The 71,835-nt window shown below is 46.4% G+C and overlaps 4 non-coding genes and 5 pseudogenes across 4 annotated transcripts; all 9 read left to right on the top strand.

Moving 5' to 3' along the window:
• The first annotated feature begins 3,539 nt into the window (after positions 1 to 3,539).
• Positions 3,540 to 3,716, top strand: LOC136574077 (U2 spliceosomal RNA; annotated as a pseudogene).
• Positions 3,717 to 11,687: 7,971 nt separating this feature from the next.
• LOC136573843 (U2 spliceosomal RNA) lies at positions 11,688 to 11,877 on the top strand. Its single transcript, XR_010786061.1, has one exon. It is a non-coding gene; the product is annotated as a U2 spliceosomal RNA (small nuclear RNA).
• An 8,226-nt stretch (positions 11,878 to 20,103) lies between these two features.
• Positions 20,104 to 20,322, top strand: LOC136573927 (U2 spliceosomal RNA; annotated as a pseudogene).
• Positions 20,323 to 28,117: 7,795 nt separating this feature from the next.
• LOC136574065 (U2 spliceosomal RNA) lies at positions 28,118 to 28,306 on the top strand. Its single transcript, XR_010786215.1, has one exon. It is a non-coding gene; the product is annotated as a U2 spliceosomal RNA (small nuclear RNA).
• A 2,671-nt stretch (positions 28,307 to 30,977) lies between these two features.
• On the top strand, positions 30,978 to 31,168 carry LOC136573875 (U2 spliceosomal RNA). Its single transcript, XR_010786091.1, has one exon. It is a non-coding gene; the product is annotated as a U2 spliceosomal RNA (small nuclear RNA).
• An 8,256-nt stretch (positions 31,169 to 39,424) lies between these two features.
• Positions 39,425 to 39,593, top strand: LOC136574093 (U2 spliceosomal RNA; annotated as a pseudogene).
• Positions 39,594 to 47,836: 8,243 nt separating this feature from the next.
• LOC136574117 (U2 spliceosomal RNA) lies at positions 47,837 to 48,013 on the top strand (annotated as a pseudogene).
• An 8,251-nt stretch (positions 48,014 to 56,264) lies between these two features.
• On the top strand, positions 56,265 to 56,455 carry LOC136574045 (U2 spliceosomal RNA). The gene has a single exon (XR_010786209.1). It is a non-coding gene; the product is annotated as a U2 spliceosomal RNA (small nuclear RNA).
• An 8,104-nt stretch (positions 56,456 to 64,559) lies between these two features.
• LOC136573923 (U2 spliceosomal RNA) lies at positions 64,560 to 64,772 on the top strand (annotated as a pseudogene).
• The last annotated feature ends 7,063 nt before the right edge of the window (positions 64,773 to 71,835 follow it).

Raw genomic sequence — 71,835 nt, 5'->3', positions numbered from 1 at the left:
TGTCAGAAGTATCGAGAGCCACGTGAGGAGGGTCGCACTCTTCAACTACCTGACTATCTTTGCTGCCTCCGTATTTTTCCTGCAGGAGTGCGGCATCCCGCATAGAGCAAACTACAAAAAATACCAAGATGACTGGGTACATGGGCCGTCGGTCTGGTCCGGCTCTAACGAGACCAGATCGGCGGGGGTCGCCATTCTTTTTAAAGGGAACGTTTTAATTGACGTTATTAATGAAATTTTACCAGGCAGAGTTTTATTGGTCAAGGCTTTTATCAACGGTATAAAGTGGCAGTTTTTAAACTTTTATGGATCAGCTGATAAGAAAGAGCGAGCAGAGATGCTAGAGATTTTACCCCTTTTTATTAACGATTCTGACCCCCTGATTTTAGCAGGGGATTTTAATTGTATTTTAAAGGGGGAACGCCGGCTTTCAAGCTCAGTGAGCAGAAATTATGACAAAACCTCAGCCTTGCTAAAAAACATCATTTCAGACGCCAAGCTCACTGATGCTTACAAAAAATGCAATCCCAACGCATCAGAGGAAGCCGGCGTTACCTGGAGCAACAGACTGTGCAGCTCCAGGATCGATTTTATGTTCTGCTCTTACCAAGTACTGCCTTTTAGATGTGACCTTTTTACCAATGTTTTCTCGGATCATAAGCTTTTATATTTTAAAGTTGATTCAGTTTTAAAGAGAAAATCCGGTAAGAATGCCTGGAAGTTTAACGTGTCCCTTTTAGAAGATCCGCAGGTTTTATCCGATTTTATCACTTTTTATAAAGACTGCAGGCGAGTGAAAGATCCCAACACTCCCACCAGCCAGTGGTGGGAGATGATGAAGCTAAAAATTAAAAACTTTTTTATCAAGGTTGGGATCGCCAAGGCTAAAGAAAAACGTACATTTTATTCCAACCTGAACACTCGCCTGCAAACCCTGTATAAGTTCCGTGAACATGACATAGAGGTGGACCACGAGATCATCGAGGTGAAGAAAGAGATCGCCCGGTGCCTGGAGCAGAGGGGAAAAGAAATTATATTCCGTTCAAAAGTGCAACACCTGGAGGAGAACGAGACCTGCTCCAGGTACTTCTTCAAGAAGATAAGAGACAAGCGGACAGTCCTCGATGATCTCGATGGCACCAAGGACATACAGGGTATTTTAAAGAAAGTGTATGGTTTTTATGCGGATCTTTTTAATGCTAAACCTGTTGACAGTGATTTTATGAATGACTCGTTGAAGGAGATTACCGACGTTTTAGATCCTGGTTCTCGTGAGATTTTACTAAGGGACATCACAGAACAGGAGATTTTAGACACTATTAAAAGTTTTAAACCAGGTAAGGTGCCTGGGCCCGATGGTATACCCATAGAGTTTTATGTCACCTTTTTTGGTATTTTTAAGGATGACCTTTTCTCCCTTTTTACTGAGGTTTTTATGTCTAAAGCCCTCCCGGGGTCCTGGAAGAAGGGTGACGTGTCTCTTTTATACAAGAAAGGAGACAAAACTGACATCAAGAACTGGAGACCGATCACCCTTCTGAACAGTGACTACAAGATAATGGCCAAAATATGTGCAAACCGCCTCAAGACCGTAATAAGCAAAATTGTACACCCCAACCAGGTCTGTGGGGTGCCCGGGAGGGCAATATGGGAGAATCTTAACCTGATCAAAGATTGTATTAGTGACACAAAATCAAGAAGCGGAAAAATGGCAATTTTAACTATCGACTTTGAAAAAGCCTTTGACCGCGTGTCACATTTTTATCTTTTTAAGGTTTTAGAGAGAATGGGTATACCGGAAGGTTTTTTATTGTCTTTAAAAGCGTTTTACAACAACTGCACGAGTAGAATTTTAGTCAACGGTTTTAGGACACAGGAAGTGCTTTTAAACTCCGGGGTGAAGCAGGGGTGTCCCTTGTCCCCACTACTTTTTATATGCGCACTAGAGCCTCTTTTATGCACCATACGGCGGGACAAGCAGATCCGTGGGATCCCCCTGCCCGGCGGCGGGGGGATCGAGGCTAAAGTAGTGGGGTACATGGACGATGTGGCAATCCTCGGAAGGGACACCCTGTCGATCCAGAAGGCTATTAGACAAATTGAGTTTTATTGCTGCGCCTCGGGTTTTAAAGTCAATTTTAACAAAAGTAGTGTTTTAAACATCGGGGACCTGCCCTTGTCAGATGTCCCCATTCCTGTGTCCGACTCGGTGCAGATTTTAGGAGTCTCCTTCAACGAGGATAACAGAGGTCTTAACAGCTGGGACTTGGTGGCACAAAAAATCAATAAGAAAATCTGTATGTGGAGCATGCGGCAGCTGACCATGGAGGGGAAGGTTTTAATTACCAAATCTGTGATTTTACCGATTTTATTGTACCTCAGTTTAGTGTTTCCCCCTCCTGGCAGAGTTTTTAATAAAATTGTAAAAGCATGCTTCACATTTTTATGGAGCTCCAAGATGGAGAAACTAAGCAGGGAAATCGTGATGAAGCCGAAGGAGATGGGAGGAAAAGATTTCCCTGATTTTAAAGCCTTTTTATATACAAAGTATTTTAGTTTGTGTATTGGTGCTCTTTTTAAAAACCACTATTGGTCCTATTTTATCCGGTATAACACAGGCTATTTTATGAGGAGGAACAATTGGTTCAAGACGGTTTTAAATTCCCCTTACTCTTTTAATCTACCCGGAGAATACAAGATTTTAGAGAAAATAGCGATTTTATATGATTTTACTGGCAAAAGCCCACAAGTTTTAATGAATAGTAAAGTCATTTTAAAGGATATTAAGAAAAGTGGTTTTTATGTTCAAGTAAGTAATTTTAACGAAAGACAAAGCAAGGAAACTTGGACAATGGTTAATTATTATATTTTTAATTCACAGAAAGATCTGGCCTGGAGCTGCGTCCATGACTGTCTTCCATGCCGGGCATTCCAGCATCGTAGAGGTTTGACCAACACTGCCGCGTGCCCAAGACCAGGATGTGCAGGAGAAGAGACGACGACCCACCTGATGTGGACCTGCTACATAACAAAGAGAATATGGACTAAGATATTGCCGCTACTGATTAAAATAACAGGACTTAAGAGACTAACATTGGATGCCGTCCTGTATGGATGCTTGGAATGCCCCACACGGACTCAGAAAATTATGGCATGGAAGATGGTCAATTCGGTCAAAGCAGCTCTGTGGAAATCCAGAAACATTTTAGTTTTTAAACATGAAATTTTAACTGTGAAGGACATTTTAGCCATTACTCTTAATGAGATGCACCAGTACTTTTTAGTGGATAAGAAAAATTTCCCAGTTTTAGCGAGAAAATGGCTTTTATCAGAATGGAGCTCCATAATATGATGCCACCAAGGGCCCTTTTATGTGATATTAACTTGTTCTGTATTTTTAACATGTATTTTATGTAGACGAATGTTTTAAATGGTATGTTTTAATGTGTTGTTTAATATGTTTTAATGTACTGTTTTTAACAATTGCAAAAACGTCTATGTAAATATGTGTTGGACAAATAAAAACGCCCCCCATATGGAGGGCTTGTCAACTTAAAAAAAAATCTGTTCTTATCAGTTTAATATCTGATACGTCCCCTATCTGGGGACCATATATTAAATGGATTTTTAGAACAGGGAGCTGGAAAAAGAGCTTGCTCTGTCCACTCCACGCATTGACCTGGTATTGCAGTACCTCCAGGACCGGTGCACCCCCTTTCCTACAACAGTTTCCAAAAGCAGAAAAACAAAACCGACGAGCAAGAGGTGCAGCGCAGCTGTGGCGGCTGCTGCTACCACCGCCCAAGCACTTTGATTGACACTCAGTCCGTCTGCTCGCAACATTGTATCCACTGAGCAGCTGCGTCTGCCAGAGTGTGCACAGCACAGGTACAACTGGAAGCAAAACAACACACACACACACACACACACCAGTTCATATGGCAGCCGCACTCTATAGTTCGTACCTACCGCTGCGCTAATAGCCAAGTTGGAAACATCGGGCAGGCACAGCGTATCCTGGCAGCCTGCGTCTGTATGCTCCACGTATTCGGGTCATGGGTGTATGTGCAGGGGGCCCGGAGCCCCAGGGGGCCCATAAAGTCTCTCTTCCCCACATTGTAAACCAATGCTATCAATGAAGCTTTATAGTTTGGGGGCCCAGTTCCAGACTTTGTACTGGGGCCCCGCAGCTTCAAGTTACACCTCCGGATCAGGATAATGCTAGGCCATTCCAACCAGCCTGTGTGTGTGACCTGCAGTCGCTGGTAGTCGAAAAGCGGCCGGCCCCGGATGCGCGCTTCAGAGTGGACAGACAGCAGCGGACCCCCAATCACACAGGCCCAAGGCTTGCTATGTAGCACGGAATACCTCATTTGACTGCAGCACTCCACGCGGGCTGAGATATACGCTCCACGTGGGATGGGCAGTATTCGTCCATGAAGATCCAGGCCAACGTTTAGAGATGGAGCAACACTCGGGGAGCAAAGAACTCCAACGAACGGACGTCTACTTTACAAGGATGTATTGCTTTATTCAATGCATTGTCACAGAAACAGTTCAACCGCTCGATTACAGACCGCAGTCAATACAGTAAAGAAAGAAATGTGTCTGTTTAATGTAAACTTGCATGGAGCTCGTTTGTCAGCCACTGACTGAATGCTGCTGCTGCATGTCTAAAACGTGGTCTGACGTTACATGCACCACCAGGGATAAGGCCTTGCCTATAAGCATTCCCCAGCTGGCAAAAACGGAACCTCCCTGCCTATTCCTCACCATGGAAGAACGGAACCTACCTTTTTTTAAAAAAAAGAAAGCCACAGCAGCAGCCAACTCGATTTTGGTAGGCCGCTGTCTCCCCCTTGAGTGCTACATAAAAAATGCACTCCACTAAAAATAACAATGATCCACGAAATAGAGCGTATGGAGAGAATGAGGCTTCTAGATGAGCCGTCAGGCTATGATAAATTGTATCACACCTGGGCGATATGGATAGATGCCCGGAGCTCACCCCTATTTACCAAGTGGTTACAGACAGGGACATGTGAGTAACACGTTTAAACCACAATCGTAAAGAGAAACAACAATTCCGGAGCCCGCCCCCCCCCCTCCTTTTTGTTTTATTTTCTCTTTCTCCCGTGTCATAGATACCTACCCTCCCTTACCACCCCCCCCCTTACCCTCCCCTCATTCCCCTGTTTGTAGACCTTATAAAATATCACAGACAAACATGATATAGTTCAACTCGAAATTGATTTATTAAGTTTCATTGTCAAAGTTATTTTTACATTGCTTTGAGATAAGGCAAAAGTTTCCCCCCCCTCCATGAAACCAATAAAACCTATATTGAATAAAATAAAAATGATGCAGTTACCGGTAGTTCCGCAGCTTCTTGGTGGAAATAAAGACCATCTCCCGTCTCCCAGCTGCAGCAGAGACTGACTGAAATGGCTGCCAAGCCCGGTATTAATGCTTCTAAATTGATGACATCACAATGGAGGGACATCAGCCTGCCATACACCTGGCTCATGACATCACAAAGGAGTGACATCGTCAGCCTTCCAAACACCTGGCTCAATTGCATACAGTATGTATGTATGTATGCATGTATGTGAGTGAGTCTATCTATCTATCTTTATTAATTATGTAGAATATAGATATGGATTATTTCTAAATTACAGATTTTGTAGATATAGATTAAAGATAGATTTAAGATTGTATGTGTGTGTGTATATGTGTGTATATGTGTGTGTGTGTGTGTGTGTGTGTATGTATGTATGTATGTATATATATATATATAATGTATATATGTAAAAAAAATATAAACTATGTATGTATGTATGTATGGCGGGCGGGCAAAAAAGGCCTGCTGTATGTTTTTAAGTTCTTCGGATGACCATGCCGCTCTAATATTCTCCTTACTAGGGTCTACTAATGCTGGCCCAGGGGAAGGCAATAAAGCCCTATGGGGCCGAAGCCAATTTCCCTTATTTTAGGTAAAAAGTTTCCATCCGTCCCCACTGGAAATGCGGCCGGCCGAAGAGATCCCTCCAACCGACCGACCGACTGACGCACCTTCAGAGACAAACTAGTGCTTGCTTCTAGTGTCATCGCCGGCTTAACCATCCTTTGTAGGGAGCTGACGAGTCCTGCAGCAGCAGCAGGCTCTGCAAGCCTAGGATGCGTGAGCACGGTGCAAGAGGAAGGACTGAGGGTGTGAGGCTGGGCGCGGTTGAGAAGGCGTGGGGTGGGGCTATGGAAAGTTTTACTAGCTCTCCCAGCTGCCTGGGTGCATTGTGGGTGCGCCCAGAGTGCTGGCTGAGCGTGTTGCCTCAAGCCTTGGAAGTGGAGTTGGGCGGACCGGGCTACAGGTGAAACCCGTTACGGGTTATCGCTTCTCGGCCTTTTGGCTAAGATCAAGTGTACCTGGTACAGGCGGTCTTAGTCAGGAGGTAACTCGGGTACCCCTCTCCTCTGCCTGGCGGGATCGCCCACTCCGGTGGGCTTCACCCGCCTGCTGCTATTGGGGAGAGGGATTAGTCCCAGGGTAAACGAGTCGCGATCCCCCGGCCTCTTCTGGTCTCCGGGCCAGAGGAGGGCACCCACCTAGTTGGACATCACAAGAGCGGTCTTGTGATAACGACGATTTCTAAAATGGGCGAGGGCCCTCACGACATACCGGCTTATGCGCGGATTAAGAACACGATACGCGTCTCTTTTTTGGACAGTGCGGACACACGTGGCTTGAAGTATGTGGTCGAGGACGTGCTTAAAGGAGCTTTTAACGCGCAGAAACGCGAAATACTAGCGATACAAGATTACCCCAAGCGTCGGATCTATGACGTAACTTTTACCGAAAATGGCATTTTCCGTGACGTAGTGGCAGCGATTCCCGAGAAAAAAGATCCGAGGCTTGAGGGTGTCTTGCTAGTCGAGCACGTCCTTGACATCACTAAACTCGTAGTGATTAAGATGTATTCTCCCTACATTGACGTGAAAGAGGTCGAGGACTTCCTACTACGTTATTTCAAATCTGTCAGATGTATGGGAAAGATAATGAACGAGTTTGGTATTTGGACCTCAAAATGGCGATTCCAGGCCACGTGTGTAAGTGACCCCAGTCGGCCCGGGGGAGTGATCTTACCGCCCGCGCGTTTTAAATTGGGGAAAGTGAATGGCGACCTGTACTTTGCGGGAATGCCCGACTTCTGCAGGATTTGCTCACAATACGGTCACCAAAAAGAAAATTGCACAAGTACATGCAAGAAATGTGGGGGCACAGACCATGAAACGAGTCAATGTAAGAAAGGAAAAGGGTGCTTTTTTTGCGGCGGTGTTGGTCACCTCTACACGTCTTGTCCCCACAGAGCACAGAAAGCGGAGCAGCAAGGGCGGCCCGGACCCGAGGAGCGGCCAGGGCAGCCAGAGAACCGAACAACACCCCCCCAGGGAGAGGAACCTGAGGAGATGGAGGTCTCCAGTGGACCCCCCAAGAAGGACGGTTTGGAGCAGCGGAGCATCAAGCGGAGGGTGAGTGATCGGCGGACAGGCTCTCCCTCCCGGGAAACCGGTGGAGGTAGTAGGGCCAAGGAAGCCGGTCCAGACCCTCCCAAGATGCCCGCTCAAGCGGTGCCTGAGGCGGAGGACCCGGGGGGCACGGCGGCAGCAGCAGCAAACAAAAGGAGGAAAGGCTCGGGCGGAAGGTTATACTCGGAGGTGGTGCAGGGGGGAACTCCGGAGATCCCGGCGGAGCCGGAGGACCCGGAGAAAGTACCCCCTGCGGTGTCATCGCAGAAGGCCCCTCCCCCTCCTCAGCAGGAGGGGGCGGGGGGAGCCACCTCCGAGAGCGGTGGATCAGGAACGAGCCGAGTACCCACCCCGACAGAAGGGGAAGAGATGGAGACGGGAGCTGGCCTGCTAGCCCCCCTGGAGATTCCGGAGGGAATACAGGCAATATGGGATCTCACGCAGATCCCTCTCTCGGGCACCGTAGGGGGTCCACTTAGTGAGGTAGGTTCCTCTCCAGCATCCCCGCTTACGATGGATTCGGATGTGGGGGGGTGCGAGAGTGCCAGCAAGGTCTTTGGTTTGCCCGGAGACTTCTAAGAGAAGACCCTCGTTATCACCTAGTCTCCAATGGCTGCTCTATCGGGACTCACTTTTAATGTCAGAAGCATCGAGAGCCACGTGAGGAGGGTCGCCCTCTTCAGCTATCTGACAATTTTCGCTGCCTCCGTTTTCTTCCTGCAGGAGTGCGGGATCCCGCATAGGGCCCAGTATAAAAAATACCAAGATGACTGGGTACATGGACCGTCGGTCTGGTCCGGCTCTAACGAGACCAGATCGGCGGGGGTCGCCATTCTTTTTAAAGGAAACGTTTTAATTGATACTATTAACGAAATTTTACCAGGCAGAATTTTATTGGTCAAGGCTTTTATTAATGGTATAAAATGGCAGTTTTTAAACTTTTACGGATCAGCAGATAAGAACGAACGTGCAGAAATGCTAGAGATTTTACCCCTTTTTATTAGCGATTCTGATCCTCTTATTTTAGCGGGGGATTTTAATTGCATTTTAAAGGGGGAACGCCGGCTTTCCAGATCAGTAAGTAGAAATTACGACAAGACCTCTGCTATAATAAGCAACGTGATTTTAGACGCCAAACTTACTGACGCTTTTAAAACATGCAACCCCAATGCATCAGAGGAAGCCGGCGTCACCTGGAGCAACAAGATCTGCAGCTCCAGGATAGATTTTATGTTCTGTTCTTATCAAGTACTGCCTTTTAGATGTGATTCTTTTACTAACGTGTTTTCTGATCACAAGCTTTTATATTTTAAAGTTGATACCGTTTTTAAGAGAAAAGCCGGTAAGAATGCCTGGAAATTTAACGTGTCCCTTTTAGAAGATCCGCAGATTTTATCTGATTTTATCACTTTTTATAGAAACTGCAGGCGAGTGAAAGATCCCAACACTCCCACCAGCCAGTGGTGGGAGAAGATGAAACAAAAATTCAAATCATTTTTTATCAAGGTTGGGATCGCCAAGGCCAAAGCAAAACGCACATTTTATTCTAATCTGAACACTCGCCTGCAGACCCTGTATAAGTTCCGTGAACATGATATAGAGGTGGACCACGAGATCATCGAGGTGAAGAAAGAGATCGCCCGGTGCCTGGAGCAGAGAGGAAAAGAGATCATATTCCGTTCGAAAGTGAAACATCTGGAGGAGAACGAGACCTGCTCCAGGTACTTCTTTAAGAAAATACGAGACAAGCGGACAGTCCTCGATGATCTCGGTGGCACCAAGGACATACAGGGTATTTTAAAGAAAGTGTATGAGTTTTATGCGGATCTTTTTAATACAAAAACTATTGACAGTGATTTTATGAACGACTCGTTGAAGGAGATCACTGACGTTTTAGATCCTGGTTCTTGTGAGATTTTACTAAGGGACATCACAGAACAGGAGATTTTAGACACTATTAAAAGTTTTAAACCAGGTAAGGTGCCTGGGCCCGATGGTATACCCATAGAGTTTTATGTCACCTTTTTTGGTATTTTTAAGGATGACCTTTTCTCCCTTTTTACTGAGGTTTTTATGTCGAAAGCCCTCCCGGGGTCCTGGAAGAAGGGTGACGTGTCTCTTTTATACAAGAAAGGAGACAAAACTGATATCAAAAACTGGAGACCGATCACCCTTCTGAACAGTGACTACAAGATAATGGCCAAAATATGCGCAAATAGACTCAAGACCGTAATAAGCAAAGTTGTACACCCCAACCAGGTCTGTGGGGTGCCCGGGAGGAGCATATGGGAGAATCTTAACCTCTTAAAAGATTGTATTAGTGACACAAAGTCCAGGAACGGGAAAATGGCGGTTTTAACTATCGACTTTGAAAAAGCCTTTGACCGTGTGTCACATTTTTATCTTTTTAAGGTTTTAGAGAGAATGGGTATACCGGAAGGTTTTTTATTGTCTTTAAAAGCGTTTTACAACAACTGCACGAGTAGAATTTTAGTCAATGGTTTTAGGACACAGGAAGTGCTTTTAAACTCCGGGGTGAAGCAGGGGTGTCCCTTGTCCCCACTACTTTTTATATGCGCATTAGAGCCTCTTTTATGCACCATACGGCGGGACAAGCAGATCCGTGGGATCCCCCTGCCCGGCGGGCGGGGGATCGAGGCCAAAGTAGTGGGGTACATGGACGATGTGACAATTCTTGGAAGGGACACCCTGTCGATCCAGAGAGCAACCAGACAAATAGAGTTTTATTGCTGCGCCTCGGGTTTTAAGGTAAATTTTAACAAAAGCAGTATTTTAAATATCGGGGACCTGCCATTGTCAGATGTCCCCATTCCTGTGTCCGACTCGGTGCAGATTTTAGGTGTCTCCTTCAACGAGGACAACAGAGGTCTTAACAGCTGGGACTTGGTGGCACAAAAGATAAACAAGAAAATATGTATGTGGAATATGAGAAGGTTGACCATGCAGGGGAGGGTTTTAATCATAAAAATGGTGATTTTACCGATTTTATTGTATTTAAGCCTAGTGTTCCCCCCTCCTGGTAGAGTTTTTAACAAAATCGTAAAAGCTGTTTTTACCTTCTTCTGGAGCTCCAAAATGGAAAAACTAAAAAGAGAAATAGTAATGAAGCCAAAAATAATGGGCGGTAAAGACTTCCCCGATATAAAAGCCTTTTTATACATAAAGTATTTTAGCATGTGCCTAGGCGCACTTTTTAAAAACCACGCATGGTCTTACTTTTTACGCTACAACACAGGTTATTTTATGAGGCGGAACGGATGGTTCAAAACGGTTTTAAACTCCCCTTATTCTTTTAATCTGTCCAAAGACTATGCGATTTTAGAGAAAATTGTGGTTTTATACGATTTTACTGGAAAAAGTGCACAGGTTTTAATAAATTCTAAACTAATGATAAAGAGTTTTAAGGAAAGTGGTTTTTATGTTCAAGTCAGCAATTTTAATGAGCGCAAAACAAAAGAAACGTGGAGACTAGTTAATAATCATATTTTTAACCCACAGAAGGATCTGGCCTGGAGCTGCATACACGACTGTCTTCCATGCCGGGCATTCCAGCATCGTAGAGGACTGACCAACACCGCCGCATGCCCAAGACCCGGGTGTACAGAAGAAGAGTCAACGCAGCACCTGATATGGACTTGCTTTTTAACAAAGAGGATATGGACTCAGTTTTTACCGTTGCTTAAGAAAATAACAAGACTAAAAAAACTAACACTGGAAGGAATACTATATGGATGTCTGGAATGCCCCACACGGACTGAGAGAATTATGGCATGGAAGATGGTCAACTCGGTGAAGGCAGCTCTGTGGAAATCCAGAAATATTTTAGTTTTTAAGCACGAGGTTTTATCGGTTAAAGATATTTTATCCATTGCTCTTAACGAATTATATGAATATTATATTGTAGACAGGAAAAACTTTCCTATTTTATCGAGAAAATGGCTGATCGGGGAATGGAGCTCCATCATATAGTGCCACCAAGTGCCCTTTTATGTGATTTTAATGTGGATTTTTAACAACATGTAAATATATGTAGACAAGTTTTAAAATGTTTTATATGGTATGTTTTAATATGTTGTACAATGTGTTTTAATGTACTATATGAGCATTTTTACTATGTCTGGAAATTTGTTGTTAAAATAAAAATACCCTTCGGGGTTTGTCAACTTAAAAAAAAAAAAATCTGTTCTTATCAGTTTAATATCTGATACGTCCCCTATCTGGGGACCATATATTAAATGGATTTTTAGAACAGGGAGCTGGAAAAAGAGCTTGCTCTGTCCACTCCACGCATTGACCTGGTATTGCAGTACCTCCAGGACCGGTGCACCCCCTTTCCTACAACAGTTTCCAAAAGCAGAAAAACAAAACCGACGAGCAAGAGGTGCAGCGCAGCTGTGGCGGCTGCTGCTACCACCGCCCAAGCACTTTGATTGACACTCAGCCCGTCTGCTCACAACATTGTATCCACTGAGCAGCTGCGTCTGCCAGAGTGTGCACAGCACAGGTACAACTGGAAGCAAAACCACACACACACACACACACACCAGTTCATATGGCAGCCGCACTCTATAGTTCGTACCTACCGCTGCGCTAATAGCCAAGTTGGAAACATCGGGCAGGCACAGCGTATCCTGGCAGCCTGCGTCTGTATGCTCAGCGTATTCGGGTCATGGGTGTATGTGCTGGGGGCCCGGAGCCCCAGGGGGCCCATAAAGTCTCTCTTCCCCACATTGTAAACCAATGCTATCAATGAAGCTTTATAGTTTGGGGGCCCAGTTCCAGACTTTGTACTCGGGCCCCGCAGCTTCAAGTTACACCTCCAGATCAGGATAATGCTAGGCCATTCCAACCAGCCTGTGTGTGTGACCTGCAGTCGCTGGTAGTCGAAAAGCGGCCGGCCCCGGATGCGCGCTTCAGAGTGGACAGACAGCAGCGGACCCCCAATCACACAGGCCCAAGGCTTGCTATGTAGCACGGAATACCTCATTTGACTGCAGCACTCCACGCGGGCTGAGATATACGCTCCACGTGGGATGGGCAGTATTCGTCCATGAAGATCCAGGCCAACGTTTAGAGATGGAGCAACACTCGGGGAGCAAAGAACTCCAACGAACGGACGTCTACTTTACAAGGATGTATTGCTTTATTCAATGCATTGTCACAGAAACAGTTCAACCGCTCGATTACAGACCGCAGTCAATACAGTAAAGAAAGAAATGTGTCTGTTTAATGTAAACTTGCATGGAGCTCGTTTGTCAGCCACTGACTGAATGCTGCTGCTGCATGTCTAAAACGTGGTCTGACGTTACATGCACCACCAGGGATAAGGCCTTGCCTATAAGCATTCCCCAGCTGGCAAAAACGGAACCTCCCTGCCTATTCCTCACCATGGAAGAACGGAACCTACCTTTTTTTAAAAAAAAGAAAGCCACAGCAGCAGCCAACTCGATTTTGGTAGGCCGCTGTCTCCCCCTTGTGTGCTGCATAAAAAATGCACTCCACTAAAAATAACAATGATCCACGAAATAGAGCGTATGGAGAGAATGAGGCTTCTAGATGAGCCGTCAGGCTATGATAAATTGTATCACACCTGGGCGATATGGATAGATGCCCGGAGCTCACCCCTATTTACCAAGTGGTTACAGACAGGGACATGTGAGTAACACGTTTAAACCACAATCGTAAAGAGAAACAACAATTCCGGAGCCCGCCCCCCCCCCTCCTTTTTGTTTTATTTTCTCTTTCTCCCGTGTCATAGATACCTACCCTCCCTTACCACTCCCCCCCCCCTTACCCTCCCCTCATTCCCCTGTTTGTAGACCTTATAAAATATCACAGACAAACATGATATAGTTCAACTCGAAATTGATTTATTAAGTTTCATTGTCAAAGTTATTTTTACATTGCTTTGAGATAAGGCAAAAGTTTCCCCCCCCCCTCCATGAAACCAATAAAACCTATATTGAATAAAATAAAAATGATGCAGTTACCGGTAGTTCCGCAGCTTCTTGGTGGAAATAAAGACCATCTCCCGTCTCCCAGCTGCAGCAGAGACTGACTGAAATGGCTGCCAAGCCCGGTATTAATGCTTCTAAATTGATGACATCACAATGGAGGGACATCAGCCTGCCATACACCTGGCTCATGACATCACAAAGGAGTGACATCGTCAGCCTTCCAAACACCTGGCTCAATTGCATACAGTATGTATGTATGTATGTATGTATGTATGTATGTGAGTGAGTCTATCTATCTATCTTTATTAATTATGTAGAATATAGATATGGATTATTTCTAAATTACAGATTTTGTAGATATAGATTAAAGATAGATTTAAGATTGTATGTGTGTGTGTATATGTGTGTATATGTGTGTATATGTGTGTGTGTGTATGTATGTATGTATGTATATATATATATATAATGTATATATGTAAAAAAAATATAAAGTATGTATGTATGTATGTATGTATGTATGGCGGGCGGGCAAAAAAGGCCTGCTGTATGTTTTTAAGTTCTTCGGATGACCATGCCGCTCTAATATTCTCCTTACTAGGGTCTACTAATGCTGGCCCAGGGGAAGGCAATAAAGCCCTATGGGGCCGAAGCCAATTTCCCTTATTTTAGGTAAAAAGTTTCCATCCGTCCCCACTGGAAATGCGGCCGGCCGAAGAGATCCCTCCAACCGACCGACCGACGCACCTTCAGAGACAAACTAGTGCTTGCTTCTAGTGTCATCGCCGGCTTAACCATCCTTTGTAGGGAGCTGACGAGTCCTGCAGCAGCAGCAGGCTCTGCAAGCCTAGGATGCGTGAGCACGGTGCAAGAGGAAGGACTGAGGGTGTGAGGCTGGGCGCGGTTGAGAAGGCGTGGGGCGGGGCTATGGAAAGTTTTACTAGCTCTCCCAGCTGCCTGGGTGCATTGTGGGTGCGCCCAGAGTGCTGGCTGAGCGTGTTGCCTCAAGCCTTGGAAGTGGAGTTGGGCGGAGCGGGCTACAGGTGAAACCCGTTACGGGTTATCGCTTCTCGGCCTATTGGCTAAGTTCAAGTGCACTTGTGCAGGAGAGCTTAGCCGGAGGGTATCCCAGGTACCCCTCTCCTCGGCCTGGCGGGATCGCCCACTTCGGTGGGCTAAACCCGCCTGCTGCTATTGGGGAGAGGGCCTAGTCCTAGGGATAACGAGTTGCGATCCCCCTTGCCCGCTTGACCTTGTGTCAAGGTGTGGAAAAATTACAACAGCGGTGTTGTAAGGCGCTTTAACAGGAGTCATGGGTGCGGACCCAGACTCAATACCGGCATACGCCCGGATATTAAACACCATTCGAGTTATTTTTACCGATGAAGCGGCGGGTACACGTGGCCTGCGTTATGTGGTGGAGGACGTGCTCATGGGAGTATTCAATATACAAAAGCGAGAAATACTGGCAATACAGGACTACCCCAAGCGTAGGACTTATGATGTTACCTTTACCCAGAAAGGTATTTTCCATGATTTGATCAATGCTATTCCTACCAAACAAGATCCACGGCTTGAGGGTGTCCAGTTGGTGGAGCACGTCCTAGATGTGACCAAGCTCATAGTGATTAAGATGTATTCTCCCTATGCTGACCAGAAAGAAGTGGAAGCTTTCCTGAGTGGCTATTTTAAATCGGTCAAGTGTATGGGAAAGATTATGAATGAGCTTGGTATTTGGACATCTAAATGGAGATTTCAGGTCACGTGTATTAAAGACCCTGGGTGCCCAGGGGGTCTGAAATTACCGCCCGCTCGTTTTAAACTGGGTAACGTGAGTGGCGACCTCTATTTTGCGGGAATGCCAGCCTACTGCCGCAACTGTAGAAAATATGGCCATGAGAAAGACAGTTGCGGCGTCACCTGCAGGAATTGTGGTGGCTCAGAGCATGAGACCAACCAGTGTCCTATGGCAAAAAAATGCGATCTATGCGGCAGAGTTGGTCATCTTTCTTTTGAGTGTCGCCATAGGGCACGAAATACGGAGCAGCGAGGGCAGCCAAGGAAACCAGAAGACCAAACCGCACCCCCCCAAGGAGAGGAACCGGAGGATATGGATACCACCAGCAGACCCCCCCAAAACGAGGAAGGTAAAGCAAAAGAGCAGCGGCGTAGCAAGAGGAGGGCTGCAGATCGGCCGATGGACTCCCAACCCCAGGAGCCTGGGTCAGAGGGGAGGCCAAATGAAGCCGGTCCTAACCCGCAGGAGACGCCGGCTGCGGAGGTACCCGAGGCAGAAGACCCCGGGGGAGACGCAGCGGCAACAAAAAGGCGGAAAGGCTCAAAGGCCACCCTGTACTCGGAGGTGGTACGGGGGGGACCTAAGGAAGTAACTGCTGACGCAGGGAAACCCGACGGTCCCCCTAAGGTGCCATCCACCAGTGCCCCTCCCCCTCCCAGCCAGGTGGGGGACCCAAGGGCAACCTCCGAGGTGGTGGCCAGGAGCCAAGTACCCACCCCTGCAAAGGGGAAACGAGAGCAGCAGGAGGCCGACTTGCCGACCCCCGGGGTTGAGACGCTCCCCATGTCGTCCATCTGGGACTTATCAGACATTCCTGCCTCGGGTGCCCTGGGGGGTCAGCTGAGTGATGGGAGTTCCTCTCCAGCATCATCGTTGTTCACCGTGGATTCGGATGCGGGGGGGTATGAGAGCTCCAGCGGGGTCTCTGGTTTAGCCGGAGAGTGTGGGTTTTAAGTTGAACACCGCGGGTGTGTACACCACCATCCCTTCACACACTCAATGATGGCGGACCTTTCATGTCTCACTTTTAATGTAAGAAGCCTCGAGAGTAAAGTGAGACGGGCTGCCCTGTTTAACTACCTCACCAGTTTTGCTGCTTCCGTTTTTTTCCTGCAGGAATGCGGCATCCCGCACAAATCCCAATATAAAAAGTATGAGAAGGATTGGGTACATGGGCCATCAGTCTGGTCTGGATCTAACGAGTCCAGATCAGCAGGGGTCGCCATTCTTTTTAAAGGGAACGTTTTTATTGAAAATTTTTATGAAATTTTACCAGGCAGAATTTTATTGGTCAGAGCTTTTATCAACGGTATTAAATGTCAGTTTTTAAATTTTTATGGTTCTCCAGAAAAGAAGGTGAGAGCAGAAATGTTGGAGATTTTACCCCTTTTTATTAACGATTCTTATTCCCTTATTTTAGCTGGTGATTTTAATTGTGTTTTAAGGGGGGAACGCCGGTTCTCTAACTCCGTAAGCAGGAACTATGACAAAACCTCAAATATGCTGAAGAACATCGTAACAGATCACCTGCTTACGGATGTTTTTAAAACATGCAACCCGCTTTTACCTGAAGAGGCCGGCGTGACCTGGAGCAACACCACCTGCAGCTCCAGGATTGATTTTATCTTCTGCTCTCACCAGGTACAACCTTTTAGATCTGATGTTTTTAATAATACCTTCTCTGACCACAAGGTTTTATTTTTTAAAGCAAACCTTGGAGCAAGAAGGAGAACCAGAAATGCCTGGAAGATGAACGTGTCCCTTCTACAAGATCCGCAGGTTTTATCGGATTTTATTACCTTTTTTAAAGAGTGCAGACGGGTAAGAGATCCCAACATTCCCACCAGCCAGTGGTGGGAAAAAATGAAAATCAAGATTAAGGACTATTTTATCAGGGTTGGGATCTCCAAAGCCAAGGAGAAACGGGATTTTTATTCTGATTTAAACACCCGTCTGCAGACCCTGTACAAGATGAGAGAGCATGATATTGATGTGACGAAAGAAGTTTTAGATATAAAAAAAGATATCGCCAAATGCCTGGAGCAGAAGGGCAAAGAAATTATTTTCCGTTCCCGAGTTAAACACCTTGAGGAGAACGAGACCTGCTCCAGGTATTTTTTTAAGAAAGTTACTGACAAAAAATGCGTTTTAAATAACCTTGATGGAGTCACAGACGTACAGGGTCTTTTAGGAAAGGTACATGGTTTTTATGCGGATCTTTTTAACACTAAAAGTGTGGATATAAGTTTTATGGAGGACTCATTAGAGGAGATCACGGATGTTTTAGATCCTGTCTCACAGAGTTTTTTATTGCGGGATATCTCGGAGCAGGAAATTTTAGATACCATCCGTAGTTTTAAACCAGGCAAGGTGCCTGGTCCGGACGGTATACCCATCGAGTTTTATATCACGTTTTATGGAATTTTAAAAGAGGATTTTTATTCTCTTTTTACAGAAGTTTTTAATTCCAAGAGCCTCCCAGGGTCATGGCGGAAGGGTGAGGTGTCTCTATTATACAAAAAAGGTGACAAGACAGATATCAGGAACTGGAGACCCATCACCCTTCTAAATGCCGATTACAAGATCATGGCTAAAATATGCGCCAACAGACTCAAAAATATAATACACAAGATCATACATCCAAATCAAGTCTGTGGCGTCCCTGGGAGGGCCATACATGATAATTTAAACCTTTTAAAAGACTGTATTAGCGACACCAAGTCAAGGCATGGTAAAACTGCCATTTTATCCATAGACTTTGAGAAGGCCTTTGACAGAGTGTCGCATTTTTATCTTTTTAAGGTTTTAGAGAAGATGGGTATACCAGAAGGCTTTTTATTGTCCCTAAGAGCCTTTTATGAAAACTGCACGAGTAAGATTTTAGTCAACGGTTTTAAGACGCAGGATGTCCTTTTAAAATCCGGGGTGAAGCAGGGGTGTCCCTTGTCCCCACTACTTTTTATCTGTGCATTGGAGCCTCTTTTATGTGTAATACGAGCCGATAAGCAGATCAGAGGAACCCCCCTTCCGGGTGGGGGGGGTATTGAGGCTAAAGTAGTGGGGTACATGGATGATGTCGCGGTGCTCTGCAGGGACACCCTCTCAATTCAAAAAACCATGAAACAAATTCAGTATTTCTGCTGCTCCTCCGGTTTTAAAGTGAATTTTAGTAAAAGCAACATTTTAAACATTGGAGATATGCTTTTAACGGACATTCCTGTACCAGTTTCTGATTCCGTGCAGATTTTAGGGGTCTCCTTTAATGAGTCCAACAACGGTTTTACCAGTTGGGACTTGGTGGCACAAAAAATAAACAAAAAGTTATGTATGTGGAGCATGCGGCAGCTGACGCTGGAGGGGAAGGTTTTAATAACAAAGATGATTATCTTACCTATTTTATTGTATCTTAGTCTGGTGTTTCCCCCTCCAGACCGGCTGCTAAAGAAGATCACAAAGGCATGCTTCACCTTCTTATGGAACTCCAAAATGGAAAAGCTTAGGAGAGAGATAGTTTTAAAACCCAAACCTATGGGGGGGAAGGATTTCCCTGATTTTAAGGCTTTTCTTTTAACTAAGTATTTTAGCATGTGTCTTAACGCTGTTTTTAAAAATCACTTTTGGTCATATTTTATCCGCTACAACACAGGTTATTTTATGCGCAGAAATGGGTGGTTTTCCACAGTCTTAAATTCCCCCTATTCTTTTAACCTGCCGGATGAGTATCGAATTTTAGGAAAAATTGTGATTTTATATAATTTTAGCGGGAAGACGGTGCAATACCTTTTAAATAGTAAGAAAGTATACAAAGATTTTAAGGAAAGTGGTTTTATGGCTCCTGCAAGTAATTTTAATGAAGAGAGAACAAAAGAAATATGGAAAATGGTAAATGACAACTCTCTTTTTAACCCACAGAAGGACCTTGCCTGGAGCTGCGTTCACGAGTGTCTTCCATGCCGGGCATTCCAGCATCGAAGAGGGCTGACCAACTCTGCCGCCTGCCCAAGACCAGGATGCCAAGAAGAAGAGACCGTGCAACATCTGATGTGGACTTGTTTTTTTACTAAAATCATATGGACTAAAATAAGCCCTCTTCTACACAAAATCACCCGGAACAAAGGAATAAAGATGGAGACCATGCTATATGGATGTCTGGAGTGCCCCACGCGGACCGAGAAGATAATGGCATGGAAGATTATCAACTGCGTGAAGGCAGCTCTATGGAAGGCCCGGAATATTTTATTATTCAAACATGAGGTTTTATCGGTGCAGGATGTTTTATCTATTTGTCTTAGCGAGATGTACGATTATTTTATAATAGATAAGAAAAACTTTCCTATTTTATCCAGAAAATGGCTTTTAAGGGAATGGAGTTCCATATTGTGATGCCACCAAGTGCCCATTTTATATGTTTGTATTTGTATTTTTAAAGAGTTTTTGTTTTTTAGAACATTTTAGGTTTTAAAATGTTCTTAATTAGAGATGAGCGAACGTACTCCGATAGGCACTACTCGTCCGAGTAATGTGCCTTATCCGAGTACCTCCCCGCTCGTGCTGAAAGGTTCGGGAGCTGCCGCTGCTGACAGGTGAGTCGCAGCGGGGAGCGGGGCAGAACGGGCGGGAGAGAAGGAGAGAAAGATCTCCCCTCCGTTCCTTCCCGCTCTCCCCTGCAGCTCCCCGCTCCGTGCCGGCACCCGAACCTTTCAGCACGAGCGGGGAGGTACTCGGATAAGGCACATTACTCGGACGAGTAGTGCCTATCCGAGTACGTTCGCTCATCTCTATTCTTAATATGTTACAAAATTGTAAAACTCTTTTTGTGTTAATAAAGTCACCCCACTAGATGGAGATGTTAACTTAAAAAAAAAAAAAAAATCTGTTCTTATCAGTTTAATATCTGATACGTCCCCTATCTGGGGACCATATATTAAATGGATTTTTAGAACAGGGAGCTGGAAAAAGAGCTTGCTCTGTCCACTCCACGCATTGACCTGGTATTGCAGTACCTCCAGGACCGGTGCACCCCCTTTCCTACAACAGTTTCCAAAAGCAGAAAAACAAAACCGACGAGCAAGAGGTGCAGCGCAGCTGGTGCGGCTGCTGCTACCACCGCCCAAGCACTTTGATTGACACTCAGTCCGTCTGCTCGCAACATTGTATCCACTGAGCAGCTGCGTCTGCCAGAGTGTGCACAGCACAGGTACAACTGGAAGCAAAACAACACACACACACACACACCAGTTCATATGGCAGCCGCACTCTATAGTTCGTACCTACCGCTGCGCTAATAGCCAAGTTGGAAACATCGGGCAGGCACAGCGTATCCTTGCAGCCTGCGTCTGTATGCTCCACGTATTCGGGTCATGGGTGTATGTGCAGAGGGCCCGGAGCCCCAGGGGGCCCATAAAGTCTCTCTTCCCCACATTGTAAACCAATGCTATCAATGAAGCTTTATAGTTTGGGGGCCCAGTTCCAGACTTTGTACTGGGGCCCCGCAGCTTCAAGTTACACCTCCGGATCAGGATAATGCTAGGCCATTCCAACCAGCCTGTGTGTGTGACCTGCAGTCGCTGGTAGTCGAAAAGCGGCCGGCCCCGGATGCGCGCTTCAGAGTGGACAGACAGCAGCGGACCCCCAATCACACAGGCCCAAGGCTTGCTATGTAGCACGGAATACCTCATTTGACTGCAGCACTCCACGCGGGCTGAGATATACGCTCCACGTGGGATGGGCAGTATTCATCCCTGAAGATCCAGGCCAACGTTTAGAGATGGAGCAACACTCGGGGAGCAAAGAACTCCAACGAACGGACGTCTACTTTACAAGGATGTATTGCTTTATTCAATGCATTGTCACAGAAACAGTTCAACCGCTCGATTACAGACCGCAGTCAATACAGTAAAGAAAGAAATGTGTCTGTTTAATGTAAACTTGCATGGAGCTCGTTTGTCAGCCACTGACTGAATGCTGCTGCTGCATGTCTAAAACGTGGTCTGACGTTACATGCACCACCAGGGATAAGGCCTTGCCTATAAGCATTCCCCAGCTGGCAAAAACGGAACCTCCCTGCCTATTCCTCACCATGGAAGAACGGAACCTACCTTTTTTTTAAAAAAAAGAAAGCCACAGCAGCAGCCAACTCGATTTTGGTAGGCCGCTGTCTCCCCCTTGTGTGCTGCATAAAAAATGCACTCCACTAAAAATAACAATGATCCACGAAATAGAGCGTATGGAGAGAATGAGGCTTCTAGATGAGCCGTCAGGCTATGATAAATTGTATCACACCTGGGCGATATGGATAGATGCCCGGAGCTCACCCCTATTTACCAAGTGGTTACAGACAGGGACATGTGAGTAACACGTTTAAACCACAATCGTAAAGAGAAACAACAATTCCGGAGCCCGCCCCCCCCCCCCCCTTTTTGTTTTATTTTCTCTTTCTCCCGTGTCATAGATACCTACCCTCCCTTACCACTCCCCCCCCTTACCCTCCCCTCATTCCCCTGTTTGTAGACCTTATAAAATATCACAGACAAACATGATATAGTTCAACTCGAAATTGATTTATTAAGTTTCATTGTCAAAGTTATTTTTACATTGCTTTGAGATAAGGCAAAAGTTTCCCCCCCCTCCATGAAACCAATAAAACCTATATTGAATAAAATAAAAATGATGCAGTTACCGGTAGTTCCGCAGCTTCTTGGTGGAAATAAAGACCATCTCCCGTCTCCCAGCTGCAGCAGAGACTGACTGAAATGGCTGCCAAGCCCGGTATTAATGCTTCTAAATTGATGACATCACAATGGAGGGACATCAGCCTGCCATACACCTGGCTCATGACATCACAAAGGAGTGACATCGTCAGCCTTCCAAACACCTGGCTCAATTGCATACAGTATGTATGTATGTATGCATGTATGTGAGTGAGTCTATCTATCTATCTTTATTAATTATGTAGAATATAGATATGGATTATTTCTAAATTACAGATTTTGTAGATATAGATTAAAGATAGATTTAAGATTGTATGTGTGTGTGTATATGTGTGTATATGTGTGTGTGTGTGTGTGTGTGTGTGTGTGTGTGTGTGTGTGTATGTATGTATGTATATATATATATATATATATAATGTATATATGTAAAAAAAATATAAAGTATGTATGTATGTATGTATGTATGTATGGCGGGCGGGCAAAAAAGGCCTGCTGTATGTTTTTAAGTTCTTCGGATGACCATGCCGCTCTAATATTCTCCTTACTAGGGTCTACTAATGCTGGCCCAGGGGAAGGCAATAAAGCCCTATGGGGCCGAAGCCAATTTCCCTTATTTTAGGTAAAAAGTTTCCATCCGTCCCCACTGGAAATGCGGCCGGCCGAAGAGATCCCTCCAACCGACCGACCGACGCACCTTCAGAGACAAACTAGTGCTTGCTTCTAGTGTCATCGCCGGCTTAACCATCCTTTGTAGGGAGCTGACGAGTCCTGCAGCAGCAGCAGGCTCTGCAAGCCTAGGATGCGTGAGCACGGTGCAAGAGGAAGGACTGAGGGTGTGAGGCTGGGCGCGGTTGAGAAGGCGTGGGGCGGGGCTATGGAAAGTTTTACTAGCTCTCCCAGCTGCCTGGGTGCATTGTGGGTGCGCCCAGAGTGCTGGCTGAGCGTGTTGCCTCAAGCCTTGGAAGTGGAGTTGGGCGGACCGGGCTACAGGTGAAACCCGTTACGGGTTATCGCTTCTCGGCCTTTTGGCTAAGCTCAAGTGTAAGCTTGGGCTTGGTCAGGGGTGCGAGTGTCCTGGGTGGACCCAGCGACTTTTGCCTAGTGCAAATCTTTTCTGTGGTTCGTGGACCGACAGTTTCTATCTCAGGATGTTTGGACTGAAGAACTCTATCCGTCTGGATGTTGACCCGAACGACTCAAGCAGGAACAGCCTGGTTTACCTCGTCAGAGATATTCTACAGGAGAAAGCTGGAATTATGAAAGATCAATTCTTCAGCATACAAGACTTCCCCCGACAAGGTACCTATGACGTTACTTTTGTTGATGAGTACTCCTGCCTTAATGCCTTTGAGTGGCTGCGCAATCACCACAATGAGGATTACCTGCAAGGGGTGAAGGTAACACCGCTGTTTGGCATTTGTGAAAAACCCTTGATTGTCCATGTGTACAACCCATTCACAGATGTCCAACTGATTATCAGCTTTCTGAAGCGGCATTGTGAACAGGTGAGAGGAGGTGAGAGGCAGCAGAATGTACTGGGAATATTTAACTGCAAGTACAAATTTTATGTTAAATTCCGGATGAGTACAAGCAGTATTGGTGGCGTGAAGCACCCACCTGCAAATTTTTCAATTGCCGGCAACAGGGGGTATCTGTCATACCCTGGGCAACCCAGATACTGCTGCAACTGCTGTGAATTTGGGCATGTGAGCTCTGAATGTACCAAGGGGCAGGTGTGCAAAAACTGCCAAGGCACTGGACATCATTCGGGCAGTTGCCCCAAGCCTAAGGCATGTGACCTCTGTGGCTCTTATGAGCATATGTACAAAGACTGCAGGGGAACCAGGCTGTTTGCTGAGGAGAGCACAAGTGCTGGAAGGAGGGAGGAGAAAGAGCAGAGGCCATCTTTTGCTGAGGTGGTGGCTGGAAAGAGAGAGGAGAAGGAGCAGAGGGCTGCAACTGCAGAGGAGGTGGCTGGAAGGAGGCTGGAGAAAAAGGAACAGAGGGCAGCAACTGCAGAGGAGGTGGCTGGAAGGAGGCAGGAGAAGAAAGAGCAGAGGGCAGCAACTGCAGAGGAGGTGGCTGGAAGGAGGCAGGAGAAGAAAGAGCAGAGGGCTGCAACTGCAGAGGAGGTGGCTGGAGAAGGCCCGAGCATAAAGAGGAAGATAGGAGTTAAAAAGGCAGCACCTGTGGAAACCAAGGATGTCCCTACTGTGGCTGAGACCCAGGTGTCTGAGGCAATAAGACACCTGGAGGAGGTGATTGAGAGCGTGGGGAGCCCCACCCATCCCTCTGACCCTGCTAATATTGGCCAGTTTTCCTCACCTGAATGTTCTGCTGATTCATCTCCAGGGACCGCTTTGTGTAAAAGGGAGGGTGGTGGGTACAGCACAAGCGAGGAGGAGTTCACAGAGGTGGCAGAAGATAGAAAAAAGAAAAGAAAGTATACGAGGAAAAAGGTGGAAGAGATGGAAACCAGCAACCCGCTGGAGGAGGTGGAGGAAGACAGTGAAGGTTCTGTGGGCAGTGATGCAGATGTATAGATAAGGCATTACATGGGGCAAAGACTTGCTCTGATGTTTTAACATGTGCAAAGTGTAAGGTCTGCTGTAATGGGGTTTGTGATTCTATCCCAGAATGTGCGGGTGTTTAAAAACAAGGCCCGGAGAACTGCAATACTGGATCTACTGAAAGAGGAGAAAGCACAAGTGATCTGCTTGCAGGAGTGTGGGATTGTGGGAGGGTTAAGGGAGGATGAGTGGCCTTATGGAAAAGCTGTCTGGTCGGGGAGTGCCCAGAACAAAAATGATGGTGTTGGCATTCTGGTTAAGGGAGGTGGGGTGGAGCTAGAAAGCTATATGATTATTGAAGAGGGTAGATGTCTGTCCGCTGTTATGACCTACAGGGGCAGCAGGTTTTTGCTGGTTAATGTTTATGCGCCAAATGACAAAAATGAAAGAAAATTGCTGTTTGAAAAAATGAAATTTTTTGTTCAAGGTAGAATGCCGGTCGTTATGATTGGTGACATGAATTGTGACCTTAACAAAAAAGCCTTTGATATTTCCGGTAAAACCCTGTCCGAGATAACAAGTGATTTTCATATGCAGGATATGCAAGTTTTGTGTAATATTAATCCTAAGTTAAATAAGTATCACTCGGACAGAGGGGGGATCCATTCTTGTTTGGATTATTGTTTTATTTCAGATAATTTGGTGCCGTTGTCTTACCAGCAGAAGCCGGTGGTGTTCTCGGATCATGAGTGCCTGGTATGTGAGTTGGATGTGAATGTGAGGGGTATTCATGGGAGGGGGCTGTGGAAATTAAACATCAGCCACTTGGCGGATAAGGACGTCCGCAGTCAGTATGAGTGTGAGTACAAGAGGTGGTGTGAGAGAAAGAGAGACTTTACAAACATATTACTGTGGTGGGAGTGGGTCAAGGGGAAAACAAAGAGGTTCTTCAAGACACTTGGATATAGGCTGGCAGCACGGAGGAGGGAGGAGCTTGCCAAACTGAATGCCCGATTATGTTTATTGTACAAGTTGAGAGAAAGCGGTATGGATGTGCAGAATGAGTTGGTATGTGTGAGAAGAGAGATTAATGCGTATATGATAGAGAAAGGGAGAGGGATAATGTACAGGGCTAAACTAGAGAAAATGGAACAGGATGAAAAATGTTCTAGGTTCTTTTTTAAGAAAGTTTTTTCCAAAAAGCCTGCTCTTGATGTGCTGGTGAAAGAGGATGGATGTGAGGTGAGTGGGGATGGTGTGAATGAGGAAGTGGCTGCGTTCTATGATGAGTTGTATGCGGAAAAATGGAGGGATGAGAGGCTGGAGAGTGATGTGCTGAGTGTGCTTGAGAGAAAGCTTGGGGATGCTGAGAGAGGATATGTGATGAGGCAGATAACTACAGAGGAGGTGTGGAAGGTGGTGCAAAGTATGGCTGCTAACAAGACGCCTGGTGCGGATGGTCTTCCGATTGAGTTCTACCGTATATTGTGGAGTGTGGTTGGGATGGATGTCTGTGCGGTATGTAAGTATATGTGGGAGAGTGTTGGGATGGCTGAGAGTATGCGTGAGGGAGTGGTTGTGTTAATTCCAAAAAAAGGAGATCGCAGAAGTCTAAAAAACTGGCGGCCAATCACGTTGTTAAACGCTGATTATAAAATATATGCGAAGATCATTGCCAATCGGATGCGTGATGTGGTTGAATGGGTTGTGGGTGAGGATCAGTTTTGTGCGGTGCCTGGGAGACGTGTGCATGAGAGTCTGGTTTTGTTGAGAGATGTGTTGTGGGATTGTAAGAGTCGGAAGAAAGATGTGTATGTGGTTTCGTTAGATTTTGAGAAAGCGTATGATAGGTTGTCGCATGGGTTTTTGTTTAGTGTGTTGGTGCAAATGGGTTTTCCAAGTGAGTTTGTAGGGAGAGTCAGAAGTCTGTATGAAAGGATCTATAGTAGAGTGCTTGTGAATGGATGTGTTGGTAGAAGGGTGAATGTGTTTTCTGGCGTGCGGCAGGGCTGCCCGCTATCCCCGGTAGCCTTCATATGCGCAATTGAGCCTTTGTTATGCTTGGTGAGAATGGATAAGATTGTGAGAGGGATCCATATTCCTGGGAGTGAGGGGAAAGAATGGAAGGTGAATGCGTATATGGATGATGTATGTGTGGTGTGCGAGTCAGAATGTGCGGTGAGAAGGGTTAAATTATTGGTTTCTATTTTTTGTGGTGCGTCTGCGTTCCGGGTGAATTGGTTGAAGAGTGAGTGTAAAGTGTATGGGGACGGTAGTGTAAGGGATCTAGGTATGAATGTGGTCACTGGGCCAATTAAGATTTTGGGTGTCCTATTTAATGACAGTATAGACGGGAAAGATAGTTGGGAGGAGGTCATGAAGAGAGTGGAGGCTCGGCTAACTTTTTGGAAGCTGAGAAGTTTGAGTTTGGTGGGGAAAATAGTGATTATCAAGAGCATAATCTTGCCTATCTTTTTGTATATAGCGCTGGTTTTTCCACCTGATTATTTGTACCTTAGAAGGTGGAACAGAATTTTGTTTGTATTTTTTTGGAATTCCAAAATGGAGCGACTGAGAAGGGAAGTGGTGGTTAAGAGCTGGAGGAATGGAGGCATGAGCTTTCCGAACTTAGAGGTGTATTTTGGGGTGAATGCGTTGGTGTTTGTGTTGGCTATGATTGAGAGGGAGGGGAAGGGGTCGTGCATGTTGAGGTATTTGGCTGGGAGACTGTTTGTGAGACTGAAGTGGTGTAAGTATGATCTGAGGAAGCCTGTTGCGTTTGTGGTACCTAAGTGGTATGAATGGTTGGTGAAGTTTGTTGAGAAGTATGAGTTGAATGAGGTGGAAGTGTGTATGTTAAGGAATAAGCGTCTGGTTGTGAGAATGATTGAAGTGAGAGAGGGGATGTGTGAGATAAACATGGTTGCTGGAAAGGATGTGCAGAAAGTGTGGGAGAAAGTACAGATGAATGGGATGACCAACAGACAGACTGAGGTTGTGTGGCAGAGCCTACATGGTGCTCTACCAGTCAGAGAGTTTCAAAGGAACAGGGGCTTAATAGCCAATGAGGCATGCCCAAGGCGGCAGTGTAACGGCTCTGAAAGTGTGACACACTTATTTTGGAATTGCTCTTACGCACAGGACGTTCTGAGGAGGTTGGGCCCTTTGTGCAAAGAGCTTACGGGCGTTACATTTTTTTCCTTTGAGTTATTGATGTTTGGGTTGGCTGTGAGTAAGGGGGTGAAAGAGAGAGTGCTGTGGTTGTTCTTGTCATGTGTGAAAGAGGTACTGTGGGATGTGAGGACTGTGTATGTGTACAAAAGAGTGGATTTGTGTGAGAGAACGAGTGTGAGGATGGTGCTAGGTAAACTGTTTATTTGTTATTTGTGGGATAAAAAAAGGATGGGGGTGGATGCAGAGGGCATATGGAAAATTAAGAAATGGATGCAGTTGGTAAACTTGACATGAGTTCTATGTAGTTGTATGTACTTGTTATGTTATATGCAAAAAAGAAAATAAATCCTGATGATGAAGTGGGTTAGCATGGCAGTAGTCATGTGAGCGAAGTTTCACTTGAGCGTTTAAGTGACGTAGTTTACTAACCCTATCTGAGGGGGGAAAAAAAAAAAAAAAAAATCTGTTCTTATCAGTTTAATATCTGATACGTCCCCTATCTGGGGACCATATATTAAATGGATTTTTAGAACAGGGAGATGGAAAAAGAGCTTGCTCTGTCCACTCCACGCATTGACCTGGTATTGCAGTACCTCCAGGACCGGTGCACCCCCTTTCCTACAACAGTTTCCAAAAGCAGAAAAACAAAACCGACGAGCAAGAGGTGCAGCGCAGCTGTGGCGGCTGCTGCTACCACCGCCCAAGCACTTTGATTGACACTCAGTCCGTCTGCTCGCAACATTGTATCCACTGAGCAGCTGCGTCTGCCAGAGTGTGCACAGCACAGGTACAACTGGAAGCAAAACAACACACACACCAGTTCATATGGCAGCCGCACTCTATAGTTCGTACCTACCGCTGCGCTAATAGCCAAGTTGGAAACATCGGGCAGGCACAGCGTATCCTGGCAGCCTGCGTCTGTATGCTCCACGTATTCGGGTCATGGGTGTATGTGCAGGGGGCCCGGAGCCCCAGGGGGCCCATAAAGTCTCTCTTCCCCACATTGTAAACCAATGCTATCAATGAAGCTTTATAGTTTGGGGGCCCAGTTCCAGACTTTGTACTGGGGCCCCGCAGCTTCAAGTTACACCTCCGGATCAGGATAATGCTAGGCCATTCCAACCAGCCTGTGTGTGTGACCTGCAGTCGCTGGTAGTCGAAAAGCGGCCGGCCCCGGATGCGCGCTTCAGAGTGGACAGACAGCAGCGGACCCCCAATCACACAGGCCCAAGGCTTGCTATGTAGCACGGAATACCTCATTGGACTGCAGCACTCCACGCGGGCTGAGATACACGCTCCACGTGGGATGGGCAGTATTCGTCCATGAAGATCCAGGCCAACGTTTAGAGATGGAGCAACACTCGGGGAGCAAAGAACTCCAACGAACGGACGTCTACTTTACAAGGATGTATTGCTTTATTCAATGCATTGTCACAGAAACAGTTCAACCGCTCGATTACAGACCGCAGTCAATACAGTAAAGAAAGAAATGTGTCTGTTTAATGTAAACTTGCATGGAGCTCGTTTGTCAGCCACTGACTGAATGCTGCTGCTGCATGTCTAAAACGTGGTCTGACGTTACATGCACCACCAGGGATAAGGCCTTGCCTATAAGCATTCCCCAGCTGGCAAAAACGGAACCTCCCTGCCTATTCCTCACCATGGAAGAACGGAACCTACCTTTTTTTAAAAAAAAGAAAGCCACAGCAGCAGCCAACTCGATTTTGGTAGGCCGCTGTCTCCCCCTTATGTGCTGCATAAAAAATGCACTCCACTAAAAATAACAATGATCCACGAAATAGAGCGTATGGAGAGAATGAGGCTTCTAGATGAGCCGTCAGGCAATGATAAATTGTATCACACCTGGCCGATATGGATAGATGCCCGGAGCTCACCCCTATTTACCAAGTGGTTACAGACAGGGACATGTGAGTAACACGTTTAAACCACAATCGTAAAGAGAAACAACAATTCCGGAGCCCGCCCCCCCCCCTCCTTTTTGTTTTATTTTCTCTTTCTCCCGTGTCATAGATACCTACCCTCCCTTACCACTCCCCCCCTTACCCTCCCCTCATTCCCCTGTTTGTAGACCTTATAAAATATCACAGACAAACATGATATAGTTCAACTCGAAATTGATTTATTAAGTTTCATTGTCAAAGTTATTTTTACATTGCTTTGAGATAAGGCAAAAGTTTCCCCCCCCTCCATGAAACCAATAAAACCTATATTGAATAAAATAAAAATGATGCAGTTACCGGTAGTTCCGCAGCTTCTTGGTGGAAATAAAGACCATCTCCCGTCTCCCAGCTGCAGCAGAGACTCACTGAAATGGCTGCCAAGCCCGGTATTAATGCTTCTAAATTGATGACATCACAATGGAGGGACATCAGCCTGCCATACACCTGGCTCATGACATCACAAAGGAGTGACATCGTCAGCCTTCCAAACACCTGGCTCAATTGCATACAGTATGTATGTATGTATGCATGTATGTGAGTGAGTCTATCTATCTATCTTTATTAATTATGTAGAATATAGATATGGATTATTTCTAAATTACAGATTTTGTAGATATAGATTAAAGATAGATTTAAGATTGTATGTGTGTGTGTATATGTGTGTATATGTGTGTATATGTGTGTGTGTGTGTGTGTGTGTGTGTGTGTATGTATGTATGTATGTATAATGTATATATGTAAAAAAAATATAAAGTATGTATGTATGTATGTATGTATGTATGTATGGCGGGCGGGCAAAAAAGGCCTGCTGTATGTTTTTAAGTTCTTCGGATGACCATGCCGCTCTAATATTCTCCTTACTAGGGTCTACTAATGCTGGCCCAGGGGAAGGCAATAAAGCCCTATGGGGCCGAAGCCAATTTCCCTTATTTTAGGTAAAAAGTTTCCATCCGTCCCCACTGGAAATGCGGCCGGCCGAAGAGATCCCTCCAACCGACCGACCGACGCACCTTCAGAGACAAACTAGTGCTTGCTTCTAGTGTCATCGCCGGCTTAACCATCCTTTGTAGGGAGCTGACGAGTCCTGCAGCAGCAGCAGGCTCTGCAAGCCTAGGATGCGTGAGCACGGTGCAAGAGGAAGGACTGAGGGTGTGAGGCTGGGCGCGGTTGAGAAGGCGTGGGGCGGGGCTATGGAAAGTTTTACAAGCTCTCCCAGCTGCCTGGGTGCATTGTGGGTGCGCCCAGAGTGCTGGCTGAGCGTGTTGCCTCAAGCCTTGGAAGTGGAGTTGGGCGGACCGGGCTACAGGTGAAACCCGTTACGGGTTATCGCTTCTCGGCCTTTTGGCTAAGATCAAGTGTAGTATCTGTTCTTATCAGTTTAATATCTGATACGTCCCCTATCTGGGGACCATATATTAAATGGATTTTTAGAACAGGGAGCTGGAAAAAGAGCTTGCTCTGTCCACTCCACGCATTGACCTGGTATTGCAGTACCTCCAGGACCGGTGCACCCCCTTTCCTACAACAGTTTCCAAAAGCAGAAAAACAAAACCGACGAGCAAGAGGTGCAGCGCAGCTGTGGCGGCTGCTGCTACCACCGCCCAAGCACTTTGATTGACACTCAGTCCGTCTGCTCGCAACATTGTATCCACTGAGCAGCTGCGTCTGCCAGAGTGTGCACAGCACAGGTACAACTGGAAGCAAAACAACACACACACACACACCAGTTCATATGGCAGCCGCACTCTATAGTTCGTACCTACCGCTGCGCTAATAGCCAAGTTGGAAACATCGGGCAGGCACAGCGTATCCTGGCATCCTGCATCTGTATGCTCCACGTATTCGGGTCATGGGTGTATGTGCAGGGGGTGCGGTCGCACCTGGGGCCCGGAGCCCTAGGGGGCCCATAAAGTCTCTCTTCCCCACATTGTAAACCAATGCTATCAATGAAGCTTTATAGTTTGAGGGCCCAGTCCCAGACTTTGTACTGGGGCCCCGCAGCTTCAAGTTACACCTCCGGATCAGGATAATGCTAGGCCATTCCAACCAGCCTGTGTGAGTGACCTGCAGTCGCTGGTAGTCGAAAAGCGGCCGGCCCCGGATGTGTGCTTCAGAGTGGACAGACAGCAGTGGACCCCCAATCACACAGGCCCGAGGCTTGCTATGCGGCACGGAATACCTCATTGGACTGCAGCACTCCACGCGGGCTGAGATACACGCTCCACGTGGGATGGGCAGTATTCCGTCCATGAGGATCCAGGCCAACGCTTACAGATGGAGCAACACCCAGGGAGCAAAGAACTCCAACGAACGGACGTCTACTTTAAAAGGATGTATTGCTTTATTCAATGCATGGACACAGAAACAGTTCAACCGCTCGCTAAAGACCGCAGTCAATACAGTAAAGAGAGAAATGTGTCTGTTTAATGTAAACTTGCACGGAGCTCGTTTGTGAGCCACTGACTGAATGAATGCTGCTGCTGCCGCTGCTGCATGTCTGAAACGTGGTCTGACGTTACATGCACCAGCAGGGATAAGGCCTTGCCTATAAGCATTCCCCAGCTGGCAAAAACGGAACCTCCCTGCCTATTCCTCACCGTGGAAGAACGGAACCTACCTTTTTTTTTAAAAAAAAAGAAAGCCACAGCAGCAGCCAACTCGATTTTGGTAGGCCGCTGTCTCCCCCTTGTGTGCTGCATTAAAAATGCACTCCGCTAAAAATAACTGATCCACGAAATAGAGCGTAGGGAGAGAATGAGGCTTCTAGATGAGCCGTCAGGCTATGATAAATTGTATCACACCTGGGCGATATGGATAGATGCCCGGAGCTCACCCCTATTTACTAGGTGGTTACAGACAGGGGCATGTGAGTAACACGTTTAAACCACAATCGTAAAGAGAAACAGCAATCCCGGAGCGCCCCCCCTCCCCCTTTTTGTTTTATTTTCTCTTTCTCCCGTGTCATAGATACCTACCCTCCCTTACCGCTCCCCCCCCTTCCCCTGTTTGTAGACCTTATAAAATATCACAGACAATCATTATATAGTTCAACTCGAAATTTATTTATTAAGTTTCATTGTCAAAGTTATTTTTACATTGCTTTGAGATAAGGCAAAAGTTTCCCCCCCTCCATGAAACCAATAAAACCTATATTGAATAAAATAAAAATGATGCAGTTACTGGTAGTTCTGCAGTTACTGGTAGTTCTGCAGTTACTGGTAGTTCTGCAGTTACCGGTAGTTCAGCAGTTGCCGGTAGTTCAGCAGTTGCCGGTAGTTCAGCAGTTGCCGGTAGTTCAGCAGTTGCCGGAAGTTCAGCAGTTGCCGGAAGTTCAGCAGTTGCCGGAAGTTCAGCAGTTGCCGGAAGTTCAGCAGTTGCCGGTAGTTTTGCAGTTGCCGGTAGTTTTGCAGTTGCCGGTAGTTTTGCAGTTGCCGGTAGTTCTGCAGTTGCCGGTAGTTCTGCAGTTGCCGGTAGTTCTGCAGTTGCCGGTAGTTCTGCAGCTTCTTGGTAGAGATAAAGACCATCTCCCGTCTCCCAGCTGCAGCAGAGACTGACTGAAATCGCTGCCAAGCCCGCTATTTATGCTTCTAAATTGATGACATCACAATGGAGTGACATCAGCCTGCCATACACCTGGCTCATGACATCACAAGGGAGTGACATCATCAGCATTCCAAACACCTGGCTCATTTGCATACAGTATGTATGTATGACATCACAAGGGAGTGACATCATCAGCATTCCAAATACCTGGCTCATTTGCATACAGTATGTATGCATGTATGTGTCTATCCTATCCTATCTAATCTATCTTTATTAATTACGTAGAATATAGATATGGATTATTTCTGAATTATAGATTTTGTAGATATAGATTAAAGATAGATTTACGATTGTGTGTGTGTGTGTGTGTGTGATAGAGATTATATATGTAAAAAAAATATAAAATCTGTAGTTATGTATGTATGGCGGGAAAAAAAGGCCTGCTGTATGTTTTTAAGTTCTTCGGATAACCATGCCATTCTATTATTCTCCTTACTAGGGTCTACTAATGCCGGCCCAGGGAAAGGCAATAAAGCCCTATGGGGCCGAAGCCAATTTCCCTCATTTCAGGTAAAAAGTTTCCATCCGTCCCCACTCAAAATGCGGCCGGCCGAAGAGATCCCTCCAACCGACCGGCCGACGCACCTTCAGAGACAAACTAGTGCTTGCTTCTAGTGTCATCGCCGGCTTAACCATCCTGGGTAGGGAGGTGACGAGTCCTGCAGCAGCAGCAGGAGGCTTTGCAAGCCTAGGATGCGTGAGCACGGTGCAAGAGGAAGGACTGAGGGGGGGGAGGGCGCGGTTGAGAAGGCGTGGGGCGGGGCTATGCAAAACTCTTCCATCTCCCTGGGTGCATTGTGGGTGCGCCCAGAGTGCCGGCTGAGCGTGTTGCCTCAAGCCTGGAAGTGGAGTTGGGCGGGCCGGGCTGCAGGTGAAACCCATTTCGGGTTATCGCTTCTCGGCCTTTTGGCTAAGATCAAGTGTACCTAGTACAGGAGGTCTTAGCCGGAAGGTATCTCAGGCACCCCTCTCCTCGGCCTGGCGGGATCGCCCACTTCGGTGGGCTAAACCCGCCTGCTGCTATTGGGGAGAGGGACTAGGTTCTTGAGTAAACGAGTTGCGATCCCCCTAGCCCGCTTGGCCTTGTGCCAAGTTGAGGAATAACTTTAGAACACCGGGTTGTAAAAGCGCTATTGGGAACCATGGGTGCGGACCCTGGTTCCATACCGGCATATGCACGGATTAAAAACACCTTACGAGTGGTTTTTAACAATGAAGCGGCGGATACACGTGGCCTGAAGTATGTGGTAGAGGACGTGCTCATGGGCGTTTTTAACATACAAAAGCGAGAAATACTGGCTATACAGGATTACCCCAAGCGAAGGACATATGATGTTACCTTTACGGAGAAAGGTATTTTCCATGATTTGATTGCAGCAATTCCTTCCAAAAAAGATCCACGGCTTGAGGGGGTCCAACTGATTGAGCACGTCCTGGATGTGACTAAACTCGTAGTGATTAAAATGTATTCTCCCTACGCGGATCTGAAAGAGGTTGAAGCGTTCCTGGCAGGCTACTTTAAATCAGTGAAGTGTATGGGAAAAATTATGAACGAGTTTGGCATTTGGACATCCAAATGGAGGTTCCAGGTCACGTGTATAAAAGACCCTGGTTGCCCAGGGGGTCTAAAATTACCGCCCGCTCGTTTTAAACTGGGAAATGTGAGTGGCGACCTCTATTTTGCGGGAATGCCAGCCTTCTGCCGCAACTGTAAAAAATACGGCCATGAAAAAGACAGTTGCGGCGTGACCTGCAGGAATTGTGGTGGTTCAGAGCACGAGACGAACCAGTGCCCTATGGCAAAGAAATGTGATACATGCGGCAGAGTTGGTCATCTTTTTTTTGAGTGTCGCCATAGGGCACGGAACACGGAGCAGCAAGGGCAGCAAAGGAAACCAGCAGACCAAACCGCACCCCCCCAAGGAGAGGAACCGGAGGATATGGATACCACCAGCAGACCCCCCCAAAACGAGGAAGGTAAAGCCAAAGAGCAGCGGCGTACTAAGAGGAGGGCTGCAGATAGGCCGATGGACTCCCATCCCCAGAATCTGGGGCCAGAGGGGAGTCCAAATGAAGCCGGTCCCAGCCCGCAGGACACGCCGGCTGCGGGGGTACCCGAGGCAGAAGACCCCGGGAGAGATGCGGCGGCAATGAAAAGGCGGAAAGGCTCAAGGGCCACCCTGTACTCGGAGGTGGTACGGGGGGGACCTAAGGAAGTACCTGCTGGCGCAGCGAAACCCGACGGTCCCCCTAAGGTGCCATCCACCAGTGCCCCTCCCCCTCCCTGCCAGGTGGGGGACCCAAGGGCAACCTCCGAGGAAGTGGCCACGAGCCGAGTACCCACCCCTGCAGAGGGGAAACATGAACAACAAGAAGCCGACTTGCCGACCCCTGGGGTGGACACGCTACCCATGGCATCCATCTGGGATTTGTCGGACATTCCTGCCTCGGGTGTCCTGGGGGGTCAGCTAAGTGATGGGAGTTCCTCTCCAGCATCATCTTTGTTCACTGTGGATTCGGATGCGGGGGGGTATGAGAGCTCCAGCGGGGTCTCTGGTTTAGCCGGAGAGTGTGGTTTTTAAGTTGAGCACCGTGGAAGGATATGTCACCATCCTTAAACCCACTCTATGATGGCGGACCTTTCATGTCTCACTTTTAACGTAAGAAGCCTCGAGAGCAAAGTGAGACGGGCTGCCCTGTTCAACTATCTAACCATTTTCGCTGCTTCCGTGTTCTTCCTGCAAGAATGCGGCATCCCGCACAAATCCCAATATAAGAAATACGAAAAAGATTGGGTGCACGGTCCATCAGTCTGGTCTGGATCTAACGAGTCCAGATCAGCAGGGGTCGCCATTCTTTTTAAAGGGAACGTTTTTATTGAAAATTTTTATGAAATTTTACCAGGCAGAATTTTATTGGTCAGAGTTTTATTAAATGGTATTAGATGGCAGTTTTTAAATTTTTATGGTTCTCCAGAAAAGAAGGTGAGAGCAGAAATGTTGGAGATTTTACCCCTTTTTATTAACAGTTCTTATCCCTTAGTTTTAGCTGGAGATTTTAATTGTGTTTTAAGGGGGGAACGCCGGTTCTCTAACTCCGTAAACAGGAACTATGACAAAACTGCCAACATGCTCAAAAACATCGTATCAGATCACCTGCTTACGGATGTTTTTAAAAAATGCAACCCGCTTTTACCAGAAGAGGCCGGCGTGACCTGGAGCAACACCACCTGCAGCTCCAGGATTGATTTTATCTTCTGCTCTCACCAGGTACAACCTTTTAGATCTGATGTTTTTACCAACACATTCTCTGACCACAAGGTTTTATTTTTTAAAGCAAACCTTGCCGAGAGAAGGAGAACCAGTAGTGCCTGGAAGATGAACGTGTCCCTTCTACAAGATCCGCAGGTTTTATCGGATTTTATTACCTTTTTTAAAGAGTGCAGACGGGCAAGAGATCCCAACATTCCCACCAGCCAGTGGTGGGAAAAGATGAAGATGAAGATTAAGGACTATTTTATCAGGGTTGGGATCTCCAAAGCCAAAGAGAAACGGGCCTTTTATTCTGATTTAAACACCCGTCTGCAGACCCTGTACAAAATGAGAGAGCATGACATTGATGTGACTCGAGAGATTTTAGATGTAAAGAAAGAGATTGCCAAATGCCTGGAGCAGAGAGGTAAAGAAATTATATTTCGCTCTAGAGTTAAACACCTTGAAGAAAACGAGACCTGCTCCAGGTATTTTTTTAAGAAAATCACCGATAAAAAATGTGTTTTAAATGAACTGGATGGAGTCACAGACGTACAGGGTCTTTTAGGAAAGGTACATGGTTTTTATGCGGATCTTTTTAGCACCAAGAGTGTGGATGTAAGTTTTATGAAGGACTCATTAGAGGAGATTACTGATGTTTTAGATCCTGTCTCACAGAGTTTTTTATTACGTGATATCTCGGAGCAGGAGATTTTAGACACCATACGTAGTTTTAAACCAGGCAAGGTGCCTGGTCCGGATGGTATACCCATCGAGTTTTATGTTACATTTTATGGAATTTTAAAAGAGGATTTTTATTCTCTTTTTACAGAAGTTTTTAATTCCAAAAGCCTCCCAGGGTCCTGGCGGAAGGGTGATGTGTCTCTGTTGTACAAGAAAGGTGACAAAACAGATATCAGAAATTGGAGACCCATCACCCTTCTAAATGCCGATTACAAAATCATGGCCAAAATATGCGCCAACAGACTGAAACAGATAGTACATAAAATTATACACCAAAACCAAGTCTGTGGCGTCCCTGGGAGGGCGATTCACGATAACTTAAACCTTTTAAAGGACTGCATCAGCGACACGAAGTCAAGGCATGGCAAAATGGCCATTTTATCCATAGACTTCGAAAAGGCCTTTGACAGAGTGTCGCATTTTTATCTTTTTAAGGTTTTAGAGAAGATGGGTATACCGGAAGGCTTTTTACTGTCTCTAAGAGCCTTTTACGATAACTGCACGAGTAAGATTTTAGTGAACGGTTTTAAGACGCAGGATGTCCTTTTAAAATCCGGAGTGAAGCAGGGGTGTCCCTTGTCCCCACTACTTTTTATCTGTGCACTGGAGCCTCTTTTATGCGCATTACGGAAGGACAAGCAAGTTCGTGGCATCCCCCTACCGGGTGGGGGGGTGTGTCGAGGCTAAAGTAGTGGGGTACATGGATGACGTTGCGGTGCTCTGCAGGGACACCCTCTCAATTCAGAAGACTTTAAAACAAATTCAGTATTTTTGCTGCTCCTCCGGTTTTAAAGTGAATTTTAATAAAAGCAGTATTTTAAACATTGGGGACATGCTTTTAACGGACATTCCTGTACCGGCTTCCGATACCGTGCAGATTTTAGGTGTCTCCTTTAATGAGTCCAACAACGGTTTTACCAGTTGGGACTTGGTGGCACAAAAAATAAACCAAAAGTTGTGTATGTGGAGCATGCGGCAGCTGACGCTGGAGGGGAAGGTTTTAATAACGAAGATGATTATTTTACCCATTTTATTATATTTAAGTATGGTGTTTCCCCCTCCAGACCGGCTGCTAAAGAAGATCACAAAGGCATGCTTCACATTTTTATGGAACTCCAAAATGGAAAAGCTCAGAAGAGAGATAGTTTTAAAACCCAAAGCCATGGGGGGGAAGGATTTCCCTGATTTTAGAGCTTTTCTTTTAACGAAATATTTTAGCATGTGTCTTAGCGCTGTTTTTAAAAATCACTACTGGTCGTATTTTATTCGTTTTAATACAGGTTATTTTATGAGAAGACACGGGTGGTTCTCCACGGTTTTAAGTTCCCCCTACTCTTTTAACCTGTCAAGTGAATACAAGATTTTAGCCAAGATAGTGATTTTATATGATTTTAGTGGTAAGACGGTGCAATACCTTTTAAATAGTAAGAAAACTTATAAAGACATCAAGGAAAGTGGTTTTATGGTGCCTGCAGGGAATTTTAATGAAGAGAGAACAAAAGAAATATGGACAATAGTTAACGACAACTCTCTTTTTAACCCACAGAAGGACCTTGCCTGGAGCTGTGTTCACGAGTGTCTTCTATGCCGGGCATTCCAGCATCGAAGAGGGCTGACCAACTCTGCCGCCTGCCCAAGACCTGCATGTCGTGAGGACGAAACAGTGCAACACATTATGTGGACCTGCTATTTTTCTAAACTAATATGGACTAAAATAAGCCCTCTGATAACCAAAATCACCCGGATAAAAAGAATAAAGATGGAGACCGTGCTATATGGATGCCTGGAATGCCCCACGAGGACCGAGAAGATAATGGCATGGAAGATCGTTAACTGCGTGAAGACGGCTCTGTGGAAGGCCCGAAATATTTTACTGTTCAAACATGAGGTTTTATCAGTGCAGGACGTTTTAGCTATTTGTCTTAGCGAATTATATGATTATTTTTTAATAGACAAGAAAAACTTTCCAATTTTATCTAGAAAATGGCTTTTAAGTGAGTGGAGTTCCATAATTTGATGCCACCAAGTGCCCATTTTATATGTATTTGTATCTGTATTTAAAGAGTTTTTTTTTTAGAGCATTTTACGTTTTAAAATGTTCACAGAAATGTTTCCTTTTGATGACGATTGTAAAACTCTTTGTGTAAAATAAAGTCACCCCAGCAATGGGGATGTTAACTTAAAAAAAAATCTGTTCTTATCAGTTTAATATCTGATACGTCCCCTATCTGGGGACCATATATTAAATGGATTTTTAGAACAGGGAGCTGGAAAAAGAGCTTGCTCTGTCCACTCCGCGCATTGACCTGGTATTGCAGTACCTCCAGGACCGGTGCACCCCCTTTCCTACAGCAGTTTCCAAAAGCAGAAAAACAAAACTGACGAGCAAGAGGTGCAGCGCAGCTGTGGCTTCTTCTGCTGCTGCTAACAAACCAGCACTTTGACTGACACTCAGCCCGTCTGCAGCCGTGGAGCTCGCAACATTGTATCCACTGTGCACAGCACAGGTACAACTGGAAGCAAAACAACACACACCAGTTCATATGCCAGCCGCACTCTATAGTTCGTACCTACCGCTGCGCTAATAGCCAAGTTGGAAACATCGGGCAGGCACAGCGTATCCTGGCATCCTGCATCTGTATGCTCCACGTATTCGGGTCATGGGTGTATGTGCAGGGGGTGCGGTCGCACCTGGGGCCCGGAGCCCTAGGGGGCCCATAAAGTCTCTCTTCCCCACATTGTAAACCAATGCTATCAATGAAGCTTTATAGTTTGAGGGCCCAGTCCCAGACTTTGTACTGGGGCCCCGCAGCTTCAAGTTACACCTCCGGATCAGGATAATGCTAGGCCATTCCAACCAGCCTGTGTGAGTGACCTGCAGTCGCTGGTAGTCGAAAAGCGGCCGGCCCCGGATGTGTGCTTCAGAGTGGACAGACAGCGGTGGACCCCCAATCACACAGGCCCGAGGCTTGCTATGCGGCACGGAATACCTCATTGGACTGCAGCACTCCACGCGGGCTGAGATACACGCTCCACGTGGGATGGGCAGTATTCCGTCCATGCTGATCCAGGCCAACGCTTACAGATGGAGCAACACCCGGGGAGCAAAGAACTCCAACGAACGGACGTCTACTTTAAAAGGATGTATTGCTTTATTCAATGCATGGACACAGAAACAGTTCAACCGCTCGCTAAAGACCGCAGTCAATACAGTAAAGAGAGAAATGTGTCTGTTTAATGTAAACTTGCACGGAGCTCGTTTGTGAGCCACTGACTGAATGAATGCTGCTGCTGCCGCTGCTGCATGTCTGAAACGTGGTCTGACGTTACATGCACCAGCAGGGATAAGGCCTTGCCTATAAGCATTCCCCAGCTGGCAAAAACGGAACCTCCCTGCCTATTCCTCACCGTGGAAGAACGGAACCTACCTTTTTTTTAAAAAAAAAAGAAAGCCACAGCAGCAGCCAACTCGATTTTGGTAGGCCGCTGTCTCCCCCTTGTGTGCTGCATTAAAAATGCACTCCGCTAAAAATAACTGATCCACGAAATAGAGCGTAGGGAGAGAATGAGGCTTCTAGATGAGCCGTCAGGCTATGATAAATTGTATCACACCTGGGCGATATGGATAGATGCCCGGAGCTCACCCCTATTTACTAGGTGGTTACAGACAGGGACATGTGAGTAACACGTTTAAACCACAATCGTAAAGAGAAACAGCAATCCCGGAGCGCCCCCCCTCCCCCTTTTTGTTTTATTTTCTCTTTCTCCCGTGTCATAGATACCTACCCTCCCTTACCGCTCCCCCCCCCATTCCCCTGTTTGTAGACCTTATAAAATATCACAGACAAACATTATATAGTTCAACTCGAAATTTATTTATTAAGTTTCATTGTCAAAGTTATTTTTACATTGCTTTGAGATAAGGCAAAAGTTTCCCCCCCTCCATGAAACCAATAAAACCTATATTGAATAAAATAAAAATGATGCAGTTACTGGTAGTTCAGCAGTTGCCGGTAGTTCAGCAGTTGCCGGTAGTTCAGCAGTTGCCGGTAGTTCAGCAGTTGCCGGAAGTTCAGCAGTTGCCGGTAGTTCAGCAGTTGCCGGAAGTTCAGCAGTTGCCGGAAGTTCAGCATTTGCCGGAAGTTCAGCATTTGCCGGAAGTTCAGCAGTTGCCGGAAGTTCAGCAGTTGCCGGAAGTTCAGCAGTTGCCGGAAGTTCAGCATTTGCCGGAAGTTCAGCAGTTGCCGGTAGTTCTGCAGCTTCTTGGTAGAGATAAAGACCATCTCCCGTCTCCCAGCTGCAGCAGAGACTGACTGAAATCGCTGCCAAGCCCGCTATTTATGCTTCTAAATTGATGACATCACAATGGAGTGACATCAGCCTGCCATACACCTGGCTCATGACATCACAAGGGAGTGACATCATCAGCATTCCAAACACCTGGCTCATTTGCATACAGTATGTATGTATGACATCACAAGGGAGTGACATCATCAGCATTCCAAATACCTGGCTCATTTGCATACAGTATGTATGCATGTATGTGTCTATCCTATCCTATCCTATCCTATCTAATCTATCTTTATTAATTACGTAGAATATAGATATGGATTATTTCTGAATTATAGATTTTGTAGATATAGATTAAAGATAGATTTACGATTGTGTGTGTGTGTGTGTGTGATAGATATATATATATATATATATATATATATATATGTAAAAAAAATATAAAATCTGTAGTTATGTATGTATGGCGGGAAAAAAAGGCCTGCTGTATGTTTTTAAGTTCTTCGGATAACCATGCCATTCTATTATTCTCCTTACTAGGGTCTACTAATGCCGGCCCAGGGAAAGGCAATAAAGCCCTATGGGGCCGAAGCCAATTTCCCTCATTTCAGGTAAAAAGTTTCCATCCGTCCCCACTCGAAATGCGGCCGGCCGAAGAGATCCCTCCAACCGACCGGCCGACGCATCTTCAGAGACAAACTAGTGCTTGCTTCTAGTGTCATCGCCGGCTTAACCATCCTGGGTAGGGAGGTGACGAGTCCTGCAGCAGCAGCAGCAGGCTCTGCAAGCCTAGGATGCGTGAGCACGGTGCAAGAGGAAGGACTGAGGGGGGGGGGGCGCGGTTGAGAAGGCGTGGGGCGGGGCTATGCAAAACTCTTCCATCTCCCTGGGTGCATTGTGGGTGCGCCCAGAGTGCCGGCTGAGCGTGTTGCCTCAAGCCTTGGAAGTGGAGTTGGGCGGGCCGGGCTGCAGGTGAAACCCATTTCGGGTTATCGCTTCTCGGCCTTTTGGCTAAGATCAAGTGTACCTGGTACAGGCGGTCTTAGTCAGAAGGTAACTCGGGTACCCCTCTCCTCTGCCTGGCGGGATCGCCCACTCCGGTGGGCTTCACCCGCCTGCTGCTATCGGGGAGAGGGATTAGTCCCAGGGTAAACGGGTTGCGATCCCCCTGCCTCTTCTGGTCTCCGGGCCAGAGGAGGGCGCTATATTTTGTGGTGTCACAAAGCGGTTTGTGACGTACCTTCCATTCCAACATGGGCGAAAGCCCACAAGAAATACCGGCATATGCGCGGATTAAGAACACAGTACGTGTCTCTTTTACGAATAGTGCGGATACACGTGGCCTGAGGTATGTGGTTGAGGACGTGCTACAAGGAGCATTTAATGTGCAAAAGAGAGAGATTCTAGCGATCCAAGACTACCCCAAGCGACGGATCTATGACGTTACCCTAACTGAAACTGGCATATTACGAGATCTGGTGGCGGCCATTCCAGAGAAGAAAGATCCGAAGCTTGAGGGGGTCTTGCTGGTCGAGCACGTCCTCGACATAACTAAACTCGTGGTGATTAAGATGTATTCTCCCTACATTGACGTGAAAGAGGTTGAGGCTTTCCTATCACGATATTTTAAATCGGTCAGATGTATGGGAAAGATTATGAACGAGTTTGGCATTTGGACCTCGAAGTGGCGTTTCCAGGCCACGTGTGTAAGTGACCCCAGTTGGCCGGGGGGAGTGATCTTACCGCCCGCGCGTTTTAAATTGGGCAAAGTGAATGGCGACCTGTACTTTGCGGGAATGCCCGACTTCTGCAGGGTTTGTTCAACATACGGTCACCAAAAAGAAAACTGTGCGAGTACATGCAAGAAATGTGGGGGCACTGATCACGAAACAAGCGAGTGTAAAAAAGGCAAAGGTTGTTATTTCTGCGGCAGTGTTGGTCACCTCTACACGTTTTGCCCCCACAGAGCACAGAAGACGGAGCAGCAAGGGCGACCCGGACCGAAGGAGCAGCCAGGGCAGCCAGATGACCGGAAAGCACCCCCCCAGGGAGAGGAACCTGAGGAGATGGAGGTCTCCAGTGGACCCCCCCAGACCAGTAAGGAGCAGCGGAGCATCAAGAGGAGGGTGAGTGACCGGCGGACAGGCTCTCCCTCCCGGGAAACCGGTGGAGGTGGTAGAGCCGGGGAAGCCGGTCCAGGCCCTCCCAAGATGCCCGCTCAAGCGGTGCCTGAGGTGGAGGACCCAGGGGGCACGGCGGCAGCAACACAGAAAAGGCGGAAAGGCTCGGGAGGCAGGCTCTATTCGGAGGTGGTGCAGGGGGGAACCCCGGAGATTCCGACTCAGTTGGAGGACCCTGGGGAAGTACCCCCTGCGGTGTCAGCCCAGAAGGCCCCTCCCCCTCCCTGCCAGGAGGGGGCGCGGGGTGCCACCTCCGAGGGCAGAGATACATGCGAGAGCCGAGTACCCACCCCGGCGGAGGGGTCAGATATGAGCACGGGAGCTGGCCTGCCAGCCCCCTTGGAGTTCCCAGTAGAAATAGAATCAGTATGGGACTTTACGCAAATCCCTCTCTCGGGCACCGTTGGGGGTCCACTAAGCGAGGTAGGTTCCTCTCCAGCATCGACATTTACGATGGACTCGGATGCGGGGGGGTGTGAGAGTGTCAGCGAGGTCTTTGGCTTGCCCGGGGACATCTGAGCAGAGACCCACACATTTCCTAGTTCCCCATGGCTGCTCTATCGGGACTCACGTTTAACGTCAGAAGCATCGAGAGCCACGTGAGGAGGGTCGCCCTCTTCAACTACCTGACGATTTTCGCTGCCTCCGTCTTTTTCCTGCAGGAGTGCGGGATCCCGCATAGAGCCCAGTACAAAAAATACCAAGAGGACTGGGTACATGGACCGTCGGTCTGGTCCGGCTCTAACGAGACCAGATCAGCGGGGGTCGCCATTCTTTTTAAAGGAAACGTTTTAATTGACGTTATTAACGAAATTTTACCAGGCAGAATTTTATTGGTCAAAGCTTTTATTAACGGAGTAAAGTGGCAGTTTTTAAATTTTTATGGTGCAACAGATAAAAACACCCGAGCAGAAATGTTAGAGATTTTACCCCTTTTTTTAAACGATTCAGATCCTCTGATTTTAGCGGGAGATTTTAATTGTATTTTAAAGGGGGAACGCCGGCTTTCAAGCTCAGTGAGCAGAAATTATGATAAAACCTCAGCCTTGCTAAAAAACATCATCTCAGACGCCAAGCTCACTGATGCTTACAAAAAATGCAACCCCAACGCATCAGAGGAAGCCGGTGTTACCTGGAGCAACAGACTGTGCAGCTCCAGGATCGATTTTATGTTCTGCTCTTACCAAATACTGCCTTTTAGATGTGACCTTTTTACCAATGTTTTCTCGGATCATAAGCTTTTATATTTTAAAGTTGATTCAGTTTTAAAGAGAAAATCCGGTAAGAATGCCTGGAAGTTTAACGTGTCCCTTTTAGAAGATCCGCAGGTTTTATCTGATTTTATCACTTTTTATAAAGACTGCAGGCGAGTAAAAGATCCCAACACTCCCACCAGCCAGTGGTGGGAGATGATGAAACTGAAAATAAAAACATTTTTTATCAAGGTTGGGATCGCTAAAGCTAAAGCCAAACGTACATTTTATTCTAATCTGAATACTCGCCTGCAGACCCTGTATAAGTTCAGAGAACATGACATAGAGGTGGACCACGAGATCATCGAGGTGAAGAAAGAGATCGCCCGGTGCCTGGAGCAGAGGGGAAAAGAAATTATATTCCGTTCGAAAGTGCAACACCTGGAGGAGAACGAGACCTGCTCCAGGTACTTCTTCAAGAAGATAAGAGACAAGCGGACAGTCCTCGATGATCTCGATGGCACCAAGGACATACAGGGTATTTTAAAGAAAGTGTATGGTTTTTATGCGGATCTTTTTAATACTAAACCTGTTGACAGTGATTTTATGAATGACTCGTTGAAGGAGATTACCGACGTTTTAGATCCTGGTTCTCGTGAGATTTTACTAAGGGACATCACAGAACAGGAGATTTTAGACACTATTAAGAGTTTTAAACCAGGTAAGGTGCCTGGGCCCGATGGTATACCCATAGAGTTTTATGTCACCTTTTTTGGTATTTTTAAGGATGACCTTTTCTCCCTTTTTACTGAGGTTTTTATGTCTAAAGCCCTCCCGGGGTCCTGGAAGAAGGGTGACGTGTCTCTTTTATACAAGAAAGGAGACAAGACGGACATCAAGAACTGGAGACCGATCACCCTTCTGAACAGTGACTACAAGATAATGGCCAAAATATGTGCAAACCGCCTCAAGACCGTAATAAGCAAAGTTGTACACCCCAACCAGGTCTGTGGGGTGCCCGGGAGGGCAATATGGGAGAATCTTAACCTGATCAAAGATTGTATTAGCGACACAAAATCAAGAAGCGGAAAAATGGCAATTTTAACTATCGACTTTGAAAAAGCCTTTGACCGCGTGTCGCATTTTTATCTTTTTAAGGTTTTAGAGAGAATGGGTATACCGGAAGGTTTTTTATTGTCTTTAAAAGCGTTTTACAACAACTGCACGAGTAGAATTTTAGTCAACGGTTTTAGGACACAGGAAGTGCTTTTAAACTCCGGGGTGAAGCAGGGGTGTCCCTTGTCCCCACTACTTTTTATATGCGCATTAGAGCCTCTTTTATGCACCATACGGCGGGACAAGCAGATCCGTGGGATCCCCCTGCCCGGCGGGGGGGGGATCGAGGCTAAAGTAGTGGGGTACATGGACGATGTGGCAATTCTTGGAAGGGACACCCTGTCAATCCAGAGAGCATCAAGGCAAATTGAGTTTTATTGCTGCGCCTCGGGTTTTAAAGTCAATTTTAACAAAAGTAGTGTTTTAAACATCGGGGACCTGCCCTTGCCAGATGTCCCCATTCCTGTGTCCGACTCGGTGCAGATTTTAGGAGTCTCCTTCAACGAGGATAACAGAGGTCTTAACAGCTGGGACTTGGTGGCACAAAAGATAAACAAGAAAATCTGTATGTGGAGCATGCGGCAGCTGACCATGGAGGGGAAGGTTTTAATCACCAAATCTGTGATTTTACCTATTTTATTGTACCTGAGTTTAGTTTTTCCCCCTCCTGGCAGAGTTTTTAATAAAATTGTTAAAGCATGCTTCACATTTTTATGGAGCTCCAAGATGGAGAAACTCAGCAGGGAAATCGTGATGAAGCCGAAGGAGATGGGAGGAAAAGATTTCCCTGATTTTAAAGCCTTTTTATATACAAAGTATTTTAGTTTGTGTATTGGTGCTCTTTTTAAAAACCACTATTGGTCCTATTTTATCCGGTATAACACAGGCTATTTTATGAGGAGGAACAATTGGTTCAAGACGGTTTTAAATTCCCCTTACTCTTTTAATCTGCCCGGAGAATACAAGATTTTAGAGAAAATAGCGATTTTATATGATTTTACTGGCAAAAGCCCACAAGTTTTAATGAATAGTAAAGTCATTTTAAAGGATATTAAGAAAAGTGGTTTTTATGTTCAAGTAAGTAATTTTAACGAAAGACAAAGCAAAGAAACTTGGACAATGGTTAATTATTATATTTTTAATTCACAGAAAGATCTGGCCTGGAGCTGCGTCCATGACTGTCTTCCGTGCCGGGCATTCCAGCATCGTAGAGGTTTGACCAGCACTGCCGCGTGCCCAAGACCAGGATGTGCAGGAGAAGAGACGACGACCCACCTGATGTGGACCTGCTACATTACAAAAAGAGTATGGACTAAGATATTGCCGCTACTGATTAAGATAACAGGACGTAAGAGACTAACATTGGATGCCGTCCTGTATGGATGCCTGGAATGCCCCACACGGACTCAGAAAATTATGGCATGGAAGATGGTCAATTCGGTCAAAGCAGCTCTATGGAAATCCAGAAACATTTTAGTTTTTAAACATGAAATTTTAACTGTGAAGGACATTTTAGCCATTACTCTTAATGAGATGCACCAGTACTTTTTAGTGGATAAGAAAAATTTCCCGATTTTAGCGAGAAAATGGCTTTTATCAGAATGGAGCTCCATAATATGATGCCACCAAGGGCCCTTTTATGTGATATTATCTTGTTCTGTATTTTTAACATGTATTTTATGTAGACGAATGTTTTAAATGGTATGTTTTAATGTGTTGTTTAATATGTTTTAATGTACTGTTTTTAACAATTGACAAAACGTCTATGTAAATATGTGTTGGACAAATAAAAACGCCCCCCATATGGAGGGCTTGTCAACTTAAAAAAAAATCTGTTCTTATCAGTTTAATATCTGATACGTCCCCTATCTGGGGACCATATATTAAATGGATTTTTAGAACAGGGAGCTGGAAAAAGAGCTTGCTCTGTCCACTCCGCGCATTGACCTGGTATTGCAGTACCTCCAGGACCGGTGCACCCCCTTTCCTACAACAGTTTCCAAAAGCAGAAAAATAACACCGACGAGCAAGAGGTGCAGCGCAGCTGTGGCGGCGGCTGCTGCTACCACCACCCAAGCACTTTGATTGACACTCAGCCCGTCTGCTCGCAACATTGTATCCACTGAGCAGCTGCGTCTGCCAGAGTGTGCACAGCACAGGTACAACTGGAAGCAAAACAACACACACCAGTTCATATGCCAGCCGCACTCTATAGTTCGTACCTACCGCTGCGCTAATAGCCAAGTTGGAAACATCGGGCAGGCACAGCGTATCCTGGCAGCCTGCATCTGTATGCTCCACGTATTCGGGTCATGGGTGTATGTGCAGGGGGTGCGGTCGCACCTGGGGCCCGGAGCCCTAGGGGGCCCATAAAGTCTCTCTTCCCCACATTGTAAACCAATGCTATCAATGAAGCTTTATAGTTTGAGGGCCCAGTCCCAGACTTTGTACTGGGGCCCCGCAGCTTCAAGTTACACCTCCGGATCAGGATAATGCTAGGCCATTCCAACCAGCCTGTGTGAGTGACCTGCAGTCGCTGGTAGTCGAAAAGCGGCCGGCCCCGGATGTGTGCTTCAGAGTGGACAGACAGCGGTGGACCCCCAATCACACAGGCCCGAGGCTTGCTATGCGGCACGGAATACCTCATTGGACTGCAGCACTCCACGCGGGCTGAGATACACGCTCCACGTGGGATGGGCAGTATTCGTCCATGAAGATCCAGGCCAACGCTTACAGATGGAGCAACACTCGGGGAGCAAAGAACTCCAACGAACGGACGTCTACTTTAAAAGGATGTATTGCTTTATTCAATGCATGGACACAGAAACAGTTCAACCGCTCGCTAAAGACCGCAGTCAATACAGTAAAGAGAGAAATGTGTCTGTTTAATGTAAACTTGCACGGAGCTCGTTTGTGAGCCACTGACTGAATGAATGCTGCTGCTGCCGCTGCTGCATGTCTGAAACGTGGTCTGACGTTACATGCACCAGCAGGGATAAGGCCTTGCCTATAAGCATTCCCCAGCTGGCAAAAACGGAACCTCCCTGCCTATTCCTCACCGTGGAAGAACGGAACCTACCTTTTTTTTAAAAAAAAAAGAAAGCCACAGCAGCAGCCAACTAGATTTTGGTAGGCCGCTGTCTCCCCCTTGTGTGCTGCATTAAAAATGCACTCCGCTAAAAATAACTGATCCACGAAATAGAGCGTAGGGAGAGAATGAGGCTTCTAGATGAGCCGTCAGGCTATGATAAATTGTATCACACCTGGGCGATATGGATAGATGCCCGGAGCTCACCCCTATTTACTAGGTGGTTACAGACAGGGACATGTGAGTAACACGTTTAAACCACAATCGTAAAGAGAAACAGCAATCCCGGAGCGCCCCCCCTCCCCCTTTTTGTTTTATTTTCTCTTTCTCCCGTGTCATAGATACCTACCCTCCCTTACCGCTCCCCCCCCTTCCCCTGTTTGTAGACCTTATAAAATATCACAGACAAACATTATATAGTTCAACTCGAAATTTATTTATTAAGTTTCATTGTCAAAGTTATTTTTACATTGCTTTGAGATAAGGCAAAAGTTTCCCCCCCTCCATGAAACCAATAAAACCTATATTGAATAAAATAAAAATGATGCAGTTACTGGTAGTTCTGCAGTTACTGGTAGTTCTGCAGTTACTGGTAGTTCTGCAGTTACCGGTAGTTCAGCAGTTGCCGGTAGTTCAGCAGTTGCCGGTAGTTCAGCAGTTGCCGGAAGTTCAGCAGTTGCCGGAAGTTCAGCAGTTGCCGGAAGTTCAGCAGTTGCCGGAAGTTCAGCAGTTGCCGGTAGTTTTGCAGTTGCCGGTAGTTTTGCAGTTGCCGGTAGTTTTGCAGTTGCCGGTAGTTCTGCAGTTGCCGGTAGTTCTGCAGTTGCCGGTAGTTCTGCAGTTGCCGGTAGTTCTGCAGCTTCTTGGTAGAGATAAAGATCATCTCCCGTCTCCCAGCTGCAGCAGAGACTGACTGAAATCGCTGCCAAGCCCGCTATTTATGCTTCTAAATTGATGACATCACAATGGAGTGACATCAGCCTGCCATACACCTGGCTCATGACATCACAAGGGAGTGACATCATCAGCATTCCAAACACCTGGCTCATTTGCATACAGTATGTATGTATGACATCACAAGGGAGTGACATCATCAGCATTCCAAATACCTGGCTCATTTGCATACAGTATGTATGCATGTATGTGTCTATCCTATCCTATCCTATCCTATCTAATCTATCTTTATTAATTACGTAGAATATAGATATGGATTATTTCTGAATTATAGATTTTGTAGATATAGATTAAAGATAGATTTACGATTGTGTGTGTGTGTGTGATAGAGATATATATATATATATATATATATATATATATATGTGTGTGTGTGTAAAAAAAATATAAAATCTGTAGTTATGTATGTATGGCGGGAAAAAAAGGCCTGCTGTATGTTTTTAAGTTCTTCGGATAACCATGCCATTCTATTATTCTCCTTACTAGGGTCTACTAATGCCGGCCCAGGGAAAGGCAATAAAGCCCTATGGGGCCGAAGCCAATTTCCCTCATTTCAGGTAAAAAGTTTCCATCCGTCCCCACTCGAAATGCGGCCGTCCGAAGAGATCCCTCCAACCGACCGGCCGACGCACCTTCAGAGACAAACTAGTGCTTGCTTCTAGTGTCATCGCCGGCTTAACCATCCTGGGTAGGGAGGTGACGAGTCCTGCAGCAGCAGCAGCAGGCTCTGCAAGCCTAGGATGCGTGAGCACGGTGCAAGAGGAAGGACTGAGGGGGGGGGGGGGAGGGCGCGGTTGAGAAGGCGTGGGGCGGGGCTATGCAAAACTCTTCCATCTCCCTGGGTGCATTGTGGGTGCGCCCAGAGTGCCGGCTGAGCGTGTTGCCTCAAGCCTTGGAAGTGGAGTTGGGCGGGCCGGGCTGCAGGTGAAACCCATTTCGGGTTATCGCTTCTCGGCCTTTTGGCTAAGATAAAGTGTACCTAGTACAGGAGGTCTTAGCCGGAAGGTATCTCAGGCACCCCTCTCCTCAGCCTGGCGGGATCGCCCACTTCGGTGGGCTAAACCTGCCTGCTGCTATTGGGGAGAGGGACTAGGTCCTCGAGTAAACGAGTTGCGATCCCCCTAGCCCGCTTGGCCTTGTGCCAAGTTGAGGAATAACTTTACAACACCGGGTTGTAAAAGCGCTATTGGGAACCATGGGTGCGGACCCTGGTTCCATACCGGCATATGCACGGATTAAAAACACCTTACGAGTGGTTTTTAACAATGAAGCGGCGGATACACGTGGCCTGAAGTATGTGGTAGAGGACGTGCTCATGGGCGTTTTTAACATACAAAAGCGAGAAATACTGGCTATACAGGATTACCCCAAGCGAAGGACATATGATGTTACCTTTACGGAGAAAGGTATTTTCCATGATTTGATTGCAGCAATTCCTTCCAAAAAAGATCCACGGCTTGAGGGGGTCCAACTGATTGAGCACGTCCTGGATGTGACTAAACTCGTAGTGATTAAAATGTATTCTCCCTACGCGGATCTGAAAGAGGTTGAAGCGTTCCTGGCAGGCTACTTTAAATCAGTGAAGTGTATGGGAAAAATTATGAACGAGTTTGGCATTTGGACATCCAAATGGAGGTTCCAGGTCACGTGTATAAAAGACCCTGGTTGCCCAGGGGGTCTAAAATTACCGCCCGCTCGTTTTAAACTGGGAAATGTGAGTGGCGACCTCTATTTTGCGGGAATGCCAGCCTTCTGCCGCAACTGTAAAAAATACGGCCATGAAAAAGACAGTTGCGGCGTGACCTGCAGGAATTGTGGTGGTTCAGAGCACGAGACGAACCAGTGCCCTATGGCAAAGAAATGTGATACATGCGGCAGAGTTGGTCATCTTTTTTTTGAGTGTCGCCATAGGGCACGGAACACGGAGCAGCAAGGGCAGCAAAGGAAACCAGCAGACCAAACCGCACCCCCCCATGGAGAGGAACCGGAGGATATGGATACCACCAGCAGACCCCCCCAAAACGAGGAAGGTAAAGCCAAAGAGCAGCGGCGTACTAAGAGGAGGGCTGCAGATAGGCCGATGGACTCCCATCCCCAGAATCTGGGGCCAGAGGGGAGTCCAAATGAAGCCGGTCCCAGCCCGCAGGACACGCCGGCTGCGGGGGTACCCGAGGCAGAAGACCCCGGGGGAGATGCGGCGGCAATGAAAAGGCGGAAAGGCTCAAGGGCCACCCTGTACTCGGAGGTGGTACGGGGGGGACCTAAGGAAGTACCTGCTGGCGCAGCGAAACCCGACGGTCCCCCTAAGGTGCCATCCACCAGTGCCCCTCCCCCTCCCTGCCAGGTGGGGGACCCAAGGGCAACCTCCGAGGAAGTGGCCACGAGCCGAGTACCCACCCCTGCAGAGGGGAAACATGAACAACAAGAAGCCGACTTGCAGACCCCTGGGGGGGACACGCTACCCATGGCATCCATCTGGGATTTGTCGGACATTCCTGCCTCGGGTGTCCTGGGGGGTCAGCTAAGTGATGGGAGTTCCTCTCCAGCATCATCTTTGTTCACTGTGGATTCGGATGCGGGGGGGTATGAGAGCTCCAGCGGGGTCTCTGGTTTAGCCGGAGAGTGTGGTTTTTAAGTTGAGCACCGTGGAAGGATATGTCACCATCCTTAAACCCACTCTATGATGGCGGACCTTTCATGTCTCACTTTTAACGTAAGAAGCCTCGAGAGCAAAGTGAGACGGGCTGCCCTGTTCAACTATCTAACCATTTTCGCTGCTTCCGCGTTCTTCCTGCAGGAATGCGGCATCCCGCACAAATCCCAATATAAGAAATACGAAAAAGATTGGGTGCACGGTCCATCAGTCTGGTCTGGATCTAACGAGTCCAGATCAGCAGGGGTCGCCATTCTTTTTAAAGGGAACGTTTTTATTGAAAATTTTTATGAAATTTTACCAGGCAGAATTTTATTGGTCAGAGTTTTATTAAATGGTATTAGATGGCAGTTTTTAAATTTTTATGGTTCTCCAGAAAAGAAGGTGAGAGCAGAAATGTTGGAGATTTTACCCCTTTTTATTAACAGTTCTTATCCCTTAGTTTTAGCTGGAGATTTTAATTGTGTTTTAAGGGGGGAACGCCGGTTCTCTAACTCCGTAAGCAGGAACTATGACAAAACTGCCAACATGCTCAAAAACATCGTATCAGATCACCTGCTTACGGATGTTTTTAAAAAATGCAACCCGCTTTTACCAGAAGAGGCCGGCGTGACCTGGAGCAACACCACCTGCAGCTCCAGGATTGATTTTATCTTCTGCTCTCACCAGGTACAACCTTTTAGATCTGATGTTTTTACCAACACATTCTCTGACCACAAGGTTTTATTTTTTAAAGCAAACCTTGCCGAGAGAAGGAGAACCAGTAGTGCCTGGAAGATGAACGTGTCCCTTCTACAAGATCCGCAGGTTTTATCGGATTTTATTACCTTTTTTAAAGAGTGCAGACGGGCAAGAGATCCCAACATTCCCACCAGCCAGTGGTGGGAAAAGATGAAGATTAAGATTAAGGATTATTTTATCAGGGTTGGGATCTCCAAAGCCAAAGAGAAACGGGCCTTTTATTCTGATTTAAACACCCGTCTGCAGACCCTGTACAAAATGAGAGAGCATGACATTGATGTGACTCGAGAGATTTTAGATGTAAAGAAAGAGATTGCCAAATGCCTGGAGCAGAGAGGTAAAGAAATTATATTTCGCTCTAGAGTTAAACACCTTGAAGAAAACGAGACCTGCTCCAGGTATTTTTTTAAGAAAATCACCGATAAAAAATGTGTTTTAAATGAACTGGATGGAGTCACAGACGTACAGGGTCTTTTAGGAAAGGTACATGGTTTTTATGCGGATCTTTTTAGCACCAAGAGTGTGGATGTAAGTTTTATGAAGGACTCATTAGAGGAGATTACTGATGTTTTAGATCCTGTCTCACAGAGTTTTTTATTACGTGATATCTCGGAGCAGGAGATTTTAGACACCATACGTAGTTTTAAACCAGGCAAGGTGCCTGGTCCGGATGGTATACCCATCGAGTTTTATGTTACATTTTATGGAATTTTAAAAGAGGATTTTTATTCTCTTTTTACAGAAGTTTTTAATTCCAAAAGCCTCCCAGGGTCCTGGCGGAAGGGTGATGTGTCTCTGTTGTACAAGAAAGGTGACAAAACAGATATCAGAAATTGGAGACCCATCACCCTTCTAAATGCCGATTACAAAATCATGGCCAAAATATGCGCCAACAGACTGAAACAGATAGTACATAAAATTATACACCAAAACCAAGTCTGTGGCGTCCCTGGGAGGGCGATTCACGATAACTTAAACCTTTTAAAGGACTGCATCAGCGACACGAAGTCAAGGCATGGCAAAATGGCCATTTTATCCATAGACTTCGAAAAGGCCTTTGACAGAGTGTCGCATTTTTATCTTTTTAAGGTTTTAGAGAAGATGGGTATACCGGAAGGCTTTTTACTGTCTCTAAGAGCCTTTTACGATAACTGCACGAGTAAGATTTTAGTGAACGGTTTTAAGACGCAGGATGTCCTTTTAAAATCCGGAGTGAAGCAGGGGTGTCCCTTGTCCCCACTACTTTTTATCTGTGCACTGGAGCCTCTTTTATGCGCATTACGGAAGGACAAGCAAGTTCGTGGCATCCCCCTACCGGGTGGGGGGGGGGTGTCGAGGCTAAAGTAGTGGGGTACATGGATGACGTTGCGGTGCTCTGCAGGGACACCCTCTCAATTCAGAAGACTTTAAAACAAATTCAGTATTTTTGCTGCTCCTCCGGTTTTAAAGTGAATTTTAATAAAAGCAGTATTTTAAACATTGGGGACATGCTTTTAACGGACATTCCTGTACCGGCTTCCGATACCGTGCAGATTTTAGGTGTCTCCTTTAATGAGTCCAACAACGGTTTTACCAGTTGGGACTTGGTGGCACAAAAAATAAACAAAAAGTTGTGTATGTGGAGCATGCGGCAGCTGACGCTGGAGGGGAAGGTTTTAATAACGAAGATGATTATTTTACCCATTTTATTATATTTAAGTATGGTGTTTCCCCCTCCAGACCGGCTGCTAAAGAAAATCACAAAGGCATGCTTCACATTTTTATGGAACTCCAAAATGGAAAAGCTCAGAAGAGAAATAGTTTTAAAACCCAAAGCCATGGGGGGGAAGGATTTCCCTGATTTTAGAGCTTTTCTTTTAACGAAATATTTTAGCATGTGTCTTAGCGCTGTTTTTAAAAATCACTACTGGTCGTATTTTATTCGTTTTAATGCAGGTTATTTTATGAGAAGACACGGGTGGTTCTCCACGGTTTTAAGTTCCCCCTACTCTTTTAACCTGTCAAGTGAATACAAGATTTTAGCCAAGATAGTGATTTTATATGATTTTAGTGGTAAGACGGTGCAATACCTTTTAAATAGTAAGAAAACTTATAAAGACATCAAGGAAAGTGGTTTTATGGCGCCTGCAGGGAATTTTAATGAAGAGAGAACAAAAGAAATATGGACAATAGTTAACGACAACTCTCTTTTTAACCCACAGAAGGACCTTGCCTGGAGCTGTGTTCACGAGTGTCTTCCATGCCGGGCATTCCAGCATCGAAGAGGGCTGACCAACTCTGCCGCCTGCCCAAGACCTGGATGTCGTGAGGATGAAACAGTGCAACACATCATGTGGACCTGCTATTTTTCTAAACTAATATGGACTAAAATAAGCCCTCTGATAACCAAAATCACCCGGATAAAAAGAATAAAGATGGAGATCGTGCTATATGGATGCCTGGAATGCCCCACGAGGACCGAGAAGATAATGGCATGGAAGATCATTAACTGCGTGAAGACGGCTCTGTGGAAGGCCCGAAATATTTTACTGTTCAAACATGAGGTTTTATCAGTGCAGGACGTTTTAGCTATTTGTCTTAGCGAATTATATGATTATTTTTTAATAGACAAGAAAAACTTTCCAATTTTATCTAGAAAATGGCTTTTAAGCGAGTGGAGTTCCATAATTTGATGCCACCAAGTGCCCATTTTATATGTATTTGTATCTGTATTTAAAGAGTTTTTTTTAGAGCATTTTACGTTTTTAAAATGTTCACAGAAATGTTTCTTTTTGATGATGATTGTAAAACTCTTTGTGTAAAATAAAGTCACCCCAGCAATGGGGATGTTAACTTAAAAATCTGTTCTTATCAGTTTAATATCTGATACGTCCCCTATCTGGGGACCATATATTAAATGGATTTTTAGAACAGGGAGCTGGAAAAAGAGCTTGCTCTGTCCACTCCGCGCATTGACCTGGTATTGCAGTACCTCCAGGACCGGTGCACCCCCTTTCCTACAGCAGTTTCCAAAAGCAGAAAAACAAAACTGACGAGCAAGAGGTGCAGCGCAGCTGTGGCTTCTTCTGCTGCTGCTAACAAACCAGCACTTTGACTGACACTCAGCCCGTCTGCAGCCGTGGAGCTCGCAACATTGTATCCACTGTGCACAGCACAGGTACAACTGGAAGCAAAACAACACACACCAGTTCATATGCCAGCCGCACTCTATAGTTCGTACCTACCGCTGCGCTAATAGCCAAGTTGGAAACATCGGGCAGGCACAGCGTATCCTGGCAGCCTGCATCTGTATGCTCCACGTATTCGGGTCATGGGTGTATGTGCAGGGGGTGCGGTCGCACCTGGGGCCCGGAGCCCTAGGGGGCCCATAAAGTCTCTCTTCCCCACATTGTAAACCAATGCTATCAATGAAGCTTTATAGTTTGAGGGCCCAGTCCCAGACTTTGTACTGGGGCCCCGCAGCTTCAAGTTACACCTCCGGATCAGGATAATGCTAGGCCATTCCAACCAGCCTGTGTGAGTGACCTGCAGTCGCTGGTAGTCGAAAAGCGGCCGGCCCCGGATGTGTGCTTCAGAGTGGACAGACAGCAGCGGACCCCCAATCACACAGGCCCGAGGCTTGCTATGCGGCACGGAATACCTCATTGGACTGCAGCACTCCACGCGGGCTGAGATACACGCTCCACGTGGGATGGGCAGTATTCCGTCCATGAGGATCCAGGCCAACGCTTAGAGATGGAGCAACACTGAGGGGAGCAAAGAACTCCAACGAACGGACGTCTACTTTAAAAGGATGTATTGCTTTATTCAATGCATGGACACAGAAACAGTTCAACCGCTCGCTAAAGACCGCAGTCAATACAGTAAAGAGAGAAATGTGTCTGTTTAATGTAAACTTGCACGGAGCTCGTTTGTGAGCCACTGACTGAATGAATGCTGCTGCTGCCGCTGCTGCATGTCTGAAACGTGGTCTGACGTTACATGCACCAGCAGGGATAAGGCCTTGCCTATAAGCATTCCCCAGCTGGCAAAAACGGAACCTCCCTGCCTATTCCTCACCGTGGAAGAACGGAACCTACCTTTTTTTTAAAAAAAAAAGAAAGCCACAGCAGCAGCCAACTCGATTTTGGTAGGCCGCTGTCTCCCCCTTGTGTGCTGCATTAAAAATGCACTCCGCTAAAAATAACTGATCCACGAAATAGAGCGTAGGGAGAGAATGAGGCTTCTAGATGAGCCGTCAGGCTATGATAAATTGTATCACACCTGGGCGATATGGATAGATGCCCGGAGCTCACCCCTATTTACTAGGTGGTTACAGACAGGGACATGTAAGTAACACGTTTAAACCATAATCGTAAAGAGAAACAGCAATCCCGGAGCGCCCCCCCTCCCCCTTTTTGTATTATTTTCTCTTTCTCCCGTGTCATAGATACCTACCCTCCCTTACCGCTCCCCCCCCCCTTCCCCTGTTTGTAGACCTTATAAAATATCACAGACAAACATGATATAGTTCAACTCGAAATTGATTTATTAAGTTTCATTGTCAAAGTTATTTTTACATTGCTTTGAGATAAGGCAAAAGTTTCCCCCCCTCCATGAAACCAATAAAACCTATATTGAATAAAATAAAAATGATGCAGTTACTGGTAGTTCTGCAGTTACTGGTAGTTCTGCAGTTACCGGTAGTTCAGCAGTTGCCGGTAGTTCAGCAGTTGCCGGTAGTTCAGCAGTTGCCGGTAGTTCAGCAGTTGCCGGAAGTTCAGCAGTTGCCGGAAGTTCAGCAGTTGCCGGTAGTTCAGCAGTTGCCGGTAGTTTTGCAGTTGCCGGTAGTTCTGCAGTTGCCGGTAGTTCTGCAGCTTCTTGGTAGAGATAAAGACCATCTCCCGTCTCCCAGCTGCAGCAGAGACTGACTGAAATCGCTGCCAAGCCCGCTATTTATGCTTCTAAATTGATGACATCACAATGGAGTGACATCAGCCTGCCATACACCTGGCTCATGACATCACAAGGGAGTGACATCATCAGCATTCCAAACACCTGGCTCATTTGCATACAGTATGTATGTATGACATCACAAGGGAGTGACATCATCAGCATTCCAAATACCTGGCTCATTTGCATACAGTATGTATGCATGTATGTGTCTATCCTATCCTATCCTATCCTATCTAATCTATCTTTATTAATTACGTAGAATATAGATATGGATTATTTCTGAATTATAGATTTTGTAGATATAGATTAAAGATAGATTTACGATTGTGTGTGTGTGTGTGTGTGATAGAGATATATATATATATATAATGTAAAAAAAATATAAAATCTGTAGTTATGTATGTATGGCAGGAAAAAAAGGCCTGCTGTATGTTTTTAAGTTCTTCGGATAACCATGCCATTCTATTATTCTCCTTACTAGGGTCTACTAATGCCGGCCCAGGGAAAGGCAATAAAGCCCTATGGGGCCGAAGCCAATTTCCCTCATTTCAGGTAAAAAGTTTCCATCCGTCCCCACTCGAAATGCGGCCGGCCGAAGAGATCCCTCCAACCGACCAGCCGACGCACCTTCAGAGACAAACTAGTGCTTGCTTCTAGTGTCATCGCCGGCTTAACCATCTTGGGTAGGGAGGTGACGAGTCCTGCAGCAGCAGCAGCAGGCTCTGCAAGCCTAGGATGCGTGAGCACGGTGCAAGAGGAAGGACTGAGGGGGGGGGAGGGCGCGGTTGAGAAGGCGTGGGGCGTGGCTATGCAAAACTCTTCCATCTCTCTGGGTGCATTGTGGGTGTGCCCAGAGTGCCGGCTGAGCGTGTTGCCTCAAGCCTTGGAAGTGGAGTTGGGCGGGCCGGGCTGCAGGTGAAACCCATTTCGGGTTATCGCTTCTCGGCCTTTTGGCTAAGTTCAAGTGCACTTGTGCAGGAGAGCTTAGCCGGAGGGTATCCCAGGTACCCCTCTCCTCGGCCTGGCGGGATCGCCCACTTCGGTGGGCTAAACCCGCCTGCTGCTATTGGGGAGAGGGCCTAGTCCTAGGGATAACGAGTTGCGATCCCCCTTGCCCTCTTAGCCTTGTGCTAAGTGTGGAGAACTTACAACAGCGGTGTTGTAAAGCGCAGAGAAAAAGGAGTCATGGGTACGGACCCAGACTCCATACCGGCATACGCCCGGACACAGAACACAATTCGAGTTGTTTTTACGGATGAAGCGGCGGGTACACGTGGCCTGCGTTATCTGGTAGAGGACGTGCTCATGGGTGTATTCAATATACAAAAGCGAGGGATTCTGGCGATACAGGACTACCCCAAGCGTAGGACTTATGATGTTACCTTTACCCAGAAAGGTATTTTCCATGATTTGATCAATGCGATTCCTACCAAACAAGATCCACGGCTTGAGGGTGTCCAGTTGGTTGAGCACGTCCTAGATGTGACCAAGCTCATAGTGATTAAGATGTATTCTCCCTACGCTGACCAAAAAGAAGTGGAAGCCTTTCTCAGTGGCTATTTCAAATCGGTCAAGTGTATGGGAAAGATTATGAATGAGCTTGGTATTTGGACATCTAAATGGAGGTTCCAGGTCACGTGTATTAAGGACCCTGGGTGCCCAGGGGGTCTGAAACTACCGCCCGCTCGTTTTAAACTGGGTAACGTGAGTGGCGACCTCTATTTTGCGGGAATGCCAGCCTACTGCCGCAACTGTAGGAAATATGGCCATGAGAAAGACAATTGCGGCGTCACCTGCAGGAATTGTGGTGGTTCAGAGCACGAGACCAACCAGTGTCCTATGGCAAAGAAATGTGATATATGCGGCAGAGTTGGTCATCTTTCCTTTGAGTGTCGCCATAGGACACGAAATACGGAGCAGCGAGGGCAGCCAAGGAAGCCAGCAGACAAAACCGCACCCCCCCAAGGAGAGGAACCAGAGGACATGGATACCACCAGCAGACCCCCCCAAAACGATGAAGGTAAAGCAAAAGAGCAGCGGCGTAGCAAGAGGAGGGCTGCAGAGCGGCCGATGGACTCCCACCCCCAGGAGCCTGGGTCAGAGAGGAGTCCAAATGAAGCCGGTTCTGGCCCGCAGGAGACGCCGGCTGCGGAGGTACCCGAGGCAGAAGACCCCGGGGGAGACGCAGCGGCAACAAAAAGACGGAAAGGCTCCAAGGCCACCCTGTACTCGGAGGTGGTACGGGGGGGACCTAAGGAAGTACCTGCTGATGCAGCGAAACCGGACGGTCCCCCTAAGGTGCCATCCACCAGTGCCCCTCCCCCTCCCTGCCAGGTGGGGGATCCAAGGGCAACCTCCGAGGTGGTGGCCAGGAGCCAAGTACCCACCCCTGCAGAGGGGAAACGAGAGCAGCAGGAGGCCGACTTGCCGACCCCTGGGGTTGATACGCTACCCATGTCATCCATCTGGGACTTATCGGACATTCCTGCCTCGGGGGCCCTGGGGGGTCAGCTGAGTGATGGGAGTTCCTCTCCAGCATCATCGTTGTTTACCGTGGATTCGGATGCGGGGGGGTATGAGAGCTCCAGCGGGGTCTCTGGTGTAGCCGGAGAGTGTGGGTTTTAAGTTGAACACCGCGGGTGTGTACACCACCATCCTTTCACACACTCAATGATGGCGGACCTTTCATGTCTCACTTTTAATGTAAGAAGCCTCGAGAGTAAAGTGAGACGGGCTGCCCTGTTTAACTACCTCACCATTTTTGCTGCTTCCGTGTTCTTCCTGCAGGAATGCGGCATCCCGCACAAATCCCAATATAAAAAATACGAGAAAGATTGGGTACATGGGCCATCAGTCTGGTCTGGATCTAACGAGTCCAGATCAGCAGGGGTCGCCATTCTTTTTAAAGGGAACGTTTTTATTGAAAATTTTAATGAAATTTTACCAGGCAGAATTTTATTGGTCAGAGCTTTTATCAACGGTATTAAATGTCAGTTTTTAAATTTTTATGGTTCTCCGGAAAAGAAGGTGAGAGCAGAAATGTTGGAGATTTTACCCCTTTTTATTAACACTTCTTATCCCCTTATTTTAGCTGGTGATTTTAATTGTGTTTTAAGGGGGGAACGCCGGTTCTCTAACTCCGTAAACAGGAACTATGACAAAACCGCAAACATGCTGAAGAACATCGTAACAGATCACCTGCTTACGGATGTTTTTAAAACATGCAACCCGCTTTTACCTGAAGAGGCTGGCGTGACCTGGAGCAACACCACCTGCAGCTCCAGGATCGATTTTATCTTCTGCTCTCACCAGGTACAACCTTTTAGATCTGATGTTTTTAATAATACCTTCTCTGACCACAAGGTTTTATTTTTTAAAGCGAACCTTGGAGCAAGAAGGAGAACCAGAAATGCCTGGAAGATGAACGTGTCCCTTCTACAAGATCCGCAGGTTTTATCTGATTTTATTACCTTTTTTAAAGAGTGCAGACGGGTAAGAGATCCCAACATTCCCACCAGCCAGTGGTGGGAAAAAATGAAAATCAAGATTAAGGACTATTTTATCAGGGTTGGGATCTCCAAAGCCAAAGAGAAACGGGATTTTTATTCTGATTTAAACACCCGTCTGCAGACCCTGTACAAAATGAGAGAGCATGATATTGACGTGACGAAAGAAGTTTTAGATATAAAAAAAGATATCGCCAAATGCCTGGAGCAGAAGGGCAAAGAAATTATTTTCCGTTCCCGAGTTAAACACCTTGAGGAGAACGAGACCTGCTCCAGGTATTTTTTTAAGAAAGTTACTGACAAAAAATGCGTTTTAAATAACCTTGATGGAGTCACAGACGTACAGGGTCTTTTAGGAAAGGTACATGGTTTTTACGCGGATCCTTTTAACACTAAAAGTGTGGATATAAGTTTTATGAAGGACTCATTAGAGGAGATCACGGATGTTTTAGATCCTGTCTCACAGAGGTTTTTATTGCGGGATATCTCGGAGCAGGAAATTTTAGATACCATCCGTAGTTTTAAACCAGGCAAGGTGCCTGGTCCGGACGGTATACCCATCGAGTTTTATGTCACGTTTTATGGAATTTTAAAAGAGGATTTTTACTCTCTTTTTACAGAAGTTTTTAATTCCAAGAGCCTCCCAGGGTCATGGCGGAAGGGTGAGGTGTCTCTATTATACAAAAAAGGTGACAAGACAGATATCAGGAACTGGAGACCCATCACCCTTCTAAACGCCGATTACAAAATCATGGCTAAAATATGCGCCAACAGACTCAAAAATATAATACACAAGATCATACATCCAAATCAAGTCTGTGGCGTCCCTGGGAGGGCCATACATGATAATTTAAACCTTTTAAAAGACTGTATTAGCGACACCAAGTCAAGGCATGGTAAAACTGCCATTTTATCCATAGACTTTGAGAAGGCCTTTGACAGAGTGTCGCATTTTTATCTTTTTAAGGTTTTAGAGAAGATGGGTATACCAGAAGGCTTTTTATTGTCTCTAAGAGCCTTTTATGAAAACTGCACGAGTAAGATTTTAGTAAACGGTTTTAAGACGCAGGATGTCCTTTTAAAATCCGGGGTGAAGCAGGGGTGTCCCTTGTCCCCACTACTTTTTATCTGTGCATTGGAGCCTCTTTTATGTGCAATACGAGCCGATAAGCAGATCAGAGGAACCCCCCTTCCGGGTGGGGGGGGTATTGAGGCTAAAGTAGTGGGGTACATGGATGATGTCGCGGTGCTCTGCAGGGACACCCTCTCAATTCAAAAAACCATGAAACAAATTCAGTATTTTTGCTGCTCCTCCGGTTTTAAAGTGAATTTTAGTAAAAGCAACATTTTAAACATTGGAGACATGCTTTTAACGGACATTCCTGTACCGGTTTCTGATTCCGTGCAGATTTTAGGGGTCTCCTTTAATGAGTCCAACAACGGTTTTACCAGTTGGGACTTGGTGGCACAAAAAATAAACAAAAAGTTATGTATGTGGAGCATGCGGCAGCTGACGCTGGAGGGGAAGGTTTTAATAACAAAGATGATTATCTTACCTATTTTATTGTATCTTAGTCTGGTGTTTCCCCCTCCAGAACGGCTGCTAAAGAAGATAACAAAGGCATGCTTCACTTTCTTATGGAACTCCAAAATGGAAAAACTTAGGAGAGAGAGAGTTTTAAAACCCAAACCTATGGGGGGGAAGGATTTCCCTGATTTTAAAGCTTTTCTTTTAACTAAGTATTTTAGCATGTGTCTTAACGCTGTTTTTAAAAATCACTTTTGGTCATATTTTATCCGCTACAACACAGGTTATTTTATGCGCAGAAATGGGTGGTTTTCCACAGTCTTAAATTCCCCCTATTCTTTTAACCTGCCGGATGAGTATCGAATTTTAGGAAAAATTGTGATTTTATATAATTTTAGCGGGAAGACGGTGCAATACCTTTTAAATAGTAAGAAAGTATACAAAGATTTTAAGGAAAGTGGTTTTATGGCGCCTGCAAGTAATTTTAATGAAGAGAGAACAAAAGAAATATGGAAAATGGTAAATGACAACTCTCTTTTTAACCCACAGAAGGACCTTGCCTGGAGCTGCGTTCACGAGTGTCTTCCATGCCGGGCATTCCAGCATCGAAGAGGGCTGACCAACTCTGCCGCCTGCCCAAGACCAGGATGCCAAGAAGAAGAGACTGTGCAACATCTTATGTGGACTTGTTTTTTTACTAAAATCATATGGACTAAAATAAGCCCTCTTCTACACAAAATCACCCGGAACAAAGGAATAAAGATGGAGACCGTGCTGTATGGATGTCTGGAGTGCCCCAGGCGGACCGAGAAGATAATGGCATGGAGGATTATCAACTGCGTGAAGGCAGCTCTATGGAAGGCCCGGAATATTTTATTATTCAAACATGAGGTTTTATCGGTGCAGGATGTTTTATCTATTTGTCTTAGCGAGATGTACGATTATTTTATAATAGATAAGAAAAACTTTCCTATTTTATCCAGAAAATGGCTTTTAAGGGAATGGAGTGCCATATTGTGATGCCACCAAGTGCCCATTTTATATGTATGTATTTGTATTTTTAAAGAGTTTTTGTTTTTTAGAACATTTTAGGTTTTAAAATGTTCTTAATATGTTACCAAATTGTAAAACTCTTTTTGTGTTAATAAAGTCACCCCACTAGATGGGGATGTTAAACTAAAAAAAAAATCTGTTCTTATCAGTTTAATATCTGATACGTCCCCTATCTGGGGACCATATATTAAATGGATTTTTAGAACAGGGAGCTGGAAAAAGAGCTTGCTCTGTCCACTCCGCGCATTGACCTGGTATTGCAGTACCTCCAGGACCGGTGCACCCCCTTTCCTACAGCAGTTTCCAAAAGCAGAAAAACAAAACTGACGAGCAAGAGGTGCAGCGCAGCTGTGGCTTCTTCTGATGCTGCTAACAAACCAGCACTTTGACTGACACTCAGCCCGTCTGCTGCCGTGGAGCTCGCAACATTGTATCCACTGTGCACAGCACAGGTACAACTGGAAGCAAAACAACACACACCAGTTCATATGCCAGCCGCACTCTATAGTTCGTACCTACCGCTGCGCTAATAGCCAAGTTGGAAACATCGGGCAGGCACAGCGTATCCTGGCAGCCTGCCTCTGTATGCTCCACGTATTCGGGTCATGGGTGTATGTGCAGGGGGTGCGGTCGCACCTGGGGCCCGGAGCCCTAGGGGGCCCATAAAGTCTCTCTTCCCCACATTGTAAACCAATGCTATCAATGAAGCTTTATAGTTTGAGGGCCCAGTCCCAGACTTTGTACTGGGGCCCCGCAGCTTCAAGTTACACCTCCGGATCAGGATAATGCTAGGCCATTCCAACCAGCCTGTGTGAGTGACCTGCAGTCGCTGGTAGTGTAAAAAAGCGGCCGGCCCCGGATGTGTGCTTCGGAGTGGACAGACAGCAGCGGACCCCCAATCACACAGGCCCAAGGCTTGCTATGCGGCACGGAATACCTCATTGGACTGCAGCACTCCACGCGGGCTGAGATACACGCTCCACGTGGGATGGGCAGTATTCCGTCCATGAGGATCCAGGCCAACGCTTACAGATGGAGCAACACACGGGGAGCAAAGAACTCCAACGAACGGACGTCTACTTTAAAAGGATGTATTGCTTTATTCAATGCATGGACACAGAAACAGTTCAACCGCTCGCTAAAGACCGCAGTCAATACAGTAAAGAGAGAAATGTGTCTGTTTAATGTAAACTTGCACGGAGCTCGTTTGTGAGCCACTGACTGAATGAATGCTGCTGCTGCCGCTGCTGCATGTCTGAAACGTGGTCTGACGTTACATGCACCAGCAGGGATAAGGCCTTGCCTATAAGCATTCCCCAGCTGGCAAAAACGGAACCTCCCTGCCTATTCCTCACCGTGGAAGAACGGAACCTACCTTTTTTTTAAAAAAAAAAGAAAGCCACAGCAGCAGCCAACTCGATTTTGGTAGGCCGCTGTCTCCCCCTTGTGTGCTGCATTAAAAATGCACTCCGCTAAAAATAACTGATCCACGAAATAGAGCGTAGGGAGAGAATGAGGCTTCTAGATGAGCCGTCAGGCTATGATAAATTGTATCACACCTGGGCGATATGGATAGATGCCCGGAGCTCACCCCTATTTACTAGGTGGTTACAGACAGGGACATGTGAGTAACACGTTTAAACCACAATCGTAAAGAGAAACAGCAATCCCGGAGCGCCCCCCCTCCCCCTTTTTGTTTTATTTTCTCTTTCTCCCGTGTCATAGATACCTACCCTCCCTTACCGCTCCCCCTTCCCCTGTTTGTAGACCTTATAAAATATCACAGACAAACATGATATAGTTCAACTCGAAATTTATTTATTAAGTTTCATTGTCAAAGTTATTTTTACATTGCTTTGAGATAAGGCAAAAGTTTCCCCCCCTCCATGAAACCAATAAAACCTATATTGAATAAAATAAAAATGATGCAGTTACTGGTAGTTCTGCAGTTACTGGTAGTTCTGCAGTTACTGGTAGTTCTGCAGTTACCAGTAGTTCAGCAGTTGCCGGTAGTTCAGCAGTTGCCGGTAGTTCAGCAGTTGCCGGAAGTTCAGCAGTTGCCGGAAGTTCAGCAGTTGCCGGAAGTTCAGCAGTTGCCGGAAGTTCAGCAGTTGCCGGTAGTTTTGCAGTTGCCGGTAGTTTTGCAGTTGCCGGTAGTTCTGCAGTTGCCGGTAGTTCTACAGTTGCCGGTAGTTCTGCAGTTGCCGGTAGTTCTGCAGCTTCTTGGTAGAGATAAAGACCATCTCCCGTCTCCCAGCTGCAGCAGAGACTGACTGAAATCGCTGCCAAGCCCGCTATTTATGCTTCTAAATTGATGACATCACAATGGAGTGACATCAGCCTGCCATACACCTGGCTCATGACATCACAAGGGAGTGACATCATCAGCATTCCAAACACCTGGCTCATTTGCATACAGTATGTATGTATGACATCACAAGGGAGTGACATCATCAGCATTCCAAATACCTGGCTCATTTGCATACAGTATGTATGCATGTATGTGTCTATCCTATCCTATCCTATCCTATCCTATCTAATCTATCTTTATTAATTACGTAGAATATAGATATGGATTATTTCTGAATTATAGATTTTGTAGATATAGATTAAAGATAGATTTACGATTGTGTGTGTGTGTGTGTGTGATAGAGATATATATATATATATATATATATATATATATATATATATATATATATATGTAAAAAAAATATAAAATCTGTAGTTATGTATGTATGGCGGGAAAAAAAGGCCTGCTGTATGTTTTTAAGTTCTTCGGATAACCATGCCATTCTATTATTCTCCTTACTAGGGTCTACTAATGCCGGCCCAGGGAAAGGCAATAAAGCCCTATGGGGCCGAAGCCAATTTCCCTCATTTCAGGTAAAAAGTTTCCATCCGTCCCCACTCGAAATGCGGCCGGCCGAAGAGATCCCTCCAACCGACCGGCCGACGCACCTTCAGAGACAAACTAGTGCTTGCTTCTAGTGTCATCGCCGGCTTAACCATCCTGGGTAGGGAGGTGACGAGTCCTGCAGCAGCAGCAGCAGGCTCTGCAAGCCTAGGATGCGTGAGCACGGTGCAAGAGGAAGGACTGAGGGGGGGGGGGGGAGGGCGCGGTTGAGAAGGCGTGGGGCGGGGCTATGCAAAACTCTTCCATCTCCCTGGGTGCATTGTGGGTACGCCCAGAGTGCCGGCTGAGCGTGTTGCCTCAAGCCTTGGAAGTGGAGTTGGGCGGGCCGGGCTGCAGGTGAAACCCATTTCGGGTTATCGCTTCTCGGCCTTTTGGCTAAGATCAAGTGTACCTGGTACAGGCGGTCTTAGTCAGAAGGTAACTCGGGTACCCCTCTCCTCTGCCTGGCGGGATCGCCCACTCCGGTGGGCTTCACCCGCCTGCTGCTATCGGGGAGAGGGATTAGTCCCAGGGTAAACGGGTTGCGATCCCCCTGCCTCTTCTGGTCTCCGGGCCAGGAGAGGGCGCTTATTTATTATATATCACAAAGCGGCTTTGTGATTTTACCATCTTTCAAAAAATGGGCGAGGGCCCACACGATATACCGGCTTATGCGCGGATTAAGAACACGATACGTGTCTCTTTCTTGGATAGTGCGGACACACGTGGCTTGAAGTATGTGGTCGAGGACGTGCTTAAAGGGGCATTTAACGTGCAGAAACGCGAAATACTAGCAATACAAGATTACCCCAAGCGTCGGATCTATGACGTGACTTTTACTGAAAACGGCATTTTTCGTGATTTGGTGGCAGCGATCCCGGAGAAAAAAGATCCGAGGCTTGAGGGTGTCTTGCTAGTCGAGCACGTCCTTGACATCACTAAACTCGTGGTGATTAAGATGTATTCTCCCTACATTGATGTGAAAGAGGTTGAGGACTTTCTGCTACGTTATTTCAAATCTGTCAGATGTATTGGAAAGATTATGAACGAGTTTGGTATTTGGACCTCAAAATGGCGTTTCCAAGCCACGTGTGTAAGTGACCCCAGCGGGCCCGGGGGAGTGATCTTACCGCCCGCGCGTTTTAAATTAGGAAAAGTAAATGGCGACCTATACTTTGCGGGAATGCCTGACTTCTGCAGGATTTGTATGAAATACGGTCACCAAAAAGAGTCTTGCGCAAGTACATGTAAAAAATGTGGGGGCACAGACCATGAGACAAGTCAATGCAAGAAAGGAAAAGGGTGCTATTTTTGCGGCGGTGTTGGTCACCTCTACACGTCTTGTCCCCACAGAGCGCAGAAGGCGGAGCAGCAAGGGCGACCCGGACCGAAGGAGCAGCCAGGGCAGCCAGAGAACCAAAAAGCGCCCCCCCAGGGAGAGGAACCTGAAGAGATGGAGGTTTCGGGTGGACCCCCTCAGAAGGCAGGTATGGAACAGCGGAGCATCAAGAGGAGGGTGAGTGACCGGCGGACAGGCTCTCCCTCCTGGGAAACCGGTGGAGGTAGCAGAGCCGAGAAAGCCGGTCCAGGCCCTCCCACGATGCCCGCTCAAGCGGTGCCCGAGGCGGAGGACCCGGGGGGCACGGCGGCAGCTACAACAAAAAGGAGGAAAGGCTCGGGCGGAAGGCTATATTCGGAGGTGGTGCAGGGGGGAACGCCGGAAATCCCAACAGGGATGGCGAGCCCGGAGGAAGTACCCCCTGCTGAGCCATCCCGGAAGGCCCCTCCCCCTCCCAGCCAGGAGGGGGCGCAGGGAGCCACCTCCGAGACTACAGAGTCAAGAACGAGCCAAGTACCCACCCCTGCAGAGGGGAACGAGATGGACACGGGAGCTGGCCTGCTAGCCCCCTTGGGAAATCCGGAAGCATTCGAATCAATATGGGACCTCACACAGATCCCTCTCTCGGGCACCGTTGGGGGTCCACTAAGTGAGGTAGGTTCCTCTCCAGCGTCCCCGTTCACGATAGATTCGGACGCGGGGGGGTGTGAGAGTGCCAGCGAGGTCTTTGGCTTGCCCGGAGACTTCTAAGAAGAAGACCCACACATATTCCTAGTCTCCAATGGCTGCTCTATCGGGACTCACTTTTAATGTCAGGAGCATCGAGAACCACGTGAGGAGGGTCGCCCTCTTCAGCTATCTGACTATATTCGCTGCCTCCGTCTTCTTCCTGCAGGAGTGCGGGATCCCGCATAGAGCCCAATATAAAAAATACCAAGATGACTGGGTACATGGACCGTCGGTCTGGTCCGGCTCTAACGAGACCAGATCGGCGGGGGTCGCCATTCTTTTTAAAGGAAACGTTTTAATTGATACTATTAACAAAATTTTACCAGGCAGAATTTTATTGGTCAAAGCTTTTATTAACGGAGTAAAGTGGCAGTTTTTAAACTTTTACGGATCAGCAGATAAGAACGAACGTGCAGAAATGTTAGAGATCTTACCCCTTTTTATTAGTGATTCTGATCCTCTTATTTTAGCAGGGGATTTTAATTGCATTTTAAAGGGGGAACGCCGGCTTTCCAGCTCAGTAAGTAGAAACTACGACAAGACCTCTGCTATGCTAAATAACGTGATTTTAGACCAGAAACTTACTGACGCTTTTAAAAAATGTAATCCCAATGCCACAGAGGAAGCCGGCGTCACCTGGAGCAACAAGATCTGCAGCTCCAGGATTGATTTTATGTTCTGTTCTTATCAAATACTGCCTTTTAGATGTGACCTTTTTACCAACGTTTTCTCGGATCACAAGCTTTTATATTTTAAAGTTGATTCAGTTTTAAAGAGAAAATCCGGTAAGAATGCCTGGAAGTTTAACGTGTCCCTTTTAGAAGATCCGCAGGTTTTATCCGATTTTATCACTTTTTATAGAAACTGCAGACGAGTGAAAGATCCCAACACTCCCACCAGCCAATGGTGAGAGAAGATGTAGCTAAAAATTAAATCATTTTTTATCAAGGTTGGGATCACCAAAGCTAAAGAAAAACGGACATTTTATGCAAATTTGAACACTCGTCTGCAGACCCTGTATAAGTTCCGGCAACATGACATAGAGGTGGACCACGAGATCATCGAGGTGAAGAAAGAGATCGCCCGGTGCCTGGAGCAGAGAGGAAAAGAAATTATATTTCGATCAAAAGTGAAACATCTGGAAGAAAATGAAACCTGCTCCAGGTACTTCTTCAAGAAGATAAGAGACAAGCGGACAGTCCTCGATGATCTCGGTGGCACCAAGGACATACAGGGTATTTTAAAGAAAGTGTATGATTTTTATGCGGATCTTTTTAATACTAAACCTGTTGACATTGATTTTATGAATGACTCGTTGAAGGAGATCACTGACGTTTTAGATCCTGGTTCTTGTGAGATTTTACTAAGGGACATCACAGAACAGGAGATTTTAGAGACTATTAAAAGTTTTAAACCAGGTAAGGTGCCTGGGCCCGATGGTATACCCATAGAGTTTTATGTCACCTTTTTTGGTATTTTTAAGGATGACCTTTTCTCCCTTTTTACTGAGGTTTTTATGTCTAAAGCCCTCCCGGGGTCCTGGAAGAAGGGTGACGTGTCTCTTTTATACAAGAAAGGAGACAAGACCGACATCAAGAACTGGAGACCGATCACCCTTCTGAACAGTGACTACAAAATAATGGCCAAAATATGCGCAAACAGACTCAAGACCGTAGCAAGTAAAATTGTACACCCCAACCAGGTCTGTGGGGTGCCCGGGAGGAGCATATGGGAGAATCTTAACCTGATTAAAGATGTTATTAGTGACACAAAATCAAGACAAGGTCAAATGGCTATTCTAACTATCGACTTCGAGAAAGCCTTTGACCGCGTGTCACATTTTTATCTTTTTAAGGTTTTAGAGAGAATGGGTATACCGGAAGGTTTTTTATTGTCTTTAAAAGCGTTTTACGATAATTGCACAAGCAAAATTTTAGTAAATGGTTTTAAGACACAGGAAGTGCTTTTAAATTCCGGGGTGAAGCAGGGGTGTCCCTTGTCCCCACTACTTTTTATCTGCGCACTAGAGCCTCTTATATGCACTATACGTCGGGACAAGCTGATCCGTGGGATCCCCCTGCCCGGCGGGGGGGGGGGGAATCGAGGCCAAAGTAGTGGGGTACATGGACGATGTGGCAATTCTTGGAAGGGACACCCTGTCAATCCAGAGAGCATCAAGGCAAATTGAGTTTTATTGCTGCGCCTCGGGTTTTAAGGTAAATTTTAATAAAAGCAGTATTTTAAATATCGGGGACCTGCCATTGTCAGATGTCCCCATTCCTGTGTCTGAATCTGTGCAAATTTTAGGTGTCTCCTTCAACGAGGATAACAGAGGTCTTAACAGCTGGGACTTGGTGGCACAAAAAATAAACAAGAAAATATGTATG

The sequence above is a fragment of the Eleutherodactylus coqui genome, chromosome 7 (genome assembly GCF_035609145.1).
Source record: "Eleutherodactylus coqui strain aEleCoq1 chromosome 7, aEleCoq1.hap1, whole genome shotgun sequence".
Classification (NCBI taxonomy): domain Eukaryota; kingdom Metazoa; phylum Chordata; class Amphibia; order Anura; family Eleutherodactylidae; genus Eleutherodactylus; species Eleutherodactylus coqui.
The sequence above is the reverse complement of the archived record's forward strand: the minus strand, read 5'-3'. Positions and strand labels throughout refer to the sequence as shown.